Here is a 72,089-nt window from a genome sequence, read left to right as displayed (position 1 = left end):
AGAAGATTCTGGATTAAAGGATCTGATCTTCTATTAACGAAGATGTATAGATCTCATTTGTAAAATAAATAGAGATCATACATGTCTATCAAAATATAAAAAGGAAATATCCTCTATACCGTAAAAAGATCTCCTCTCACTCAGGAATCCGAGGATGGGTTGGACAAATATTATATTTATTATACTTAATTTCACTTCGCGAGGTTATTTCAATAACCAAATCCTTAATTTTTTAAAGTCACACTACAATGACTTAAATAGTGTGAGTCTACTAACTTGGTAGTAAAAGCTCACGACTATCTATAAAAAAAGATAAATTAAAAAATTATAATTAGTTAGTACGAACAAAATTTTCTTCTATTTTATCAAAATTCAAACTCTTATCTTACAGTTATCAGCTTAATCTTATCCCGAGGGTATAGTTTAACTTGAAAATGGGTTGATCAAACTTGAATTGCATCCGACCAATTGCCAAACTTCAAGTTCACTCAAATTAATTCTAACTTTTGACTTAAAAAATCTTTGCAAAGAATAATTTTGTTAAATAAAATATTAATAATTGAGGGCCAATTTTTTCCACTAATATTCCACAAGTTTTTCCACTCTTTTTCTACAAAGAATATGTACCATATTCGCACCAAACCTTTGGGGGTTGAACTAAAATGCTCGTCGCTTTCCCTGCTTTAACCACAATTTCTTCGGAATGAAAATCAAGGAAACGAACAAACTTGGAACCTTGTTGAATTCTCGGCATATATTTCACTATTTTATTTATGTTCTTTAGGAAAAGAAATTACATAGCCAACATAATTTTGAGCTAAAAAACACATTTTACATGACCTTTGAAAAGAAAAAGAAAGTCCTCGTGATGTAGCTCAGTTGGTACTCAAGGGAGGCGTTATATATCATAATAGGTCTCGGATTTGAATCGCGAGCTTTATCTCGTGCTAGGCCCTCTCGCCTAGAAAGCTGCTTGTCTAGCTAAATGACCCTATAATTTACTTTTTTGTAATGTGCTTAGGTCAGTTTTGAAAGTCCAGGAGGAGGGTTATCAACTTTTGTAAAAGAAAAGTGAATTTAGAGTTAAATTTTTATTTAAATAGCAAAAATTGAACTGGTTAAAGTTCTAGAAAATAAAATATCAATTATAAATTATTAAATTTAACATAAAATACCTATTTTAAAAATTTAAAACTATCAAATTTGTCATGTACTCTAATTCAATTATTTTTAGCTAAAAATAAAAAGAACCTTTATTATAGTTTTTGTTAAAGGATTTTTTTTTTAAAAAAAAAGTTAAAATAACATTCCAATATTTTTATTTATCTTGAAAATATTATATAGCTGCTACAATGGTTAAATTAAATTGATTTAATATTTTATTTTCAATTCAATTTGTAATTTGTAGGTAGTAATATCATAGCTGCTGTATTGTTATAATAACTATAATATAACTGCTACATAATTTTAAGGCCATTTTGATAAAATTAAAATGACTTTAATCCAATTTAAGTAATTTTGATATAATTGAATTATATATTTCTACTAATTTTGGTTAAGAAATAAAATATTTTACGGATAAACAAAGATTACATACATGATTAATTCGGGAGGTGAGTTGTTTTCCCTTATTCATCCGATAAATCTAGAAGCAATCACTATAATTCACCCTACAACTAACCTTTATAATTAAAAATTCACTATAATGCTTACCCTTACTCCAGCTGGATTTCGAACATTGATACTCTATGAATCTATCAAATGTCTTACTATTATATTGTGTCTAGGGATGACAATGAGTCAAATTTGAGTCTGATTTTATATCTTCTGTCTCATCCTTATTTATTATATTCATCCTCATTCTCATCCTTATCCTCATCTCTATCGAATTTTTAATTTTTATTAAAATTCTCATATTCATCGGGATCAGATATTCATTCTCATACTCATAAGTCATACCTATGAGAGAATAGAATATCTTATATACTAATGATTCTTTTTCATTCCATCCCACTACCATTTTTTAACAAATGTATCTTAGAATTAATATCGTATGAAAAACATAATAAAAAAAATAGATTAAAAACAAAATAGTATACCTATTTTTAATGGGTACATTAGGAGGGTCAATAAGATGCAACTATGAAAACTCTAAAGAGAAAAAACAAAATCAAAAACAACTTCCACAAAGTTGTTGACTAACTTAATGAATAAAAACTAAAATAAATAACTACATATATATAAAATAAAATTCCTAAGGACGTGAAGGTGAAGGCAAACTCAATCGTCCCTTTCCAGGAAGCTTCTCTCTCCCCCCACAAACTCACGATCCCCAAGCGAGTCTTAATTTTAATAGCTACTCTTCCGATTCACACACCATCAACGAACCTTCCTCCACCCCCCACCTCCTCCCCCTACAAATGCCTTCCACTGCTTCTCCTCTTCTCTCACCAAACCATCATCGTATTCGTCCTCGTCGTCGTCGCCGTATCATCATCGATGGAGATGCTCCACTATTTGCTAGAATTCCCCTTCGCCTTCCTCTTCCTCCGCTGGATCATCGCGGCCCTCGGCAACAACCTCTCTTCCTTCTACTCGTCCTCGCAGAAGCCCTCGGAGACTCTAAAGCGGGGCGGAGACATTGAGGGTGACCTAGATCGAATAGGGTGGGAAGAGACGGAGATCGTCATGGGGGCTATCGGATTGCACGAACGAGGATCAGGTCGGAGCGCGATGGAGTACCACTGTAGCCCCGAGCAACTCTGTGGGTTGTTCGAGGAGAAAGAGCCGAGCTTGGAGGAGGTGAAGGAAGCCTTCCTGGTGTTCGATGAGAATGGCGATGGGTTCATCGACGCCGCCGAGCTGCAGAGCGTGCTGAGGAGGCTAGGGTTTGCAGAAGGGGCGGAGTTGGAGGAGTGCAGAGAGATGATTCGAGTGTACGATGCGAACGAGGATGGGAAGATCGGGTTTTCGGAGTTTGTTAAGTTTATGGAGCTCGGTTTTTGCTGAGACTGTTCGGTTTATGTTTCCATTTTAATTTTTTTTTATTAAAGTGTAAATAGATACGAAGGAAAAAAAGAAAATCATATTTGAGAAAAACACCATTATTTATTCCTCTCTCTCACTTTTTGCTTAAAAGCTATCGGAAATCAAACTTTATTCATTTCTATAAATCTAGAAAAAAAAAACATTCTTCATTGCTTATTATCTCATTGGTTGAAATAATGAATCTAATTACACTGATTCAAAATTTCAATTTATCCAGGAGTTTTCTTTAAAAAAGTATGGATTATTTCGATTTTAAATTTTACAAATCAATTAAATCGACTAAATTAATTTTTTTATTAAAAAATATATTTTAAAAAATATATTAATTGAATTTTGAATAATTAATTTCAATCAACATTTTAATTAAATGCTCAGCTCCTCATGTGAGTTGGAGGTGTAGTTTGATACAGCAAGTCAATTTGCCTTTTGAATTCTGCACAGTGTGTCCAATGTGCTCAATGGAGTTTTCAGATCGTGAAAGCTGAGTTTTATTGAAAATTCAAAGAAATGTCTTTGTGAAGAATCAAGTCTGAGTTTATTTTCCATTTGAAAACAAATTAACTAATCGAACCGAATTATCCGAATAGATCTAATCAAACTTTTTTTACCGACTGAATTGATTAAATTTTATCATTAAAATCATTAATTCGGTAATTAATTATTTTTTATAAAAATTTAAAAATAATATTTTATTATTTATTATTTAATAAAAAATCAATTAAATTAGCCCCTTGAAGACTTTGAGCACTATGATGGTAAAGTGCGGCCACGTTGACGATAGGAGTGTAAAAATTAAATCTGGCCCATCAATCCGATCCGAATAAACATGAAAAATATTAAGTTAAGATTGAAGGTTTTATAATTCGGATCAGGTCGGGTTCACTAAAAAAATAAACCTAATTTAGTGATAGAATTTCCGACAGAATTATATTTCGTCAAGAATTTCCGACGGAAAATAATATTCGTCGGGAAGCATCGACAGAATAAATTTCATTGGAAATCACCAACGGATTAGGGTTTCTGTCGGTAAGCCAAGGCCCGCAACTCTAATTCCACAGGGTTTTCGACAGAATTACAATTTTATCGGAAACCTTTGATGAAATCCCATTACGTCGGGGAGATCAAACGGGAACCACTGACGGAAATGTAATTCCGTTGGTAAATATAGCGTGATTAGCGATGAAATTTGTGTTTCTGTTAGAATCTCTGACGGAGGAATCTCCGACAGAATACTAACGTTGGTAATTTCAAGTAAAAATCTAGGGCACGACCCTGATTTTTCTTACACACGGCTTCTCTTCTACCCCGATCTCCAACGGTTCTCCGATAAGTGCTCTCCGCCCCATTGTCTCTCCCTCTTCCTGATGCCGGCAGCGGCTAGTGGCTGTGCTGGCCGCTATCATTCGGCTCGTGGCTATGCCAACTGCCAGCAGTTGGCTCGCGGCTATGCCGCCCGCCAACACTCGGCTTGCGGCTTTGATGACTGCTAGCATGCGGCTAGCGGCTTTGTCGACCACTAGTACACCTGACGATTGTAGGTTGGGCGATCAGTAGCTGTTGATAAAGTGGTCGATCACCAGAACACTGGCGGCGCCTTGGCCGACCGTCAGCTCGCTATCGACTACTTGGCCAACCACCAGCTCGCTACCGCCTGATTGGTCGGTCACCACTTGAGCAACCGCCACCTGTTGGCCGCGGTTGGCAGCTTGGCCACGACTGACAATGTGGCCTGCCGCTAGCAAGTTGTCGGTCGCCGGCACACAGCCGACAGCTTATCCGAGCGCTAGCTTGGCTAACTGTGAGACTATGGCCGCTAACTTAGTCCTCCATGAATTTGTCCTAGCTTACTTGTATTCTCATTAGGTAACAATATATATTGATCCTGTCCGAGTGTTGAGACGATGGTCGCTGGGGACGTGGCGCTCCCTGCTGGCTTCATGTAAGCTCTGGGATGTCGCAGACTTCCATCGAGAACCTGCAAGCACAAAACCGAGCCGGGAAGGGGTTCCCGGCGACGACCCTTCGACGCTCAAGTCAGCTCCCGGTGGCGAGAAATCGGAGCAGAGTAACGAGAACTGTAACTACAGTGATGAATAATGCATACCTTCGTTGGAGTCTGAAGGCCTTTATATAGGGTTTCTCAAGGGCGCACACACGCTCACCGAGACGTGCACGACCCTCAAAACATACCTGGAATGGGCGTGTCAGAAAAGCGCGTCTGTCCCCATACCTCAACAGCACGAGCATATCTCTGACGTGACAGTGGAAGCTTCCACCGTATAATTCTCTGCTGCCAATCATGCCCCCTGTAGACGACACTAGTCCCTAGGAAGATATCGATACTTGCTCCCTTTGTCCTTACTGGGCCGAGCGGGCAGGTCGTTCGGCCAAACACCCTCCTCGGGCTGAGCGGAGGTCACCTTAGCTGGGCTGAGCCTAGCCTATCGAGCGAGCACACTTTGACTACCGAGCTGTTGTTTAGTCTACCGTCGACCAAGCGGAATGCCCGTTCGTCTGTTATCATCTCCCGTCTTGCTTTAAGAGCGTCGGAAGATCGGCGTCGAGCTGAGCTGTCGAGAAGCCGGGTCGGCTCTCCTCCAGCCGATCGGGGGGTAATTCGCCGACCGGGTGCCTGCAGGGCGTTGACCACCTTGACCTCCTGCTGGATGGGCCCTCTTCCCTTACCACCGGATCACATGTCTTCCTCTTCAAGTCTAGTCGAAGGAGGCTAAAAGTCCGACTGACTGGACCAACAGTCTGGCGCGAGGTTGGGCGGTCGGCTAATGGGCTAGCCAAATCCCGTTCGGTTAATGCCGACCGGGCTTCTCTCCCCCTAACGGACCCTTCTCCCTCGGTCGGGGCTTCGTGTCTTTGTACTCAGATAATTTTGGATACTTTTCCTCACTGTTGTCGAGCGTGTCGATCGGCTACTGCTGACGTCATCCGAATCTCCTCGGGATGCATGCAAATCGCTTCCATTAAGGCCGAGCATGCGCCCATTAAATGTTGACCCTTGGGAGGATGCCACGTGTCGCTGGCGTAGTCACCGCACGTCCGAGGTGACAATTATTGATGTGACGTTTGGCGGTTTGAATTCAACGGCCAGATGTGCACTTTGATCCCTGTGCCCTAGATCGGACGGCTCAGCTCGACCGTGCCTATCTCTATAAAGCTTTGGCGTCGCCGCTTCCTTGGCGCTCTGTTTCCGCTTCTCCCTCGTTTACTCCAGCGACTTCGCTTGCCTCAAGTGCTCCGACGACTTCGTTTGCCTCCAGTGCTCCGGCGACTTTGTTTGGCTCCAGTGCCCCAGCGCCTCTTAGCTTTCTTCTCCGGCACTTCATCTCCCTGTAAGCTCTAACTTCCGCTTCTTTTCCTTTGGCTGTCATCGCCCTTCGATATTCTATCAATTCTGTTTATCGAACTCGCTGTCGATCCTGCCTTATCCTTTCGTCGACTCCTTTAGCTAATCCCTCCGCCTATGTTTTTCGGCCATGGCCAGCTCCTCTCAGCCAGTCGACTCGGCCCCTGGTCCTTGGTATACCACCATGGTGACTAGGTTTGATGCCGATGACGCGGCACATCTTATAAACGCCTTCGACCTCCCGTCTGACCACGAGCTTGTCCTGGCCGAACCGTCCGATCGGCCACACAACTCGCCGACCGACACTGTTTGTTTCTTTCGAGACCAGTTCGTGGCCGGTCTCTGGTTCCCTATCCATCCCTTCATAATCGAAGTCTGTAATTTTTTCCGCATCCCACTCGCCCAGCTCGTCCCTAATTCTTTCCGCCTGTTGTGCGGCGTGATGGTGTTGTTCAAAGTGCACAACATCCCACTGACCCCTCAGGTCTTCCACTACTTTTACTATCCCAAACAATCCGAGCTGGCCACATACCTCTTCCAATCCCAGATCGGCTTAGTGTTTTTTGATAGGATGCCTTCCTCCAACAAGCATTGGAAGGAGCACTTTTTCTACATCAGCTTTCTCGAGTGGCCCTGTTTCCACACCCGATGGCTGACCGCTCTGCCACCTCCGCCCGAATTGAAGAGGTACAAGACCCAACCAGATTACCTCCATGCCGCTAACATGTTGGCCGGTCTGAAGTTTGATATCCACAAATTGTTTCTAGAGGGGGTAATGTACATCTTCGAGTTGAGTCCGAGCCGAGTGAAGCTCCCGAGCAGCTTAGGTAAAAAATATCTTGAACGTTCCTCCTTTGAGTCTAACTGATTCTGTTTTTCTTTTGCAGCTGACATTATGATGCGAGCCCGAGCTGTCGGTATAATAAAGGCCAAGCAAGCCGAGATCAAGGCGGCTGTCGCCAAGGAGATGGAGTGGCTCGGCTTGACCCCGGTCGGCTCGCAGGAGACTACGACTGGGGAAAATGCCACTGCAGGCGAGGGGACCACCGAATAGACGCCAAGCGTGGGCGGGACTACTGACCCAGGGGTGGCCCAAGATATGCCCCCCGTCATTCGAGCTGAGGGATCAGGGTCCTCGGGTGATGAGGTGTCGCTCACCCGCAAGAGATGCCGAGCCGAGGTGCCCTCCCGATCCGCCACGTCGGTCGTGCAAATATCCGCGGGAGGCATCCCACCTACAGCTCCTACAACAGTGGAGGCCACATCTTCCGATCGGACCCCCTCACTAGACGAGCTGCAAGAGCCACTACCCATGCAGCCACTCACCTCCCTTCCTCCGGCTGCGAGAAGGATAACTCGCTCAGCCATTCATCCCGTTCGCGTTGCTCAGTCCTCCGACCCGTCCGCCTCTGCCTAATCAGCGTCGGGCGGGAGACACTTCGTCACTGCGACCCTACATCTGTCGACCGAGGATCTTCGCTGGCCGGGCGACCAGGCTGAATCTCCCCAACATCAAGTCTATATCCGCGGTCGGCTCGGCCACGTATGGGAGGAGGCGAGGGCTCGAGCGGCCATGAAACCTCCGGGTGAGCTAGTCGACAGTGTAAAATACCGAAAATGGGCGTAACACCTTAAGGGAATTTTCCGAAATTTTTAGAAATTTTCTGAGGATTTTTCGGAGCTCGTATGGACGAGTTTACGGGGATCAATTATGGGCCCCGGGAAAGCTTGTTTAGGCTACCTCATTTTAACGAGGAAAATTTTTCTTTTCCTTTTTATTTATTTATTTATTTTTCTTTCTTTTATTTATTTTCTTTTCTCCTCCCCCGTGCGCATGGCCGATGCCGATCCCCGATGCCGATCCCTTGCCCTAACCGCCACTGCGGTTTCTTCTCCTCCTCTCCTTTTATTTCTTCTCTTTGATCGCGCCGCACCACTTCCAATCCTCTTCTCTTCCCCCTTCTTCCTTACTCCTCTGCCGTCGCCCTCGCTGTGGAGACTACCACAGCCGACACCGCCCGAAGCAGTGTCGACCCAGCGCCGCCGGACCCGTGACTCCCTCACCCTCCCGAGATATCGCCGACCCCAAGAACCCTAGCGCCGATCGTTTCCTCTGCCCTTGCGCTGACCTAGTTCCGCGGCTACCATCCGATCGTCGGCGAGGGTGGACATTTAAGGCTCCGGGGGTAAGCTAGCTTCGACTGAACCTCTTTCTCTTGATATTCTTCGAATTGGTGCCTAACCCTAGCCGCTGGTTCATTCTTTTCTCTTTGGTTGACGATGATAGTAGTAATCTTGAAGAGGGGTTGCTTGATTTCAGTGACCACAACACTGTGGGCTAGACGTTTACATCGCTAGATTCGTGATCAACACCTGTAATTGGAGGTAAGATGTGTGGTGTGGAATTAGGGTTGTGGCTTGATCTCTGTTATTGATCTCAATTCATGATTTTCTTGGACTAGTCGGTGGATTCCTGCTCAAGCAACAACCTCTGTTTCCAGCAGAGAAGTTTTCCAGCAGAATCTTGGTCCAACAACCGTAAGGTAAGGGTTTGGTGTGTGGATTGAGTTGGCACGCTCTTGATACATGGTAAATTATAGTTCATGTTTCGAACTTGATATTCGTTAGGTATGATCATTTTTGTTGTAGGTGAATTATACTTGATGGTTAGGTTGATTAGGGTTTTACCCTAATGTAGCCTTAAGGATTTTATTTAGCCATTCCTTTGAATTTTAGTTAAATAAAATGTATATATATATTGGCGACTCAGGATCTTGACATGAGACGAGCATCTCGACGTTGGGTTTGGACTGGATACGATCCTTTCGATTTGAGGTGGGTACTTTGACTTTATGCCATTTGACATGGTTAGTAATATTTTTAACAAATACCAATGATTGTGTTTTTTATTTGCTTCGGTTGATCACTACCCGATCTGTTATATGCTTGTTTGTTTATTTATTATGCACATCATGTTAGTATTCACCTGATTATACATGCTTATAGGGGTAGTGACACAACCATATTTTTATTATGTTCAGGACCTAGGTTTTATACCTTATCTGATCTGTGTACCTTTGATTTGGTTCATTGACCTATGGTACGCATTTTACATATATATGGATATTGCTATGCTGCTCAGGATTTTGCCATGCTTAGTGTCATGCATCATTCGCATGATTGAATGCTGCGCGATAGTCTGCTCCATTATTGTTGAATACATCGCCAGTTTCATCTCTGTCGGTGCTCCGCTGGTCCGCTTATGGGTAGCGTGACGCAGCGTGGTAGCACGTCAGTTTGCTCGGTGGTGCTCCGCTGGGACGCTCATGGGTAGTGTACTGCAGCGTGGAAGCACGCCGGGATCCCTCCCCGTCATTGTGTACCGGGAGATGAGAGCATTGAGCTCCCCCATTTATGATTTGGGGTAGGAGGATAGGTGTACTCCGACAGCATCCCGTCCACTCGGTCACTCATCAGGAGTAGTGATGTCAGAGTGCACGGTTGTCACAGCCCTACCAACTCAGTGTCGCCATCGTGTGTGAGATGATTGACTGGCGTTAGGGGTGACCAGGACCCATCATTGGCATCATACGCATTGATGCATTTATTGTCTGTGATTGCTGCATTTATTTGCTGCATTTGGATGGATGCATATGTTTGACATGCATACAGGATTTATGACACTCTCGGTCTGATGACCATGTTATACTAATACCCTGGTCCTGGTTAGTACAGTTTGCTTCTGCTTATTTCAGTTGCATTTATCATTCTTGTATCAGGAGACTGTACGCATGATTAGTGCTGGTTGTTATTTTCTTTATTATGCATATCAGTAGTTACCCGCTGAGGAGTTGACTCACCCCGTGGATATTTACTATTTTCAGGTTGAGGTTGTCCGGAGAGTTCCAGTCGCTAGTCCCCTGAAGATTCAGAGAGGACACATTTATTTGGTCTTTTGTTATGTTTCTTATTACACTATCTGGACTTGTATTACTTTATGGATATTGTCGATGAGTTTTATTTGAATTTATTTTACTACATGCCTGCCTAGATGGCAGAAGAGGTGAGTTGATTTTATCATCGGATTGAGCTTTATGGGTGTAGTGGAGTAGGACATCAGTTTTGTGCTTTACGGGTGTAGTTGAGTAGGGTTGTTTTTGAGTCTTCTTATCACTGTTCTAGTTTTGTTATCTATTAAACCGCGTGGATGTCTATGTGTTGTATTTTATTATTATTATTGTTCCGGCCGTGTTGGCCGATGTATATGTGGCCCTGGAGGCAATGTATAAAGTTTCAGATTGTCAGCCGTACAGGGGAGATGCTGCCGAAATTTCTTCGGACAGGGACTCCCCCGAGGCATGATAATTTATTTGGTATTAGAGCCAGGTTGGCAATACTTGTTTGTATATTGTGTTACAGATTTCGAGATTTATCTGATACCAATTTATTGGTATTGGTATCAGAGCGGGTTACGATACCTGCTTTTGGTGTTCTGGATTTTTGGGTTAACCCAAGGTTACTAGTTAACTTGGGTACTTATTTTCGGATTTAGTATGGATTTCCGTCGATTTTCTCGTTCGGAATTTTTGAGGCCAATTTAGGGACTGGACAGCGACGGAACATCTCCAGACGGCAAATAGGTATGATATGTTATCTTATAGTTGATACTTGTAGTAATATCTGTGATATAACTTAACAGATAGGAGGAGATCTACTCGCGCAGTTGCGTCGAGACGTGATGCTGGACGGCCACGTACGAGGACCTTGGGATCTCTGGACTTGCCAGAGATGCCTACTGGTGTTGAGCCTGTCAGTTAGGGATAGACTCAGGATACTGCGGGCGCATCGGGCTCTCAGGCCCCGATGACTTTTTTTTAGAGGTGTCTACCTCGGCTGCACCCGTGGTACCCACCTCTACCGGATCTACGGTGCCACCATCGGCACCACCGGCGTACCCGGCGCCACCACCACCTGGACATACCGTCTACCCGACACCAGCGACACCCGCACCACCGATAAATTTACTCTGGTTAGATCGGTCAATAGAAGACTGATTTACGCTTGGCGACTTGGGTAGTCGTAGATCAATTTACCTTAGTTGCTTGTGGAGGATTAATGTACATTTGTTAGATTTAGATAGTCGATGACCGATTCATTTTTGGGTTGGTCCGATCAGCAGAGGATTGACTTACTTTAATTACAGAGATGCTGATCTTTGGGGTTATTCGTGCTTAGTTGGATATTTTGAGCACATGTGAGTACAAGGCTTGTACCGATATGGAAAGGACTAGAATAACCGTATAGCATTGTCGGCTCGACTAGTTTTAAAGGATCTCGTGCAGTCTCTAGTTGGATAGTTAGGTGTCTTGGTCACTTATGGGATGTTTGTGGTGGAGCGTTGCTCCCACATATTTTGGATTGTTGTGGTGGAGCGTTACTCCCACATATTTTAGATTGTTTGTGGTGGAGCGTTGCTCCCACCTATTATGGATTGCTTGTAGCGGAGTATTGCCCCCATATATATATTGTAGATGCATATTACAGATTTGGTTATGGTGGAGCGTTGCTCCCACATATTGAAGATTTATTGTGGTAGAGCGTTGCTCCCACATATGTGGTATTTCCTATGATGGAGCGTGGCTCTCACACTGGAGGATCTATTCTTTGGTGATTTATATTGTTGGTGATTAGATTTCAGAGTTATTGTCAGAGATCTTATGGTTAGGAATGTCTTTAGTACGGACATTGTGAGTTCTTGATTTTACCATTAGAGCTTGCGGAGCTTTAGATGTTTTCAGGGACTCGATGATTTCTGGTATTTCTAGGATGTTTGGATTGATTTTCATTGTCTTTGTTGATGATATTGTGGTCTATTTTGGATCTGGTCTATTTCGGATCTAGGGTGAGTCACGTACACCATCTTTGCATAGTTCTAGAGATGTTTCGACGAGAACATCTATATGTGAAGATCAGTAGTGCGTATTTGGATTGTCTTATGTGAGATGTTTGGGACACACGGTCACCAGTAGGAGTAAAGTCACACATAATACTGCAAAAAGTTGTCGAGCCAAGGTTCGACCCCGGAACCCCTTAGTAAGCAAAGTCTTAAGAATGTTTAGGATGACCAGGTTCCACAAGAGATAGAGGTTGTTACCGTTGGGAGCAGCCGAAATCAGTGCAGGAGATCCGCAGTCCTTGGGGCTGGCAGGATATTACAGACCTTTCGTCGAGGGTTTCTCCCGTATAGCTATGTCACTGACACGCTTGACCAGGAAAGGCGTGAAGTTCACGTGGTCCGAGGATTGCGAGACCAGCTTTCAGGAGCTGAAGCGGAGATTAGTGTCGACTCCAGTTTTGGTTTTACCTTATGGAGAGGACGGATTCGTGCTTTATACCGACGCGTCTCTTCAGGGTTTGGGCGCTGTTCTGATGCAGCACGACAGGGTAGTCTTACGGATTTCGAGATTTATCTGATACCAATTTATTGGTATTGGTATTAGAGCGGGTTACGATACCTGCTTTTGGTGTTCTGGATTTTTGGGTTAACCCAAGATTACTAGTTAACTTGGGTACTTATTTTCGGATTTAGTATGGATTTTCGTCGATTTTTTCGTTCAGAATTTTTGAGGTCAATTTGGGGACTGGACGACGACGGAACATTTCCAGACGACAAATAGGTATGATATGTTATCTTATAGTTGATACTTGTAGTAATATCTGTGATATAACTTAACAGATAGGAGGAGATCTACTCGCGTAGCTGCGTCGAGACGTGGTGCTGGACGGCCACGTACGAGGACCTTGGGATCTTTGGACTTGTCAGAGATGCCTACTGGTGTTGAGCCTGTCAGTCAGGGATAGACTCAGGATACTGCGGGCGCATCGGGCTCTCAGACCCCGATGACTTTTTTTTAGAGGTGTCTTCTCGACTGCACCCATGGTACCCACCTCTACTAGATCTACGGTGCCACCACCGGCGTACCCGGTGCCACCGCCACCAGGACCTACCGTGTACCCGGCACCAGCGACATCCGCACCACCGATAAATTTACTCTGGTTAGATCGGTCAATAGAAGACTAATTTACGCTTGTCGACCTGGGTAGTCATAGATCGATTTACCTTAGTTGCTTGTGGAGGATTAATGTACATTTGTTAGATTTAGATAGTCGATGACCGATTCATTTTTGGGTTGGTCCGATCAGCAGAGGATTGACTTACTCTAATTATAGATATGCTGATCTTTGGAGTTATTCGTGCTAAGTTGGATATTTTGAGCACATGTGAGTACAAGGCTTGTACCGACGTGGAAAGGACTAGAATAACCATATAGCATTGTCGGCTCGACTAGTTTTAGAGGATCGATGTATCCTATTCCATGAAGACTTTGACCATGGATTGTATGTACTGGGTTGGATAACTTAGAAGGTTGCATAAGGAATGTCAGGTTGATTGGGTTAAATATGCTGATTATGTATATCTATGTGGTGTGTACATATGATTATTATGTATTGTAGGAGTTCTATGATAGACGGTCTAATTGCATGTAGTGGGTGTATACTTATCCAGTTATGATTATTGTGGGTGTCTAGTAGATTATACCCTAGTGGTTAGGCATACGTGTCTGATTGGTTTATTGGAGGTATTTTGTTGATTTAATCTATGTTGTGGAATGTGCACATATGTTTGAGTATTTATTTGGAGGTATCTTATCGATTTAATCTGAGTTGTGATATATGCAGATGTGTTCGGTGTAATATTCGAGGTATCTTGTTGATTATATTAGTTCTGTGTGTACACTCGTGTCTATTATGATTTGTTGGAAGTATTATGTTGATTATTCTCTTGGCATAGATGTATATATATGTTAGGTGAATGTTATTTGAGGTGTATTGTCGATTATACCTACGTTGATATATGCACACGGGTTCGGAATGTATTTTTGGAGAAGGTATTTTTAGAGGTATCACATTGAATTATATCTGTGTTATGAGTATGTTTGGTGTGTACTAATTGGAGGATTATGTCGATCATACCTATGTTGTGTGTGCACATGTGCCAGGTGTATTGTGGGTGGCATTATGATGATTCTAGCTATGTTGAGTGTTTATAATATGTCATTTGTAGTATTGCTCTGTCAACTAATTCTACTATTAGTGGGTGACCCACTACGACATTGATAGAGTTAACGATGGATTTGATATGCTTACTGGATTGTGATACCCTTGGCTGCCACAGTGATATGTGGTAGAGTGATCTCGTGCAGTCTCTAGTTGGATAGTTAGGTGTCTTGGTCACTTATGGGATGTTTGTGGTGGAGCGTTGCTCCCACATATTTTGGATTGTTGTGGTGGAGCGTTGCTCCCACATATTTTAGATTGTTTGTGGTGGAACGTTGCTCCCACCTATTGTGGATTGCTTGTAGCGGAGTATTGACCCCATATATATATTGTAAATGCATATTACGAATTTGGTCGTGGTGGAGCGTTGCTCCCACATATTGAAGATTTCTTGTGGTAGAGCGTTGCTCCCACATATGTGGTATTTCCTGTGATGGAGCGTTGCTCTCACACTGGAGTATCTATTCTTTGGTGATTTATATTGTTAGTGATTAGATTTCAGAGTTATTGTCAGAGATCTTATTGTTAGGAATGTCTTTAGTATGGACTATGTGAGTTCATGATTTTACCATTAGAGCTTGCGGAGCTTTAGATGTTTTCAGGGACTCGATGATTTCTGGTATTTCTAGGATGTTTGGATCGGTTTCCATTGTCTTTGTTGACGATGTTGTGGTCTATTTCGGATCTGGTCTATTTCGGATATGGGGTGAGTCACGTACACCATCTTTGCATAGTTCTAGAGATGTTTCGACGAGAACATCTATATGTGAAGATCAGTAGTGCGTATTTGGATTGTCTTATGTGAGATGTTTGGGACACACGGTCACCAGTAGGAGTAAAGTCACACATAATACTGCAAAAAGTTGTCGAGCCAAGGTTCGACCTCGGAACCCCTTAGTAAGCAAAGTCTTAAGAATGTTTAGGATGACCAGGTTCCACAAGAGATAGAGGTTGTTACCGTTGGGAGCAGCCGAAATCAGTGCAGGAGATTCACAGTCCTTGGGACTGGTAGGATATTACAGACCTTTCGTCGAGGGTTTCTCCCGCATAGCTATGTCACTGACACACCTGACCAGGAAAGGCGTGAAGTTCACGTGGTCCGAGGATTACGAGACCAGCTTTCAGGAGCTGAAGCGGAGATTAGTGTCGACTCCGGTTTTGGTTTTACCTTCTGGAGAGGACGGATTCGTGCTCTATACCGACGCGTCTCTTCAGGGTTTGGGCGTTGTTCTGATGCAGCAAGGCAGGGCAGTCTTCTTTGCTTCTCGACAGTTGAAGGAGTAAGAGAAGAACTACCCAGTTCATGATATGGAGTTAGGTACCATCATCTTTGCTTTGAAGATTTGGCGACATCATTTATACGACATTACATTTGAGATTCTCACTGATCATAAGAGTCTCAAATATATTTTCACCCAGAAGGAACTTAATCTCCGACAGAGAAGATGGATGGAGTTCCTGAAGGATTATGATTGTTCCATTAGCTATCACCCGGGGAAAGCTAATGTGGTTGCCGATGCACTCAACAGGAAGTCCAAAGGGACTTTGGCTTGCCACCGAGCTTCAGTCACAGACTTGGTTCAGGGTTTCTCTGAGTTAGGCCTTCAGGAGAAGGGACAGACAGAGCAGGATATTCTTGTTACCATGGTTGCTCAGTCGTCAATCAGGACGAGGATCTGAGAGGCCCAGGCTGGTGATCAGCATTTGCAGTTTATTGGCAGCCAAGTAGTTTCCGGGCAGCAGACCGAGTTCACACGAGACAAGGAGGGTATTATATATTTCCGAGACAGATTATGCGTACCTCAGTCTCACCCGGTCTTACAAGAGCTACTTCAGGAGGCTCATCGCTCTCAATTTGCAATCCTTCCAGGTGGGACCCGCATGTATCAAGATTTCAGGCGTTCCTATTGGTGGAACGGTATGAAGAAAGACATCGCGAAATTCGTAGCTAGATGTCTTGTCTGTCAGCAGGTGAAGGCTGAGCACCAGAGACCTGCCGGTTTACTTCAGCGGATTCCTATTCCTGAGTGGAAATGGGAACTCATTACTATGAACTTTGTGGTGGGTTTGCCGAGGACACGACGAGGGCATGACGCGATTTGGGTAATCGTTGATCGGTTAACCAAATCCGCGCATTTCTTAGCGATCCAGAGGACAGATTCCCTGAATCGATTGGCATATATGTATTGCCGGGAGATTATCAGATTGCATGGTGTCCCTTTGAGTATTGTTTCGGACAGAGACCCCCGGTTCACATCTCGTTTCTGGCAGAGTATGCGGCAGGCCTTGGGCACTCAGTTCCGTTTCAGTACAGCTTTCCATTCGCAGACAGATGGACAGTCAGAGCGGACTATTCTAACTCTAGAGGACTTGCTGAGATCTTGTGTACTGGATTTTGGAGGCAGTTGGGAGGACCATTTGCCATTGGTAGAGTTTGCCTACAACAACAACTTTCATTCGGCTATCTAGATGGCACCGTTTGAAGCGTTGTATGGTAGGCCTTATCGGACACTCACTCTCTGGGATGAGGTTGGGGAGGCCTAGCTGTTGGGACCTCATAGAGCTCTGTAGGAGGCAGAGTTGGTCCGTACTATCAGACGGAGGATGTCGGAGGCGCAGGACCGCCAGAAGAGTTATGCAAATCGGAGACACAGACCCCTGGAGTTCTCTACAGGCGACCATGTATTTCTGCGAGTTTCACCCACGAAAGGGGTGAAGAGATTTGGCCTCAGAGGTAAGCTAGCTCCACGATACATTAGCCCTTTTCAAATCCTGGAGAGGATTGGAGCAGTAACTAATCGGCTGGCACTACCACCGTCCCTAGCAGGCGTGCACGATGTATTCCACGTATCTATGTTGAGGAGATACATACCCAACCCGACACATGTGCTGACAGATATCTCAGTTCCCGCTCAGCCAAACGTCACTTATGAGGAGATTCCGGTACGGATTCTAAACCGGAAAGAGCGTCAGTTGCGGAACAAGACTATCCGGCTAGTTAAAGTCGGATGGCAGCATCATTCGGACGAGAATGCTACGTGGGAGCTCGAGAATACTATCCGAGCTCTATACCCCCATCTTTTCACTTGAGGTATGTGCTTTAATTTACCGTTCAACATTTATACTTTTTACGTGTTGTTAATATTTGCTGATGGTAGATAACAAAATTTAGGGACCAAATTTTTATTAGTGGGGGAGAATGTAAAATACCGAAAATGGGCGTAACACCTTAAGGGAATTTTTTGAAATTTTTAGAAATTTTTTGAGGATTTTTCGGAGCTCGTATAGACGAGTTTACGGGGATCAATTATGGGTCTCGGGAAAGCCTGTTTAGGCTACCCCATTTTAACGAGGAAAAGTTTTATTTTTATTTTTATTTATTTATTTATTTATTTTTCTTTATTTTCTATTCTCCTCCCCCATGCGCGTGGCCAACGCCGATCCCTTGCCCTAACCGCCGCTGCGGTTTCTTCTCCTCCTCTCCTTTTATTTCTTCTCTTTGATCACACCGCACCAATTCCAATCCTCTTCTCTCCCCCTTCTTCCTTACTCCTCTGCCGTCACCCTCGCTGTGGAGACTACCACAGCCGACACCGCCCGAAGCAGTGTCGATCCAGCGCCGCCGGACCCGTGACTCCCTCACCCTCCCGAGATATCGCCGACCCCAAGAACCCTAGCGCCGATCGTTTCCTCTGCCCTTGCGCTGACCTAGTTCCGCGGCTACCATCCGATCGTCGGCGAGGGTGGACATTTAAGGCTCCGGGGGTAAGCTAGCTTCGACTGAACCTCTTTCTCTTGATATTCTTCGAATTGGTGCCTAACCCTAGCCGCTGGTTCATTCTTTTCTCTTTGGTTGACGATGATAGTAGTAATCTTGAAGAGGGGTTGCTTGATTTCAGTGACCACAACACTGTGGGCTAGACGTTTACATCGCTAGATTCGTGATCAACACCTGTAATTGGAGGTAAGATGTGTGGTGTGGAATTAGGGTTGTGGCTTGATCTCTGTTATTGATCTCAATTCATGATTTTCTTGGACTAGTCGGTGGATTCCTGCTCAAGCAACAACCTCTGTTTCCAGCAGAGAAGTTTTCCAGCAGAATCTTAGTCCAACAACCGTAAGGTAAGGGTTTGGTGTGTGGATTGAGTTGGCACGCTCTTGATACATGGTAAATTATAGTTCATGTTTCGAACTTGATATTCGTTAGGTATGATCATTTTTGTTGTAGGTGAATTATACTTGATGGTTAGGTTGATTAGGGTTTTACCCTAATGTAGCCTTAAGGATTTTATTTAGCCATTCCTTTGAATTTTAGTTAAATAAAATGTATATATATATTGGCGACTCAGGATCTTGACGTGAGACGAGCATCTCGACGTTGGGTTTGGACCGGATACGATCCTTTCGATTTGAGGCGGGTACTTTGACTTTATGTCATTTGATATGGTTAGTAATATTTTTAACAAATACCAATGATTGTGTTTTTTATTTGCTTCGGTTGATCACTACCCGATCTGTTACATGCTTGTTTGTTTATTTATTATGCACATCATGTTAGTATTCACCTGATTATACATGCTTATAGGGGTAGTGACACAACCATGTTTTTATTATGTTCAGGACCTAGGTTTTATACCTTATCTGATCTGTGTACCTTTGATTTGGTTCATTGACCTATTTACATATATATGGATATTTCTATGCTGCTCAGGATTTTGCCATGCTTAGTGGCATGCACCATTCGCATGATTGCATGCTGCGCGATAGTCTGCTCCATTATTGTTGAGCACATCGCTAGTTTCATCTCTGTCGGTGCTTCGCTGGTCCGCTCATGGGTAGCGTAACGCAGCGTGGTAACACGTCAGTTTGCTCGATGGTGCTCCGTTGGGACGCTCATGGGTAGTGTACTGCAGCATGGTAGCACGCCGGGATCCCTCCCCGTCATTGTGTACCGGGAGATGAGAGCATTGAGCTCCCCCATTTATGATTTGGGGTAGGAGGATAGGTGTACTCCGACAGCATCCCGTCCACTCTGTCACTCATCAGGAGTAGTGATGTCAGTGTGCACGGTTGTCACAGCCCTACCAACTCGGTCTCACCATCGTGTGTGAGATGACTGACTGGCGTCAGGGGTGACCAGGACCCATCATTGGCATCATACGCATTGATGCATTTATTGTCTGTGATTGCTGCATTTATTTGCTGCATTTGGATGGATGCATATGTTTGATATGTATACAGGATTTATGACACTCTCGGTCTGATGACCATGTTATACTGATACCCTGGTCTTGGTTAGTACAGTTTTCTTCTGCTTATTTCAGTTGCATTTATCATTCTTGTATCAGGAGACTGTACGCATGATTAGTGCTGATTGTTATTTTCTTTATTATGCATATCAGTAGTTACCCGTTGAGGAGTTGACTCACCCCGTGGATATTTACTATTTTCAGGTTGAGGCTGTCCAGAGAGTTCGAGTCGCTAGTCCCCTGAAGATCCAGAGAGGATACATTTATTTGGTCTTTTGTTATGTTTCTTATTACACTATCTGGACTTGTATTACTTTATGGATATTGTCGATGAGTTTTATTTGAATTTATTTTACTACATGTCTGCCTAGACGGCAGAAGAGGTGAGTTGATTTTATCGTCAGATTAAGCTTTATGGGTGTAGTGGAGTAGGACATCAGTTTTGTGATTTATGGTTGTAGTTGAGTAGGGTTGTTTTTGAGTCTTCTTATCACTGTTCTAGTTTTGTTATCTATTAAACCACGTGGATGTCTTTGTGTTGTATTTTATTATTATTATTATTCTAGCCGTGTTGGCCGATGTATATGTGGCCCTGGAGGTAATGTATAAAGTTTCAGATTGTCAGCCGTATAAGGGAGATGCTGTCGAAATTTCTTCGGACAGAGACTCCCCCGGGGCGTGACAATTTGGCTACCAGGATTCATAAACTCTAGTATTTAACCAGGAGATCTAGAGTTCGAATCCTGGGGAAGGTAAAAATCCACTCGCCAGGGGTGGGAAGTCCTTGTGAGTAACGGCACGACCGAAGGGTCGTCAGTTGACGACATAAGGGGTCGTCAGTTGGGCTACCATTGTGGTCGCCCAAGGTACCAAGGTTGGGCCGTCGGTTGGGTTGCTAGTGTGGCCGCCTGAGGGGCCGAGTCATTACAGACAGTCATCTAAAGATGTCCACCGGGGTTAGTATTTTTGGTCATCACCTCATCAGTTATCTCCGATTGGCACTAATATTTGCTTTGCATTACTGGGTGGAAAGTATCACCATGTGCCAGCGACTGGCACAGGTGGAGGATGAGCTGAAGAAGCTCAAACTTTCTGGGGAAGGTTCTTCCTCCCAGGGGTCATCACCTGCTCGGTTGAAGGCGGAACTGGAGGAGGCCCAACAACTTCTAACGGAGGAACAGCAGAAGTCATCCGAACAGGCCAGTAGGCTGAGCCAGATCGAGGCTCAACTGAAGACCTATGATAGGAAGCTGGAGCGCTAGAGCCAATCATTTGATGATTGTATTATGGACTTGTTGTATCATGTTCTATATAAATAAAGACATTTGGTTTTTGGTTATTATACTTACTTGTATTGGTGCCAAATAAACTAAGTATAATAACGTCCTTGAGTAGAAGGTTCTTACCTATATCAATCGGTTAGCTGAATCGATAGTGAGATGATATAGGGAACACTACTCTTAATCATTCCTAGTCGAGTATTAACATTCAGGGACAATGTTAATACAATAAGACTAGCATGTAGGTCAACTCGATGACTTGATCTCACAAGTCATGAATATAGAGATATTAAGTTGACACATGGGTATGCATTGGAGAATGTATACTCAATGACCCGCCATGAGAAAGTATCATGGATCGTTATATGAGTGTCATATACTTTCTCATGTGGCTATTAGTATGACTATTAGTCCTTAGACCTGAAGTCACCATGGTTCCCTACATAAGGAGTTATATACTTTGGTTTCGTCAAACGTCACCCGTAACTGGGTGGACTATAAAGGCGATTACTGGGTATGTAACAAATTATACAGAGGGATGTGAGTGATGTAGATGGGATCTATCCCTCCTATATGACGGGAGAGACATCGATATTCTTGATAGAGTGGGACCACGAAGTGCATGGCCATGCCCAAATGAGTCAATATGAGATATTGAGCTCATTTGATTGAGTGAGTCTACCTGAAGTTCAAGATTTAGATTGATTAGAGGATGACACGGTCTATGCCTCACATTGATCAATCTAGATGTCTAGGATAGAAGGACACTTGTCATATATTGTGAGGAGTCACAATTAGTAGTCATAAGGTGATGTTGGATCTCAACATTCTTGTAACTTGGGTAGTAATGATGTATTGCTAGATACCGCTCATTACTTATGCTTCTAAATGAGTTTAGGGGCATTGCCAACGTTACAAGAACCTATTGGGTCACACACAAAGAACAAGTGGATGGAGATTATGTTCATATGATGAACCAAGCGGATTAGATTCATTTGATGAATCAAATTGGATTAAGAGTAATCCTAATTGGGCTAATTGAGTTGGACTCAAGTTGATTCATGTGTTCAATGAGTCTAATTTAGATTATGACTCATTGAATCAATTTAATTAAATGAATTAGATTCATTATATTAAATTGGCTTGAATTAAATGGTTGAATTAGATCAACCATGAGAGAGATTAAGTCAAGTTTGACTTGACTTGAGAGGAAGAGGAAGAGTCAAGTTTGACTTGACTTTATGCCACAACATATGTGTGACTTGGCATTAAGTGGCCAATGATGATGTGCCACATCATCATAGTTAATACATGATTGTGCCACCTAATGGAAGTTACATCTTCTCCTTTGCTTTAATGTGGCCGGCCACATTAATGAGAGGAGTTACTATTGATGTGATCGGCCACTCAAAATGAATGGGATTCATTATTTTTTATTCAAGGCTAATTGCATCTTCTTCTTCCTCAAGCTTTCCTCAAGCTCTCCCTCTCCTCTTCTCTTGGCCGAAAGTTTTCAAGCAAGAAAGAAGGTGAATGAGTTTGAGTTTCATGAAGAAAAAGGTAGAGTGATTGTCACATAGAAGAAGAAGAAGAGTGTTCATAAGATCCATTCTATTTCTCTTCTCTATCCTTTTTTCTTTTCATTCCCATCCGAGAGCCCTAGAAAGTGCTAGCACACTTGTGGTGCTCTTTTCTCCATCCTTGTGTGTTAGAGAACACATCTTGTTCGTGTGGATACTTCTAGAGGATTGTCTACGTTGACAATCTTGAGATCCGACGTACCTTGGACTTGCGGGATTGCGAAGGACTTCGTTTCAAAGGTATAACCTTTTTCCCTTGTAGATCTAAGTGTAGATCTAGGTAAACTCGTACTCGTAGTTTTTTGAAAAAAAAAATTTTCTTTGCACGGATCCGTTGGCTAGGGAGTTTCGGGGTTTCCGCGACGCGAAAAAGCGGTTTTCACGGCCCAAAAAACCCAACACTTCTAACAGAGGAACAATAGAAGTCATCCGAACAGGCCAGTAGGCTGAGCCAGATCGAGGCTCAACTGAAGACCTATGATAGGAAGCTGGAGTTGGCCTCCACGGCGAAGCAACAAGCCGTCGCCGACCTAGAGGAGAAGAACCAACAAGCTAGACAACTGGCCGAGAAGCTGAAGGAGGAGGAGGTTTTCCTAGTCGCCGAGCGGAAGAGTCGCTCAGCCAAAGAGACTGAGCTACAGGGCCATGTGCAGCACCTTGAAGACGAGCTGATGGCGTCGCGCGCTGCTTTGAAGACCTATCAGGAAGCCGAGCCGACCCGCTTTGACGCCCTGAAGCATCTATACCTTCGCTCGGAGCCCTTTCTGGAGAAGGCAACGGACCGTATTATCCGTTCGTTCGATCTGGCCATTACTTCCACGCTTGCCCAACTACAAGCGAACGACCACCTCCCTGAAGGTTTTTCCGATCGGGATGTTAACCGGGTCTAGCTCCTGGAGGGTATCCTAATGAGGCGTTTGAATATATCGAGTAAGTGAGCGGTCAGCAGAGTTTTTTGTTTGAGTCTTAGCGTAATCCTGCTACTCGGCAGCGCCTATTAATGAAATCATTTTGCGTCCTTCAAGTGTTGCTTGCTTTACCAGGTATTCGGATGCATAGTTCTGTTCGGCTGCGGAATCCATGCCTTCATTGAAGTATTCGCATAGGATCATAACCTCCGCGGTTTAGGGTAGCCGCTCGACTTCCATTAGCATATGCGTTGGATTATTTCCCAAGGTCAGGCTTTAACGTCGCCTCTCAATAGTCTTCAGACCGGGTATCTATAGTCGTCGGTTCGGCTCTACCGTTTAACGTCGCCGCTCGATGGTCTTCAGGTCGAGTATTTATAGCCGCCGGTTCGACTCTGGCGTTTAACGTCGCCGCTCAACGGTCTTCAGACCGGGTATTTATAGCCGCCGGTTCGGCTCTAGAATTAAACGTCGCTACTCGACGGTCTTCAGGCCGGGTATTTATAGCAGCCGGTTCGGCTCTGGCGTTTAACGTCGCCGCTAGACGGTCTTCAGACCGGGTATTTATAGCCGCCGGTTCGGATCTGGCATTTAATGTCACCGCTCGACGATCTTCAGGTCGGGTATTTATAGCCGCCGGTTCGGCTCTGGCGTTTAACGTCGCCGCTCGACGATCTTCAGGCCAGGTATTTATAGCCGCCGGTTCGGCTCTAGCGTTTAACATCGCCGCTCGACGGTCTTCAGGCCGGGTATTTATAGCCGTCGGTTCAGCTCTGGCGTTTAACGTCTTCCTAGTTGCCGAGTCGTTCAACAATGATTTTGCAAACCTTTTCTTTTCGATTTTAACCCTGCAGCCAAAAGACGTAGGGCAAAGAAGGGATACAGTGTACTAAATACATCGGCATACCTTTCACCTAGCTCGGTACGGCTTGAGATGGTTCGCACTCTATGGATGTTCCAATCGTCATCCGTCTTCCTCCTCTAAATAGTAAGCTCCCGAGTTGAGCTTCTCCACGATCCTGAATGGTCCAGCCCACAGAGCCTCTAGCTTGCCGTCGTCGCCGGTTGGCTTCACCTTCTTCCATACTAGGTCGCCGACCTGAAAGGATCGGGGAATCACGTGCTGGTTGTAGCTTTGCCTCATTCTTTGCTGATAGGCCGTCACCTGAGTGGCCTCCTTGGCGCGCGTCTCATCCACCAAGTCAAGCTCCAGTTGTCTCCGCTTGACGTTGTCCACGTCGTACTGCTGCACCCGGTCAGATTCTATTCCGACTTCGACGGGAACGACTGTCTCACCTCCATATACCAAGTAGAAAGGCGTGACACCCGTCCCCTCCTTTGGCGTCGTTCGGATTGCCCACAATACGCCTGGAAGCGTGTCCACCCAGCTGCCCTCGACGTGGTCGAGTCGAACTCGGAGAATCCGCAGGATCTCTCGATTGGCTACTTCGACCTGCCCATTGCTTTGGGGGTAAGCCACTGAAGTGAAGGCTTGCTGGATGTCGTATCCTTCGCACCACTCTCTGAGTTGCTGACCGACAGACTGTCTTTCGTTGTTTGAGATGAGCCGGCGCGGGATGCTGAACCGACAAATAAGGTGTTGTCAGATGAACTTCTTGACCATCTGTTCGGTGATCCTGGCCAGCGGGTCGGCCTCTACCCACTTGGAGAAGTAATCAACGGCTACGAGTAAAAACTTCCGTTGACCGGTTGCCATGGGGAAGGGTCCCACTATATCCATGCCCCATTGGTCGAACGGGCAGGATACCACGGACGTCTTCATTTCCGCCGTTGGGCGGTGTGAGAGATTGTGGTAGTGATCCGGTGGTAAGGGAAGGGGGCCCATCCAGCAGGAGGTCAAGGTGGTCAACGCCCTGCAGACGCTCGGTCGGCGAATTACCCCCCGATCGGCTGGAGGAGAGCCGACCCAACTTCTCGACAGCTCGGCTCGACGCTGAGCTTCTGACACTCTTAAAGCAAGACGGGAGAGGATAACGGACGAACAGGCATTCCGCTCGACCGACGGTAGACTAAACAACAGCTCGGTAGTCAAAGTGCGCTCGCCCGATAGGCTAGGCTCAACCCAGCTAAGGTGACCTCTGCTCAACCCGAGGAGAGTGTTTTGCCGAACGGCCTATCCGCTCGGCCCAGTAAAGGACAAAGGGAGCAAGTATCGATATCTTCCTAGGGACTAGTGTCGTCTGCAGGGGCATGGTTGGCAGTAGAGAATCGTACGGTGGAAGCTTTCACTGTCACGTCAGAGATATACTCGTGCTGTTGAGGTATGGGGACAGGCGCGCTTTTCTGACACGCCCATTCCAGGTATGTTTTGAGGGTCGTGCATGTCTCAGTGAGCGTGTGCGCGCCCCTGAGAAGCCCTATATAAAGGCCTTCAGACTCCAACGGAGGTATGCATTATTCACCACTGTAGCTACAGTTCTCGTTACTCTGCTCCGATTTCTCGCCACCGGGAGATGACTTGAGCGTCGGAGGGTCGTCGCCGGGAACCCCTTCCCGGCTCGGTTTTGTGCTTGCACGTTCTCAACGGAACTCTACGCCATCCCGGAGCTTACGTAAAGCCAGCAGGGAGCGCCACGTCCCCAGCGACCATCGTCTCAGCACTCGGACAGGATCAAATTGGCACTGTCTATGGAAACACACCTGAATCCGAGCAGAGATTATGGAGGAAGCTGGACGTTCACACACCGTGACACTCTCTCCAGAAGAACTCGACGCGCTCATCCAGGCACGAGTGGCAAAAATAGTGGAGTAGCAGCAGAAGGCGCAAGCCGAGCGACTTGCGCAACATGCCACCTCGGCATCCGGTGGCCGAACGGCGTTGGAAGATCAACCGGAGCAGTTTCCTACCTTGGCGCAGAATAAGGGGCAGATCGGCATGCTAGGAGACGTGCCGCCCGCCCCGATTCCATTCCATCGGGCTCTGTTCCAGACTCCCTCCGAACTCGCCCAGGCCAACCAAGGATCATCCGATGAACCTCCCGCTCGGGATGTCAAGAAAGGCAAGGCACTTCGGACTGATTCTTCTCCCGAACGGATCAATCGCCAGTTCTTAGAAGCGATTCTGCAAGACCCACTCCCAAAGCACTATGCCCCCTAGCATTTGGGGAATACAGTGGTGCAACTGACCCGGACGACCATCTCCGTAAGTTCGATAACGCCGCTACTCTCCATCAATACATCGACGGAGTTAAGTGCCGAGTCTTCCTCACCACCTTGTCTGGCTCGGCGCAACGATGGTTCCGGAGGTTGCCGGATGGATCAATTCGGAGTTTTAAAGACTTCCGAACGACATCCCTCCACCACTTCGCAAGTAGCAAGCACTATCAGAAGACGAGTGTCAGCCTATTCTCCATGAAGCAGGGGCCCAGGGAGACTCTCCGAGCCTACATCCAACGATTCAACCAGGCGGCCATGGATATCACGACAGTTTCATCCGAGACCATGATGCACACCTTTACCCAAGGACTAACTGAGGGGGATTTCTTCCGTTCGCTCATCCGGAAGCCGCCTCGCGATTATGATCATATGCTAAAAAAGGCAAGCGAGTACATCAACGTGGAGGAGGCTCAGGCGGCCAGAAGGAAAGAGATACCTACTGACCCACCAACGCCAATCGAGCGGAGGCAGCCAGTTAGTCAACCACCGAGAGGGCCTCGAACCGAGGGGATGAGACCATATCAAGAAGCTAGATCACACGCCATTCAGCATGTGACATCCGAACGGCCAAAGGCAAGGGGAAAGGTATAGACTCCCATGTTTTGTTCCCTACACCAGTTGGCTAGTCACAACACCCGCGATTGTCGAGGGTTCGCCTCAGTTGTCTCGTCGACGCCAAGAAACTATCGTCGTCGATCGCCCTCACCCAACCAGCGTCATCGGCACCAGGGTGCCGGGCGACGAGAAGTTAGGCGATCACCCGAGCGGCCACATCATGGTGATCAGCCCCGGACCTCTCACGAGCGAGCTAGACCATCTGCACGGGAGGAAGAAAATAGAAGCAATGTCGCTCAGGGGGAGATCAACATCATAGCAGGAGGGCCCACCGGCGGGGATTCTAACCAGGCCCGAAAGTCGCATGCTCGATAGCTAAGGATCCACGCTGTGGGCTGCAACGAAGAGAAGGCGAACGGGCCCGAGATTAACTTTGGCCCAAGGGACCTCGAGGGAGTCGAAGTGTCGCACGACGACGCTCTCATCATTAAAGCAGTAATAGTCAATTATACTATTCACCGTATATTTATTGACACAGGCAGCTCGGTCAACATCATCTTCAAGAAGACATTACACCAACTCCAGATTGACAGAGCCGAGCTGTTGCCCATGACAACCCCACTGTACGGGTTCACAGGAAATGAGATTTTGCCGGTCGGACAGACCCGACTAGCTATATCACTGGGAGAGGAGTCGCTCCGGAGGACGCGGTCCACTAACTTTATCGTGGTAGACGCCCCCTCCGCCTACAACGTGATTCTGGGGTGCCCCACCCTCAACGAGTTTCGGGCTGCCGTCTCTACTTTTTGTCAGAAAATAAAATTTCCTGTCGAGGACCAAGTAGGAGAGGTCCAAGGAGACCAACTAGCAGCTCGGCGCTGCTACGTGGAAATGGTCCGCTCTGAGGTCAAATCCGCACGGAAGACACCCCGGATCATATATAAACAAAGTTTGAATGTATAATCAATTAGAAAATAGATTTATTAGAGATTATTTCATTGCTGAAATTGAACAGTTTGTGAACTTTGCTAAAAGTCATTCAGAAATCAGAATGTATGAATTGTGTCGAGTTACAATGTTTGTATAATCATTCCAGATGTAAAAATAGAGTCTTCCATAATGAGGATATTATGAAAGTACATATATATAGAAAAGATTTTGTACAAAATTACTACAACTGGTGTTGTCATAGGGAGCCTTATTTGTATAAATCAGTTGGGTCTTCTGGTGATTCATCATCTCGCATAACTGTTATTGGGGAATCATTAACTGATGATATTGCAATGCAATCAATGGTTCACTATGCGATAAATGGAGTTGATTATTCCAATATAGATGAAATATCAACATCTGAATATCAACAACTATATAAAATGTTAAAGGATAGTGAAAAAGAAATGTGAGAAGATATTCTTTCTGGTCATTCATAACTATTAGCTACTATAAGGTTATTGAATATAAAAGTATAACATTATTTTTTAGAAAGATGTTACGATGACATATGTTAATTATTGTCAGAGTTGTTTCCTGCTGATAATATAATAACTGATAGCTTCTACAGTATAAAGAAATTGATTAAAGATTTATGTTTGCCCGTAGAGAAGATTGATTATTGTATAAATAGCTACATGATATTTTAGAATAAAGATAACGAACTAATTGAATGCAAAATATCTACTCGCCCTCATTATAAACATCATACTCGCATAATAGGGAAAAAGAAGAAAAATATTGCTTGGAAAGTGATGTATTACTTTCCTAACTACTAGACTTCAATGCTTGTATGTATCTGTCACTACAACTTGCCACATAATGTGGCATCATTAGCATGAGCACGAAGGAGGTATAATGTATCATCTTTATGATTCCCCTGTATGGAAACATCTTAATACTGTATTTTCCTTCTTCGCAATAGAACCACATAATGCGAGATTGAAACTTTTTACTGATATATTCCAGCCATTTGGTCACTCAAGATAATAATATTCATCTTGGATGGTTATATTAACACCATACAATTTACCTCCATGGATGTGAATGAAAGATGAATTTATAATCCTTATTGTACTTATTCCTGGTCCAACCAATCTCAAAGACAAAATAGATATTTTCTTGCAACTTCTGATTGCCGAGTTAAATGAATTATGGAATATAAGGTCGGTGACTTATGATATTGCAAGTAAAATTATTTCTTTATAGTATTACCTTTTTTAAAAGTTATGATTTTTTATCAGCTTGGTTTTAAAATTCTAAGAAAAATTACTTTATTCAAAATTCCTAATTTTAACTAGTATTTTCAAAAAGATTGGACTTAGCCTAGGTATTAATCCCCTAGAAAGTATGTATCCATAGGTTTCAGCCAGAGCATCTCATAAGTACACTAGAAATACCTTGCTTATGTATGAAAAAATACTTAAAATGGAATGAGATGCATAGGGTACTGCTTGGACTTCAGAATGCTTATGTATGTGCATCGATATAAGTCTGCACAATAAATATCAAGTTAAATTGATCAAGTTAAGTTATCCACTTTAGTCAATCTAACAGGAATACTTGCTTAACTTGACTAACCAAATGAAAGATCTACCTCATGATGAACAACTAGTAGCTAAAGGTTAAACACTTATTTAAGGAAAGTAAATATCTGTTTTGAAGACTTTTTTTTACTTTGAACTCTCATGCTTGGATATTAGGACCCTAAAAATTAAAGCATTTAATTGGGCATTATTCAAGGGGGAGTGAAAGGACTTAAGTTCAGTTAAATATGTTACTATTTTTTTAAATATCAAAATTAAATATCTCTTTAAGTTAAAGCATTTTTTTTAAAGTTAAGTTTTTAAAAAAAAAATAGAGTATTTTTTTTTTTAAAAAAAAGGTTCAGATTTTCTTGTTTAACTATTTTTTTTAAAAAAAAAGTCTAACTATTTTTGAAAAACAACTTTAAACATTTTATTTAAAAAAGGAAATTCAAATATTTCTATCTAGCAAAATAAGTTTTTGAAAAAGTACTTTTAACTAAGTTTTTATATACTTAACTAAGTTTTTTTATAATTTTTTTTCAAAAGATAAGTACTTAACTAAGGTTTGATAAAGTATTTTTAAGTATTTAAAATCATTTTCTTAGCTAAGTATTTTTATAAGAAATTTTTTAAAGCTAAGATTTATCCAAGTTTTTTGAAAAAATTAAGTATTTAACTAAATTTTTTTAAGAAGAAAATCTTTCTAAAGTTAAATATTTTGTTAATTTTTTAAGAAAATCTTTTCTAAACCTAAGCAATTAGTTAAACTTTTTAATCTTTCAAAAGCTATGTATTTTAAATCCCTTTTAAGCTTGTTTAAAGTGATAAATTTAAAGGGAGCTTCACATTAAAATTTTGAAAGAAATTAAGAAATAGTATTTTTTTTTTCTATCTTACTTTTCTCTCTAACTTAGTATCTTTTTGATTATATTAAAGGGGGAGAGAAAATGTTAAAAAGATAAAGTTAAGTTAAACCTATATAACTTTTGATTAAGGGAAAGCATAAGGGAGATTTTTTTTTCAAATTATTTCACTAGTTATGCATAAGTTCTTTTAATTGTTTCACTTATGCTCATGCTTAAGGTCTATACTTTGTTATTATGTTTTACTTAACTTTGAACCAGGTTGTCATAATAAAAAAGGGGGAGATTGTTGGTGCAGGGAGCATCAGATGATCGCACCTAAGTTTTGATTATGAAAAAGGGTCTAAAGTTAAGATTACTTGTCGTCTAACAAGTTTGAATGAGCTTGCAGGAAAGTCCTAAGTGTTTTTAAGCAAAAGTCCAAGTGGATTCTAAGCAGGTGGAAAACCCTAGGGGGAGGTAACCCTATGTCCTAGGGGATGATAACCCTATGATATGGAGAGTCCTAACTGCGGTTAGGTAAGGTGAAGTCTTGGCAGGTCGAACACTTTGGGCGAAATCCCAGAGTCGGGACTCTAAGTAAAAATCCTGGTAGTCGCAGATCAGGTGGAAGTCTAGATGGATTGTGGAGCGAACGTTCAGCATGAAGACCTGAAATCTCGAACGGTGAGCAAAAGTCTAGACAGTCATGGAAGACCGATCTAGGAAAATGTAAACTCTCCTGAGAGGAGTAGGTGAGAACACGTTCCCCCGAAGAGGGAACAGTAAGCATCGATTCGACCTAGAGTCAGAACCGGACGGTTAAAGGCTGTCAAATTCATATTATATATATATTGTTTATTGCCTGAACTAACTTTATTTTGTAGAAAATTAAGTTGCTGAAAAAGTTGGTCCAGGCACCCGGTTAGCCTCCCCTAGGGGGGTCTGGGGTGCCTTGGCGATCCGAGCGCTTGAAGTCAGTCCAGGCGCCCGGACCAGAAAAAATATCCACAAGTTGATGTAGAGAGCGTTGATTGGCCGGGACATGTGGTCCAAGCACCCGGAGGGTTTCTAGGCTCTTAGAACAACTTATATAAGCAACATTTAACCAGGGGCTAAAGAACAACATTCAGAATGATTTCTGCTCTTGCACGTTGCTTAGAAAACACTTCCTCGACGCTCAGACGTTGCTCCGATGACTGAAGGCTTAATTTTTTAGATATGTAGTTGTCAGTATTCTTTATTTTATAAGTTGTTTTAATATTGTAATTCCATACTTGTATTTATTCGGAATTGATAGTGGATTACCCATCAAAAGCACTCTCATGTGCGGGCCTTGGAGTAGGAGTTGCCACAGACTTCCAACGAAGTAACTCTTGGTGTTCACGATTGCTATCTTTTTATCTTTTCTTTCTTATTCCACTGTGTTTTACTCGAACATTTCTAAATGAACGTGAAAGCCACGAGCGCTATTCACCCCCACCCTCTCTAGCACAACAATCCTACACTGGGCTATAGAAAGGTGGCAGGCAAATGTTGAAAAGGCTCGAGCAAACAGAAATACAAAGTCAGATGACCTGAGTACCAGAATCGCTCGACATACATGAGGATCCAGATCTATTATTGAGCATGTCATAGATATGGTGAGTTTAGTTTAAAGTTATACTTTGCAACAAATTTTGTATTTATTACCAAACTTATATAATTTTTCTCCAAATTATATGTGTATGCATGACGTGATCTAGCCTGACAATCCACATGTATAGAGGTCTTTCTCAAGACCCATAAGAAGAAGGATGAGACATTTATCGATTCTCGATCCCAGGACATACATGTAAGATTATTAACTTTATTATATTTAATCGTTTCTATCTTGATTAACTTTAGTAATTGTGATCAAATTGAATATTAATCGTATTATATTTTTCACACATGAGTAAATGACAAATAGAGAGGCTCAGGCATCTCAGCCACCAGGGGATTCACAACCTCTATTCACTGATACGCTAAAGGAGATTTATTATGATGTTGTCGGTGGATGGATAAAAAATTTCACACTCTACAGCCTTGTCTCATATGCCAAAGTTGCATTTGATCAGTTGAGGACTCCTAGGGGGCATGCTAGTTCTTCTTTTTCTTCTGAGGTGTAGTCTTTAATATATGAAAATCAATAACTATGCACTCAACTGGTCTCAATGGATCAAAGGATGGCCAATATATATCAGTGGAGGGCTACTGAGGAGCAGAAGAGGGTCATTGATAACTAGAGGAGAGCCGCTGAGGATCAGAGGAGAACTGAGGAGGATCAGAGGAGAGCCGAATGCGGCGCGAATAATGAAACTCTCTAGTCCCATATGCAAGCGCTCGTGACTAATTTCACTTAGATCTAAACACCACATGATTTTGAGTCACAGGAGACTCAAGACCTATCATACCATATTGATTAGCTTTTTCTAAGGTTTATTCAACTACAACTTAATTTTTTATTTATCATACATAAACCATGCAAAATATATTCATTCTATTTTGATATTCTAATATTTGCATTTCTAAATATTATATTATTATATCAGCATCATATGTTATTTCTATGCATGTATCTTTTTATTACATGTAAAAATTTTAATTATACATCAATTTGATAATAATATATCGTATTTGACTTTCTGGATTTTCTATTACTACCTTGTGTTTCTTGTTTTATTTAGAATATTTTCTATCATGATATATAATTAGATATTTGATTCTATAAATTTAGATTTAGATATGAATATTTATATAATTTAGTTTGTTTCTATTATTGTGTTTGTAATTTGCTTAGATTATATTTGTTTAAAAATGGATGATTGTGCTTGTTTCTATTATGGATATTTATGATATTGTGGATGTTTGTATGGATTATGAAATGTGATGTTTGGATTGTGTATGTATGAATTGTGAATGTATAGCTATTATGTATGTTTATTTGTATGGATTATAAAATATTATCGTCTGTGATGATTTATATAGATATAGAAATTATAGACAAGATAGATCCTAAATATAAATTGGCCTTTGTGATTTTTTTTGTATTACTGACAGAATACCGACGAAATCGATATTCCGTTGGTATATATCAACATAGTTTATGACAGAAATTGTAGATATCGGCATTAACTATTGATAGAAATAGTATTTTTGTCCGGAAAAATTACTACAAAAATTAAATTTTTGTTGGAAAATGTTACAACGGAATTTAAATTCTATCGATAAAATTGTTTCCGATGAATAATTATCTAACAAATAATTTTTCATCTTAATTTTATCACTAAATGAATACATAGACAAAATTGTGACGAAATTTTTAGTGGTAATCCTTATCTTTTTTGTAATGGTTGGATCTGAAATCTGACTTAGAATTTTTTTTTTAAAAAAAATAAGTTGGATTCGGATTGGATTCGAATTAACTAAATTTAAGATGGAAAAATGGAGTTTAAAATTTAAAAATTTATTTTGTGATGCTTGACTGGAAGACTTTTTAATTTTATATTGATCATGTAATATTTATTTTATGGAAGATTTATTTTTTAAATATTTTTTTGAATAATTAATAGTTTAGATAATTAAACTCTTAAATTTAAATATTTAAACTCATGAAATATAATTACGACCAGATGAAATTGGTTATTATGTGTTTAAATTAAAATATTATTATTATTATATGTTTTAAATTTTTATTTAATTATTTTGTTAAAGAATACAAGACTAATATTGTATAGTAAAAAATTAGATCTAGTTGGTCTGGGTTTGGGTTGATCTAGATTTGGGTTCGAGTTTAGAGTTTTTAGATTGGTTGAGATATGGATTGTGAATTCTTTTGTAATTCCCCTTCTTTAACCTGATTCGAACCCATCCACTTGACTCATCCAAATTGACACTCCATAATTGATGGTGACCTACATCAAACAGGGAGACAAGAGATGGAGATCGTCACGGGAGTTATTGGAACGAGTTTAGAGCAGGGTCGGATTTACACTTGGATCTCGGGGAGGGGGGCTATAGGGAGCGAGTACATCCCTCCGAGCGACCTCATGTCACAATTGTTGCAAGGGATCTAGCAAGCGTCGAACTACGGTGGCATCATCGTATGGAGTAGGTGTTAGTGTGTGCACTTATATGCCAAGATACTCCTTATGTATTTTATGGATAATTATTTCATAAAGATAAGTATTTATCGTTAAATATTTATTTTTCTGCAAGTATATGATTAATGATAAAGCTTCACGGATTAATGAGTATATTAATCTGAAATAGATATCTGAAGAGGATACATATATCTAGATCAACGCTGAGTATGACTAAATCGAGATAGACCGAGAGATGGATATCCAAGTTGTACTTAAAGATGCCTTGAATTTAGAGGTATACTAGACACAACTCGCTTAAGAGGAGACCACATATTAAGCATCATTATCATTCCTCTTATGAACAAGTGTAAATAATCTTTTGACTTGAGACTTTCATTTATTGTATGCGTGGAGCTATATACTTTAATGTCGTTAAAAGTAGTCTTTAATCGGATTATGATTAATACAGTTGTTGGGTGTATAACAAAGCGTAGAGAGAATAATATTGAGTCAATAGAGGATTCATCGTTCTCTTTGATTAGAAGTTAATATCCTGGTCGCTTGTTAGAAATATTAATGACTCGAAATCTATGGTCATGAAAAAAAATGATTTATCATTCAAGAGTCTATTATATCTTGAAAATCAAATAAAATAATTAATTTGGTAATTATGCATAATGTACTAAATTAATTGGGATGTAGGCTTAGATGAAGAGATTGAATTACACAGTAATTGGTTCATAGTGATTTATAGTTTATGACTAATATTAATTTGATTACGTTGAGTAACTAAAAATTGTTGCTAGATGGTTATTGTAATCTGTGTATGGATTTACACTACCTTCTGTACAAAACCTAGAGGGTTGCGCACATATATAGTATGTAGACATGAATATTATCTATAATTGATTATTTTAGTTTATACTAAAATTAGTCAATTTTACTATTTATGAATTAGAATTAATTAGATTATTAATTAATTCTAAAATATCATAAACTAAAACTGATCAAGATCAAATATGAATTTATTTGATCTAAAAAATAGAGAATTAAAATAGCCATAATCATGATGATTAATGGAGAATTCGAATAGTCATAATTATGATAATTAATGGAGAATTAGAATAGTCACAATCATAATAATTAATGAAAAATTCAAACCATCACCGTAATAATTAATGGAGAGTTTGAAGGGTTATGCCTCTTCATATTCCTTAAATGTTATAAGTAGTCATTTTTTGAAAGATTATTAAATAAACTCTCTCTCTACTTTTCCCTTGAAAACTTTTTCTTCGTTTTCTTCTGTCGAAAGTGATCGATGGTGCTTCCGAAAGATTTTGTCGATCTAAAAGACTAGTAGCTAATAGATCATATCAAATTTATGATCTAAATATAGAGTTATACATGAGTCTCTTATTTATTTATTTATGATATAACACTTTATAAAAAAAATTGATAACCCAATAACTATGAGATATATTTTACGTGATATAAAAAAAATGCTAATCCAACAACTATGAGATATATTTTATTTTATATTATATTATTAAAATTATATGTATCACGATCAAAGACACATGCTACAATAGGACGTTGACAGTAAATCTAATTTTAATATAGGTATTTCTCCTAACAATAAATTCGATGACGTTGAAAGTGGATACACTGCTCTCGTACAAAACTTACTCAGGGAAGAATTTTAATTTTAAGGCACTGAACAACTGTAATTCAATTAAAAATTATTCAATCCGGTTCAAATTGTTAATTTTCGGAATTTATTTTAATTTTAAAAATATTTATTTTTTATATTTTAAAAATAAGTGAAGACGTTTTTTTTAAAAAAAAATAGATTATTTATTTCTTAAAAAATATTATAATTTTTATTAAGATAACCAGAGGTTTTATTAAAAAATAATTATTATTATTTTTAAATCTAGGTATCTAAGTTTGGGTCGAATTAATCCGGAAGATAGATATTTAAAAAATAATAATTAATTGAATTTTGAATAATTAATTTCAATCAGTTTTAATTGAATGCTCATGTGATTTGGAGGTGGTTGACTTGCCTTTTGAATTCTGCACAATGTGTTAAATGTGCTTAATGGAGTTTTAATTTCAGCTTGTCAAAGTTGAGTTTTATTAAAAATTCAAAGAAATGTCTGTGCGAAGAATAAGTCTGAGTTTATTTTCCATTTCAAAAACACGTGACTAATGGAACCGAATTATCCAAATCGAACTAATCAAACTTTTTTTTTTAGATAAAATTTTCTATTAAAATCAATTAATTGGGTAATAAATATTTTTTATAAAAATTAATATTTTTTTTTTATTATTTAATAAAAAATCAATTTAATTAATCCTTCTGAGACTTTGAGTTTGAGCGCTCCGACCGTAAAATGTGAGGACATTGACGGCAAAAGTGTAAAAATTGAATCTGACCCACCAATCGGATCCAATTCAATATAAAAAATATCAAATTAGGACCGGAGATTTTAGGATTTGAATAAGGTCAGAAAATTTTTTAGAATTGCATTGGAATTGATGATAGAAAAATGAAGTTTGAAACAAAATTATTTTGTGATGTTGGACGGAGAGACTTTTTAAAATTTATAATTGATGGTGTAATTTTTTATTTTTTTTTTGAAAGATTTAATATTCTAAATAATTTTTTTAGTAATTAATAGTTTACATAATTAAACTCTTAAATTTAGATATTTAAATCCATCAAATATAATTACAACGAGACGAGATTTATTATTATGTGTTTACATAATAATAATAATAATAATAATAATAATAATAATAATATTATTATTATTATTATTATTATTATTATTATTATTATTATTATGTGCTTTGATTTTTTATTTAATTATTTTGTTAAAGAATAATATTGTATAGTAAAAAATAAGATCGAGTTGGAGTGGGGACCAGGGGCGTAGTTAGTGTGGGGCGGGAGGGGGCGATCGCACCCCCTCAGATTTAGAGTAAAAAAAAAATAATATGATTAAAAATAAAATAAAAAACATTTATTTATAAATCTAAAAGTATGTGGGCTTTTATGTAAAACTCCAATCAAAAGTCAAAACTTGCGGCGTGTTTTAATTGCTCTCTCTTGTCCAAAAAAAGTTATCTCTCTTCTCTTGATTTTTCTCTCCGTCGCCGAAGCTTTTATTTTTCCCTTTTCACTATTTTTTTCCCTATCGGTGAAGCTTCTTCCCACACAACATTATTTTTTTTCCTCTTCCATTTTCTTCTTCCTCCACCATTACTCTTTCCTTTTTCCTTTATCCCATGTTCTTCTTCCTCCCCTAATTCTCATCTTATTTTTTCCTAATCTTAATTTTGCCCTCAAAATCCTTCGTCGCACATTGCCGTTGTCATCCACGTCATTGTCGGCCTATCATCGCACGCCGCTGCCAACGCCGTTATCGTTTGCTGCCAACGCTGCCATCATTACTTCGCTACTATCGCTACTATCGTTTGCTGACAACGCTATCGACGCTCCACAATAAATTTCTTTTGATTGAGGTAAAATTTTCTTACTTGATTTCTTTCGATTACGAATTTAAGTATTAAAAAAAAATATGTAGTGTTAATTTTGTATATATTCATATTTTTGTTTGTTATTCAAGTGTGTTAAATGTTTACACATATTGAGGTGATAAGTATAAATAATATGCATATAAAATAAAATTAGATAAGAATTAATGATAAGAAATTAGATAAATAATATGCATATAAAACAATATTTTATAATAATAATATGTATATAAAATGAATCATCTTTATGATAAGAATTAAAATTAGATAGTCATATAATTAGAAAAATATGTTTTTATAATGTAAACATTTGACTTTATATCTCTACCAAGGGATCATTAACTCTCTATCAATTTAGTTTATTATTTGTTTTTGAATATAAATTGTTGAAAACAAATAGTCATTAATTAGATGATTATATTTCTGAAATATTATGTTGATGATAAATTAGGTGAAATAATAATGTTGAGGTATTTTAAGAAAATACGAGATGAACCTACTTCAAACAAGTTATCTCCCCCTCCACCACCTCCTCCTCCTCCGCCTCCTCTACCAGCTCCTCTTGATGCTGACTCAAATGAGTATCCTAGTGATCCTGGGCTAAGAAAGCACATTCTTGAGTATAATGTTAATGAAAGGGAGATTATTCGACGTTACTATTTGCAAAAAGGTCCTTTTCAACCTAAAAATCATGAATTTCCTTGGCGTTCTTGTCCCAAAGAGAAACGAAGATTTCGAGCTATATGGTTTAGTCTTCATCCTAATTGGCTAGAATACAGCATTGCAAAAGATGCGGCTTTTTGTCTTTATTGCTATTTATTCAAAGCGGATCATGGTGGTCAAAGTGGTGGTGATTCTTTTGTTACTGAGGGATTTAAAAATTGGAGAAAGAAAGAAAAATTTAATGAACATGTTGGAAATCAGAGCAGCATTCACAACAGGTGCATGATGGCGGCTTATGATTTAATGAATCAAAAACAACATATTGAAACTTGTTTGGTCAATCAGTCTAGTCAAGTAGCTATCGATTATCGTGTTCGTTTGACAGCATCAATTGATTGCATAAGATTTCTTGTGCGTCAAGGATTAGCATTTCGTGGTCATGATGAATCAACAAACTCACTCAATCATGGTAATTTTCTTGAATTGTTAAGATTTCTTGCTGACCATAATGAGGATATCAATAGAGTTGCACTAGACAATGCTCCCTCAAATCTCAAATTGACATCGCCTGATATTCAGAAAGATATTATCAGATCCATTGCTTATTTAACCACTAATTCTATTCTTGGAGATCTCGGTGATGAATTATTTACTATATTGGTTGATGAGGCTCGTGATATATCTGTTAAAGAACAAATGGCAGTTGCTTTACGGTTTGTAGATGAAAGGGGAAATATTGTTGAGCGCTTTCTAGGCCTTGTACATGTAAGCGACACTACTGCCTTATCACTTAAAACTGCTATTGATTCTTTGTTGTGCCAACATGGATTATCTATATCTAATTTGCGGGGGCAAGGATACGATGGAGCTAGCAATATGAGAGGAGAATTCAATGGCTTAAAAAGCTTAATTATGATGGAGAACCCTTCTGCTTATTATGTTCATTGTTTTGCTCATCAACTGCAGCTTACACTTGTAGCTGTTGCTGAAAATCATATAAGAATTTCTACTTTTTTTGATGTGGTTGCACAATTGAACAATATTGTTGGAACGTCATGCAAGCGAAGAGATATACTTCGTGAGAAACAATTTGAAAAAGTTATTAAAGGAATTTGCAATGGTGATATCTTCACTGGACAAGGTATGAATCAAGAAATGACATTAAAAAGAGCTGGGAGCACACGTTGGGGTTCACATTATAATGCATTGTTAAGTTTGATACATTTGTATCCTTCAATTATTGATGTTCTTTTATTTGTTGAAGAGGAGGGAAAAGATCACAAGCAAAGAGCACAAGCAAATAATCTGTTAGAATTGATTGGAAAATATGAATTTATATTTCAGATGCACTTAATGAAGAATATCTTGGGAGTCACGAATGATTTGTCGCAAGCTTTACAAAGAAAAGATCAAGACATTGTAAATGCCATGATTCTTGTAAGATCAAGCAAACATCAACTGCAAACTATGAGAGATGATGGTTGGGATTTGTTACTGAATGAAGTTTCTTTATTTTGTGTTAAGTATGAGGTAGTCACCCCGCACATGGAAGACTTGTTCGTCTTTCATGGGAGATCACGACGAAATATTGAAGGAAGGACAAATCTTCACTATTATCGTGTTGAAACATTTTATGAAGTGATAGATTTGCAACTTCAGGAGTTGAACAGTCGCTTTAACGAGGTGAACACGGAGTTGTTGTTGTGTATGAGTTGTCTTGATCCATCAAATTCATTCTCTGCTTATGATAAGAGAAAATTACTTCAGTTTGCTCAGTTTTATCCATCCGATTTTTCCCCAATGGAGTTAATGCATCTTGAGCCCCAACTTGATAACTTTATTTTTGATATGCGGAGTAGCAATCAATTCTCTGAGGTTGTGGGGATTAGCCAGCTTGCTAAAAGGATGGTTCAATTGAAAAAACATCGTCTGTATCCTTTGGTGTATTTACTTTTGAAGTTAGCATTGCTATTACCTGTTGCAACTGCAACTGTAGAGAGAGTGTTTTCAGCAATGAAAATAATCAAAACCTCACTTCGAAATCGGTTGGGAGATGATATGGTAAATGATTGTTTGATACCATATATTGAGCGAGATGTGTTTGATACCATTGATAATGAAGCTATTATTCAGCATTTTCAAAATATGAAATCTCGAAGAGTGATATTGTAAAAAACATATGAAATTTATATATAACTTTTTTTATACATTTTCTGTGTTGTATTATTTTTTTTAATTTGTTGAATTCGCCCCCCCTAATTAAAAATCCTAACTACGCCACTGCCACAGTGGGGTTGTAGATAAATCAAACATTAGTGAACAAGTTTGATATTCGATTTGATAAAAGTTTATTTATGTTTGTTCAAAACACTCAAGATCAATTAAATGAATAATTTTGAATAACTCGTTAAACTAAATAAACAAGTTTGAACACATATATTCAGCTCGTTAATGTTCGTGAATAACATTTGTTAAATGTTTGTGAACAACATTTATTAACATGTTCGTAAATAATATTTATCAATAAAACTCTTATCATACTAAATAAATGAAAACAAAGTTTCAAAATAAATAAACAAGTTTATATTATCAAGCTCAATAATAAATTAAACAAGCTTAAAATGTAAAATTTTTAAATAATCAAACAAACTTGAATTGAAAGCTTGATAACATTTACATGAATCAAACTTAAGCCAAGACAAGCTTAAACTAAGCTCAAACTCATAAACAATAAACCAAGTTAAACTTGATTATTTGAATAATTATTTCAACTGTTTGGTTCATTTTGGGCATACCTCGGCATGGTTCGATTATTTTATCAAACAAAATTGAATACCATAAAGTCTTACTCAGCTTGGCTTATTTACAACCTTATGGGTTGGTTCGGATTTGGGTTGGTTCAGATTTAGTTTGATCTGAATTCAAATTTAAGTTTATAGTTTTTAGGTTAGTTCGGATTTGCATTGGGAATTCTTTTATATATCTCTTGCTTCAACTGGATCTGAACCCATCCACTTGATCAATCGAAATTGACACTCCTAATTGACGATGAGCTACATCAAATAGGGAGGGAAGAGATGGAGATCGTCACGGGAGTTATTGGAACAAGTTCAGAGCACGATGAAGTGTAGTCCCATCCGACTTTGTGGCTTGTTCAAGGAGAAAGAATCGAGTTTGGAGAAGGTGAAGGAAGCCTTCCTCATGTTCAATGAGAATGGAGATGGGTTCATCGATGCGGCTGAGTTGGAGGAGTCCGGAAACACGATTCAAGTCTACGACAAGAACGAAGATGGGAAGATTGATTTTTCGAAGTTTGTTGAGTTCATGTAGCTCAGTTTTTGTCGACAATATCTTTTTTTCCTCTCCTTGTTCAATTCAAGGATACAAAAGTCTAAAAACAGTATGAAAGAAAAAGAAAAATCATATTTGAGAAAAACACCATTCATTTCCTCACCAAAAGTCAAACATTAAATTTTGGTCAAAATATGGACTTGCCTTTCCATATTTTGACCAAAGTTTAAAGTTTGACATTTGAATTCGCACAAGAATGTGTTCGACGTGCTCGATGGATTTTTTTTTTACGGTTTTATGATAAATAAGAATTTTTTCTTTAAATAGAAGGTATAATTAAGAGGATGTTGGATTTTTGAATTGATCATCGCGTGTGCTTTCCGATTTAATCTGATGGCCGGTGGAAAATTTTCGTGGGACCGGACTGGTACTCCAGGGATTATCAATGAAACTAACTGGGATTATCATTTTTTTAGTCCCCGAGGCTATGGTATCACGATAGGATATTTAGATCATCATCCATATATCTATGGTTCAATCCCTAATTATGATGCATTTATAAGATTTTTTTTTTCAAATGAGACGAGTAATCAAAGGATGTTAGCTCTTGAGTTATTCGTCACGCGTACTTTTTTATTTATCCTGATGTTAATAAAAAATTCTATGAATATGGACTCATCATTTTATGACTAGTCAATAAAATTAACTGAATTTATGATTATTTTTAGATTGAGTTTTCAGCTGGTCAGAGCTGAGTTTTATTGAAAACTTATTCAAAGAACATGTCTTTGTGAAGAATCAGGTCAGAGTTTATTTTTCATTTGAAAACACAGAAATTATTAGTTGGCAAAATTTTTGCTATAGATGTAAGCACAACTTTTTTGTAGTGTGTCGTCCATACACAAAACACTAGATAGCTGATAATTGAAGTCAACCAACAACTCAGAATTTTCATGGAAAGTAAATAAATTTTTTTAGTGTTGTTCTTAATGTTTTTTTTACATAGAAAAATTAAGATTAAATATTCAGTTAAAATCAAACCCATCCCATTCAACCCAACCAAATCACTCAAAATCAATATACTAATTATTTTTTTTACCAGCTATTATTAAAATCGAACAAATCAAACTAATACAAAATCGATTAATTTGATCGGTGTGAGCACATGTGCCTCACAACAACACTATGAGGGATTTAAACAAGGCCATAAGAGATTCAGGTGACTAAAAAATACCAAAAAAAAAATAACTACCTATAAATTTTTTAATCTATCCATCGTTTATCCTACTAATGAATAAACAAAGAAAGTTCATCCTTCTCATCCACACCTCCAAGTAAATTAGATAATAACAACTAAATCTTATCCCTCTTTTATATTATCATCTATATTTAAATAAATTTTACTTAGATCCCATATTTTCATTTAAAAAATAATATATATCTAGATTTTTTTTAACTGAATAAATCGTCTAAGAATATATTCATAGCACCTTAAATGTATCTCTCAAAATTTTCCCTTAATAAATACAACTTCAAATTTCTATTTAATGTTTTCATTTATTAACTTGTTCATTCTCATATATTCATAATTTTAACCTACTCATTTTTATAACTCTCATTTTCAACGCAAGTTATTGTCGAACATTAACTCTAAATAACATGACAAATCTAAAAAAAATTGACCTACTACTTATGAAAAATATTTGAAACTCTCCATAATTTAGATATGCAGCTTCAATGAAGTAAACACACTATTATGTAAAAACAATCAAGAACACCAAAAATTTCATTAACTTCCAACGAAAATGTGAGCTGTTGATTCACTTCAATTAAGAACTACCTAGTGCTTAATTAGTGTATAGAAACACTAAAAAAGTTGTGTTTTATAGCGCACTCGAAAAACTGAAAACGCTGAAGTCGCTTGCATCGGTACAAAGCAAGTAAAAGACAAGTCGCAGGAGCTCTTCTACAACATGGGCATACGCTAATTCATGATCGATCATTTAACTGGTGCAGGTCGGCGACGAAAGAGCATCAGATAACGAATGAATGACTAGAAATATCTAGGCGGCTGTCCGACGTTTGGTGCAGCGCCAGCAGGACTTGGGTGCATTCCATATTGAGCCACCTGCTGTGAAGCCTGAAGATAACTAACTGAAGCTGCCGGTCGAGCAGATGAGGTCAGATATGGGGCACCAGGAGGAACAAAAGGCTGGCTCACTGGAACTGATGCTTGCATGCCGGCACTGCTAACAAAGGTCCCTGCTACTTGAGGGTTCGTTTGCCAACTACTGGGCGCAGCCGGTACAGAGGAAGCTTGAGTCGTAAGGATTCCGGTGTCGGTGATTGTGTAATCTCTGCTCTTGTCACTGTAGGCCTGGGGACACTAATACAGTTAATGCAGGACGCTAAGAATTCAAAACCAGTTACCGAAACATGGAAATAATTGCGTCAATTCGTTCAATATGTTTGCTATCGTTCTCAATTCCCGGCATATTATTTATGATTTTATCTCTAAAACAGAAGAGAAGACCAAATAAGGGATAAGAGAATTTATCCAAGAAATTCCGCATTTATACCTTTACATTGAGGTCGGTGTGACGAGAGTATGACAGATGAAGCTTACAATAGCCGCCATCATAAATGCAATGCCCCTCGAGAGCCTCTTTGGCAACTGCTGCAGTCGTCATGTCTACCAACGGAAGAAAAGCAAAAAAGAAATCAAATCTTTTAGCAGCCATAAACAAAAGATTGTAGAAACTGCTAGAACAATAGCTAACCGAAAAGATAATCTCCACCAATATCCATAAGCTGAGACAGTTATTGGTCAATGACCAAGTGAATTTATTGTTTTTTCTTTGGGTGAAAGATCAAGTGAATTTATTTGCCATAACTATTGGTTAAACTGTGATAGGAGATTAAGTAACCAATAGTGCAAAGAAAATAGGTAGATAAACATTTAAAATCTATCCATCCTTTGGTGGTGTATTCCAGAAATGAAGCATCATGAAACCCTTGAAGTGGGAAAATAATGTTGTAAGAGTTATTAATATCAACAGCCACCTAATAGGACTCGACATGAAATCTTAAACCTAGAAACATCCAAAGTGGTGACCTAATAACTCCAGCACCCATTCCTCGAGCTAAACCATAAATATTATTTATGTCCAGCTTATTACAAAAACTAGAAAAAGTGTCCATAAAAAAAGATATAATAAGTTAACTAGGAAAGTTTTTGATTGGGTGATTATATGGTTAGAGAATAAGGGATTTATTCAATGTTTGATTGAGTCATTTTAGGCATAAGATTATTTTTTCTACAATATTTAATTTAATTTCAATTAGTTTGAGTTGAAATCTTTCAAAGGAAATACAATCCCTCATGTTAATCTTCTTCAGTTTAGCAACATGCTCTTCATGAGTTTTATTCTCTATGATTCCTGTTCCTTGTGCTGTATCGGAAGGGAAACAAGAAAATCTGGTGATACAAATGGGTAGTGAGAACAGGTGCAGCAAAAGGAAGATTGATGATCTCCCATTGTTTGCTCACATGCACGAGGAACCCAGATTGCTTTGCTTTGCATGGAGGAACAATTTGTGCACAGAGGAAAGAGAGGAAGGGGCAGTGGAGACCATACCGAGTAGGAGTCGATGCTGGTTGATGATGCTATTAATGACTTTGACATTGATTCATGGAGCCTTCTCCCACAGCAAGCAGGAATCAAGGACGAAGATCACTGAGAGAGGGTGAGGATGTGCAAAACTTAGGGAAGAAATATGGCGGGTTCACTATCACAATGTAATCAGCAATCTGAAAACCTAATCTTGAGAGAGTTCTAGCTCTAATAAATGATCTATTACATGGTATGCAGAAATCTAACATAATGGAACGATAAAATTTGGACAGCTGACCTCAAATAGTTAGGGCAAACACAGTTCAGTGATAATGATAATAGAGTCAACATAAAACTCTAAACTTGAACATCCAATGCAATCCATTATACATATCTGTTCCAAAATTCCCAACATCTGATTCTATAAGAAAATAGAGGTTGGATTTTTGTTTCAACTTCTATATGATGGGGAGTCGAGTTAAATGAACAGGGGAAAGAGGGTGAAGGAATGGAGAGCTAAGTGGACATTAAGAACTTTATCACTCAACTAGGCACATCATAAGATACACATCCTCAATCAATTAGTGGAAATGAATAGAAAAATGATGTTGATACAAAAGGAAATAATAGAAATGCACAAAAAATATCATAAGCAAAAAGAGCTGACCTGGGTACTGGATTAAAGCCTGAGTTCCACCATTCTTCTCAAATATTGCAATTTTATGTACAGTTCCAAATGCTGAGAACACCTAAATGAATAAAAGTTTTGCTAAGAACAACAATTTAAGTTATTGTATAACTCATGAGCATAGAAGAAATATCTCACTGTGTGAAGAACATCAACTGTGACAGCATATTGCATATTCTCTATGGACGCAAGTAGCACATTGCTCTCATGTTCCTTTATTTTTCCATCAGGACCAATTGTAGGCTGAAGATAGATCCTTGCTGTCAATAAAATTAACTAGAACAATAAAACAAAGATTTTGCAATGAGAAAACAAACCTGTAAAGTACCATCGATCGCCGAAGGATTGACAGGAAGGTAAGGATTAGTGTAATCTCTGCATCACATCAGACATCAATTACCATAGTAAATACTCAATTCAGCAAGTAAAAAAAATAATTACAACAAATAATATTAAGATACCCTTCTGAAAATTAGTCATCGAGATTTTAAGAATTCATTTTGTAATTCTAATGTTGCACAAAGAGTATGATTGTGATAAATCTTACTATTTTATTAAGAATCTGGCCCTTTAATAACTAATTTTGGTGAAATACAAAATTAAATTACATTAATATCTTTTTTTACACTGAAAATAATTTTAAGGCTTATTAGTAATTTTCTATTGTTTTATATAAAAGCATATGCACTGTCATGGTTCTCTTTAGTCTTGTTAGAATAAGTATAGGGGTAGTTTGGTCTTTTGATTTATTTCTTCTTTTCTATATAAAGGCTTAACTCGTGGTTCCTAAAAGACACACGGGATTTTAGGTTTTACTTTGTACATGGTATCAGAGCGAGGTTCAAAAAAAAAAAACCTAAACCTAATTTCCTTATCTCTCGCCGCGCCTCTCCCTCGTCAGCACCGCGCATCCGCCTTCTGTTCGTCAGCGCCGCCCGATCTTCCTCGCCGCGAGCAACACCTTGCGCCGCCGCCGCCTTCCCTCGCCGCCCGCCGCCTTCTGTTCTCGCGAGCAGCACCTTGCGCCGCCGCCGCCGCCTTCTGCCTCTGTTCGCACATTTCTTCTCACGCGAAGCTAGGGCCTGCGAGCTTTCCCTGCGCCACCTCCTCTTTCTTTCTTCTCTCCTGCCGGAGGCTTCTTCTGCTCTCTCGCGAGTTGCGCTGCGCAGGGGGAAAAAAACGCGATCTTTGGCGATCCGCTGCTGGTACGCCTCCAACCAGATCCTTCCCGACGGCCGAGTCAGCATCATCGGAGGCCGCCGCCAGTTCTCCGGCGAGTTCTTCCCCCGAGACCAGAAGATCCGTCTGGTTCACAGCTCTGCCTCCTCTGTTTTCCAGCCCTCCTACCTGGCCGTCTGCCGCTGTTGGTTCTCCTGGCAAAAGCCTTTCCAAAACAGATCCGTCTGGTTCACAGCTCTATTCATGGCTGCATCTGGCGCCCCAAAGCCAGATATCTCAATCTTTACCAACCATATAACTGCACCTCTTTCTTCCGAGCAGTTGGATGGTAAAAATTATATCTCTTGGGCATCTCACATTGAGCTTTGGCTTGTTGGACAAGGTTATGAGACACATCTCCCTCAAACTGAAGAAGATGTTCAAGTCGCCGATCGTCCTCTATGGAAGAAGGTTGACGCTCAGTTATGTTGTATTATTCGAGCCACCATCCATCCATCTCTTAGGAATGTCTTCCGTACTTACAAAACCTGCAAAACTGTCTGGACACAAGCTCAACAACTCTTTACAAACACCTCTCGGCGACTCTATCAAGTTTGTGAAGATCTTATGACCATCCTCAGCGCTCATCAGATTAAGGATTCAATGTCAACTTATCTGGTTCAGTCTCTAGCCTTCTTTGTGACTTTAATGAACTGCTCCCACCTGCGGCCGATCCTGTTGAAGAGTTTGAAAATCGGAAGAAATTTTTTATGTCTTTGGCTTTATATGGTCTGCCCACAGATTATTCTCATGTCCGTGACCAGATCCTGGGCAGCCCCACAGAAGCTACCATGGAAAATACCTGGGCGACTCTTCTCCGTGTCCCGGCCAAAGTCTTGACGATGCCTTCTTCTGTTCCTGTCGACTCGTCAGCTTTGGTCTCTCGACACAAAGGACCTCCACCTCGCAAGGGTGGCAAAGGACGCCCTTGGTGTGATCATTGCCACCGACCGGGACACACGATTGATAAATGCTGGAGTCTACATGGTCGTCCTCCTCGTGCTGCTCAGATTGTTCAGAGTTCTGCTCCCTTCCACTTCACAGTTAACACCTGATTCGACTTCAACACCTTCTTATACTGACTTTCTGAAATGGTTTGAGGATCGACAGGCTTCGGGTTCCACTGCTACCATTGCAAACGCTGGTACTTCCTTTGCTGGCATATCTCATTCTTCGGGTCCTTGGGTTCTTGATTCTAGGGCCACCAATCATATCACTGGTAATAAATCCCTTTTTTCCTCTCTCACTACTTCTGGTAATTTACCAATGGTCACCATGGCCAATGGTTCCCAAACTCAATCTCAGGGTATTGGTATTGTTCATCCTTCTTCATCTCTTTCAATTCATAATGTTCTTTATATTCCCGGCGCTCCTTTTAATCTATTGTCGATAAGTCAACTTACTCGATCTCTTGATTGTGTCATTTCTTTTAATAACACGTCTGTTTTCTTACAGGACCGGAGTACGGGGAGGATGATTGGCTTCGGATGTGAATCTCATGGCCTATATCGGCTTCAACAACCCTCTTTTGTTGGTTCGACGACTTATTCATGCTCAGTTGGGACATCCAGGTCTTAATAAGTTGAAACAGTTACATCCTAGTCTTTCTCACTTAGAGTCTTTATCTTATGCGTCGTGTCAGTTAGGCAAGCATGTTCGTAGTTCTTTTTCTCCTCGTATTGAAAGTCGGGCTATGTCTCCTTTTGCTTTGGTTCATTCTGATGTTTGGGGTCCGAGTCGTGTTTCTTCTACAATGGGGTCAAGGTATTTTGTTACTTTTATAGACGATTTTTCCCGTTGTACATGGTTATATCTAATGAAGGATCGTTCAGAATTGTTTTCTATTTTTGAATCCTTTTTCCTTGAAATAAAAACTCAATTTGGTACTTCCCTTCGAACTTTACAAAGTGATAATGCACGCGAGTATTTGTCTACTCAGTTTCGTACCTTCTTGACATCTCATGGTGTGCTGCATCGCACGTCTTGCCCTCATACCCCTCAACAGAATGGGGTTGCAGAACGCAAGAATCGTCATCTCCTTGAAACCACTCGGACTCTTCTTCTCCATTCTCATGTCCCTCATCAGTTTTGGGGTGATGCGGTACTTACTGCGTGTTATCTCATCAATCGCATGCCTTCTTCCACTCTCCAGGGTAAAATACCTCATCAGGTACTTTATCCACATCAGTCCCTTCATCCTCTACCACCTCGGGTCTTTGGTTCTATTTGTTTTGCTCATGCTCTTGATCCCGACATTGACAAACTCTCTCCTCGGTCTCATAAGTGTGTCTTCCTTGGGTACCCACGGTCTCAGAAAGGGTACAAGTGTTATTCCCCTATTCTTCGTCGGTACTTCATCTCACGTTACATTCTTTGAGTCGGTTTCTTTTTTTGGTCCTTCCGCTTCACAGGTTTCTCCCTCTCCACCTGCACCAGTGACTATCTTTTACCCTCCGGAGGCGCCTCTATCACCTCCAGCCTCGTCTCCTCCTTTGCAGGTTTATCAGCGTCGTCCTCATTCTGCTTTGCCGCCGACCGACACTGACACTGCTGTGGGCACATCTTTGGAGCCAAGTCCTTCGTCGTTTCCTCCGGTCCCATCTCCTGACTCTGATGTTCCTATTGCACTTCGAAAGGGTATGCGTTCCACTCGTAATCCTTCTCCTCACTATGTCTCTTTAAGCTATCATCGTCTTTCCCCTTCCTATTATTATTGTCTGTCTTCCCTGTCGTTTGTTTCTCTTCCAAAGACTACAGGTGATGTCTTTGCTCATCCAGGATGGAAACAGGCTATGCTTGATGAAATGAGTGCCTTACAGAGCAGTGGGACTTGGGATCTCGTTCCTCTACCTCCTGGGAAGTCAGTGGTTGGTTGTCGATGGATGTTTACGGTAAAAATTGGTGTGGACGGCACGGTTGATCGGCTTAAGGCTCGTCTTGTCGCTAAAGGCTATACTCAGATATTTGGATTGGATTATGGAGACACCTTTTCTCCTGTTGCCAAGATGTCTTCTGTGCGTCTTTTTCTGTCTATTGCTGCAATTTGCCATTGGCCTCTTCATCAATTGGACATCAAGAATGCATTCTTACATGGTGACCTGCTCGAGGAAGTCTACATGGAGCAACCTCCGTGTTTTGTTGCTCAGGGGGAGTCTTCTGGTCTTGTATGTCGCTTACGAAAATCTTTATATGGTCTCAAGCAGTCACCCAGAGCATGGTTCAGTAGATTTAGTACCGTAATTCAGCAGTTTGGCATGACTCGAAGCGAGGCTGATCATTCTATTTTTTATCGCCACTCGTCTACTGGTTGCATCTATGTAGTGGTTTATGTTGATGATATTGTCATCACAGGTAATGATCATCTTGGGATTTCACAAGTAAAACAACATCTCTTCAAACATTTCCAGACAAAGGATCTTGGCAAACTCAAATATTTTCTAGGGATAGAAGTGGCACAGTCTAAAGATGGGATCATTATATCCCAAAAGAAGTATGCAATGGATATTTTGGAAGAAACAGGAATGTTAAACTCAAAGATAGTCGACAATCCCATAGATCCTAATGTCAAGCTCCTACCAAATCAGGGGGAGCCTTTTTCAGATCCTGAACGGTATAGGCGATTGGTAGGGAAACTAAGCTACCTTACTGTCACTCGTCCGGATATCTCATTTGCAGTGAGTGTAGTAAGTCAGTTTCTTAGCTCTCCATGCAAAGAACATTGGGATGCAGTGACTCGCATTGTTCGATATATCAGGGGTGCACCAGGAAAAGGTCTTCTATATGAAGACAAAGGACATACTCAAGTCGTGGGATATTCTGATGCAGATTGGGCAGGATCTCCCTCGGATAGAAGATCCACTTCTGGATTTTGTATATTTGTCGGAGGTAACCTTGTTTCTTGGAAAAGCAAAAAACAGAATGTTGTGGCAAGATCCAGTGCAGAGGCAGAATATCGAGCTATGGCTATTGCTAGTCAAGAACTTATATGGTTAAAACAGTTACTTCAGGAACTCAGGTTTGGAGAGGTTACACAAATGTCACTCATATGTGACAACCAGGCTGCTATGCATATTGTCTCAAATCCAGTCTTCCATGAGAGAACAAAGCATATTGAAGTTGACTGTCACTTTGTCAGAGAGAGAGTCATATCTGGAGAAATATCTACTAGTTTTGTCAATTCAAATGATCAGCTAGCAGATATATTCACTAAATCACTTAGAGGTCCTCGGATTGACTACATATGTAACAAGCTTGGTGTATATAATCTATATTCTCAAGCTTGAGGGGGAGTGTTAGAATAAGTATAGGGGTAGTTTGGTCTTTTGATTTATTTCTTCTTTTCTATATAAAGGCCTAACTCGTGGTTCCTAAAAGACACACGAGATTTTAGGTTTTACTTTGTACAAGTCTCATATCTTAGGATTGGCAACACCGCAAGCGAGAAAGCTTCTATAAATACCTTGGGTCGGCGAAGTTAGAAAGCATACCCTTCTCGGCCTTTTGGTTAAAATAAAGTGTAGTATCTGTTCTTATCAGTTTAATATCTGATATAAAAAATTAAATTAATTTTTTTTACGAGGGAGAGTCCGTTTCTTGCTGTTATGGTTCTCGAGCGTCGCTCTTGTATTGCACTACTGCATGGGCCTAGCGGACCATTACCAAGTCCAATTTACGTGTTTAGGTACTAATTTACGTGTATTCATGTATTATATTACACATGCAACGTGTGCGCGCAACGACTAGTTGTGATAAGGCAACAACTAGAAAAGCGATGACTAGTTGTGATAAGGCAACAACTAGAAATTGCAGATTAATTACCAAGCATTACAAAGGTAAAAGATTATACACACCCATTCTACCCCTATTTTTGTCATTATTTAATATCAAATATAAATTTGCCTTACAGATAGCCTAATACTAGTGTAGCATTACCAATTATATTAGTGTAACAATATACTATTAATTTTTAGTATAATGATAATTAAATTATTGTATGTCTTATTTAATTATTAGCAATTATTACTGGAATAATTAATATTAACTATTAATAAAACATATCAATATAAAGGAATTAATGGATTAGGTGGATTCGAGCCAAAAATTTCCAGTAAATGTTTGATTTTGTAAATACCAACCTGTTTATTAATTATTTTTTTCGTTCAATAATTACCTTTATTTATACATCCTCGCTCACTAATTATATTGTGTAATATATTATTGTTTATTAAAATTAATGATGAAAAGGATGTTGACTACTGAGAATGGGAGTTGCTCCATAGATTAGAGTTGCTTTTGAGGGGGTGCAAGGTTCCGGGTGGTGCAAGGATTGAGTCTATATTTTATCAGTACCATTAATATTCTATTAACTATTAATTTGATAATGAATTCTATTGGCTCAAGATTGAAGAAGCTTCCTCCTCACAAGCAAAGCATTCGTCTTCTCTCAATTGAAGCCAAGGCATCTTCCAATTCTTCCAATTCATCGCTCCTCTTATGAGTGAAATCAGAGTGTCTTCCTCCTCAATATTCTCTTCCAACACTTTCTCTTGAGTTAGTGACCGTGAGGCTCTAGCACAGGGTTGGTGACCTATTTGCTAAAACTATGAGAGCAAGAAACTTATTAATTCAATGGAGGGAAAAATTATTAGATTAATAGACTGAAATTAGTTGAAGATATCAAGGTTGGTGACTTATTCGCTAAATAGATACAACTGAAAAATATTTGAGAGCAAGAAACTTGCATTCAGAAAAGTCAAGGCTAAAATAGAATTTTAAACCAACAACCAAGAAGTGTGAATTGCATGTAAAGACCTGCTGCGGTGAGACTGAAACTTGATATTCAAATCTGTATGAGCTGAAAAAGTAATTCGAAGGTGGCAAGATGTAATATGCTCTGGAAGCAGGTACCTGAAAATCATACATACAATCAGTGAGAGGATAAAACATTGATTATTCCCAACGAAAACTGAGATAAAGTCAACTTTGGGATGCTTCTTCCATCCAATGAATTTCTAGCTTCTGAAGCAGTTGCTGCATCAGTGTACTGGATCAAAGCCTAGAAAAGATATGCAGGCAACTAAATTGAGTTCCATTCCTAAACTGATAATTCAAAAAAGTTGGCATATAAGAAACCTGAAAACCAGCTGCCTTCTCAAACGTGGCAATTTTGTGGACAAAACCAAAAGCAGAAAAGACCTAAAAAACAGGGAGAAGGGTTAGTACTGTTAGTAGTAAAAAGTAATCAATCTCTAACAACAAATAACTTAAGACCATAAAAAGAACAATAATGTGATTGCATTGATGTGCAGAATTACACCTGTAAGACTATGTAAATAATGTAAGCAAACTTTTCCTTAATAATATGTACATGATGGATAGGTAACAACTCACAGAATTATCCTCCTTTAGCAAAAAAACTAAACAGATACATTGCTAGAAAAATAATTAGGATATCCAACTATCAATTAGAGGATTCATAGAAAAAGTTGTGAATAGGAAATTAAGATCCTAGAGATATAACCTCCAAAAATGGCTTCATATAAGTTGAGTATAACCTACAACTTAAGGATGGTGAAAAAAAATAGTTAGCAATGACATTCATTCAACAGTAAGATTCAGAATCTCACAACAGAATAGGCAAAAGGTGAGAGAGCAAAACAAACATGGTATGTCTCCGAAAGCAGATGCTGATAACGAGATATACTCCGTGTTAACATGGACCTGATAACCCATTCAGAGTATGTTACTAAAAGTCAAAGAATTTAAACAAGACTAATTTGATATACAGGTATTACATCAGAATTCCGTTGCAACCTCTCAAGTTTAGGACAATTTGCATTGTCACAAATACTTAAAGCAAGAATGGCTCATGTTAATGTAATAAAAAATTGTATAAATGAGTGGTTTTGTTAAACAACTCACCAAATGAATAACGTCTATACTGACATCACCAGCTTCCACTCCCTCTATGGTTACAAGCAAAACATTTCCAGCAACCTCTCCAGTGGACTTATTGTTCACAATTTCTTGCCTGTTCGAATATTGGAGGTAAACTGTTTTGCCACGAACTTGTGCAGGTTCAGATGAAGAGGCATAATATGAAATCATAGAGATAGCCTGATTAAGGTCCACCTGTAGGTATCAAAACTGAGTTTGGATTATTCTGTTTCAAAGATTTAGAAAATCAACAAAGAATGTTATCCAACATTGGCAAACAAGTTCTCAGAGACAACAAACAAAAATGAACTATTTAAAGCTTCCTACAAAATAGCTGGAAAGAACAAGAGATTTAGATCCCAATTTCCAGACACACATCTATGGACAGCACAATCCCTCCATAGCATTCTCAAATGGCAATCAAGGAAGAATACTTCCAGCTAGAGCTGACCAAAGAGTGGCCCAGCCTGACCTGGGCCATTTTCAGCTCGATGGGCTATCAGACCTATATTAGGCTGTGCTTGGCTAGCCCAGGCCTAACCAACACTTTTTTCCCAATGGTACCCTTATCTTCTATTTAAAATTAAATAATACAAGCATTTTGGTCATTTTATTATTAAAATAAGCAAATAATCCAAAAAACTCAAAAACAAATATTAAAAATTTCTTAAACCCCTCTTTAAATACCTCCACTCCACCCCTCATCCATCAAATCTTCATGACTTCTCTTATTCTCTCATTCTCCAATATCCCCCACCTTAAATCTCATTTTCATTTTTCATCATTCATTCTCATCTCACTCTCACTCTCACTCTCACTCTCAGCTCTCAATTCTCAAATTACTAATCTGCTAATTAGTTGGTGCCAAGTTGACATCGTCAACAAGGACATAGAAATATCACCTAAAATATGATGGTGAAGCACAATAAAAAATTACAAATTTTAATAAACTTCTCTTCCCTAGCCCAAGCACAATGCATTCCGGCTTCCATAAACTTTCACTCAATTACAAATTTTAAGAAACTATGCCTTAAAAACAATAAAAATGCAATGTAGAGCCTGGGAGATACTACGATAAGACTGCACAATCAAAAATGAAAAAGTCTAAGAAAGGCAAATCATAATCTTCATAGATAGAATGCAAAAGAATAAGATGGTCAGAAGGTGAAGAATCATGAGGTGCACTGTTATCAGTAATCATGGTTCAGATAAAAACATAATACCTACAGGAGCAAGTGCATAACAACAACTCATCTACCGTGCTAATAGAAACTCAGTCGTCTCAGGCTATTTGATTTAATTTGATTCAATTCACACAGATGGTAGATAAAAATTGAATCCACCAAAATGCCTAATTAAAACAAGAGAATCTAAAGACAGGTAGCAAAGAGAATCCAAAGACAAGTGGATTGAAGTGCCCAGCAAAAGTCATTTTGAAAGCAGTTACTGGGTCTCAAGAGTTGCAATTTAATCCAATATTTGTTAAATCTTATACAAGAGGCTGAAACGGCAGACAAAAAGAATTTTGCTAAGACATAGAAGTCTCCGGCAGTATTTCACAGGCATAGAACTGAATCCATATTGTAAGAGACTCCGCAAACAGCTGAACAATCTTTCCATTGCAGTACCTTGACTTTTGGAAGTATAAGAATGTGTTAATGCTATAAGTTTTACATGGATAAATAGCATAAATTATTTGAGGTACTTCTTGAGCAGACCCCATAATGCCAGAATTCTCTAACCAAGAAAAAATACATAGAATTGCAAAATGCAGGGAATTCATGAAAACAAAAGATGCAACGATCTCAAACTGGTAGATCACCACAATCAGCAGTGTACCACCAAGCTCTAGTGCGGAAAATTATAATAATTTTCCTACAATCCTCTGACAGGTTGTTGGAAACAGTGATTCTCCGATGGAACTCGACGAATTCAGGCATCAAAAACAGATTTTTCATCTTCCTGACAGATCTAAAGTGCGTTCTTCAAAATGGAAAATCCAAACGGATAAATCGCACAACCATCTTAGAAGAAAGATGCACGGGAGTATAATATATCAGGAAAAAAAAACTTACAAATTCGACAAAAGACTGGTTGCGGTTGGCCCCCACGTTACATTTTGTGTTGACGATTTTTCCGAACGGCTTGCAGAGTTCGATCAGCTCCTCCTCCGTGCATTCCCATGGTAGGTTTCTGATGTGAAGCACCTTCGACGGCGTCTGCGTGTACCGGAACTGCTGCTGCCCCGACGAAGAAGACATCTACGGGTCCCGATCCCAATCTACGACGATCAACTTAACGAGCTGAGACGATAAAGATATAATCTGGAAAAGTGGTTTGATGAGATCAAATCCAGTAATTTGGGGGAAAGAAGGATCGAAGGGCTCTGGATTCGACTCGGAGATAGATAGGGATTTATATATATATATATATATATATATATATATACGGTTTTGATATCCTGCGCGCCGCACAGTGCGCGACTGTGCGCGCGCGCAGGATATCAGTGATTTTAATTTGTTTTTTATTTTTTTTTTTAATTTTTGAATTAAAAAAAATAATTAAAAAATTTTTTAAAAATTTTATTTTTAGGGTTCAGGCTTTGGGTATAGTGTTAAAGTTATTTTTTTTTTTAGATTTTACCTTTGGGGTTTAGGCTTTTCAATTAGGTTATAGTGTTTGGTTTTAAAAAAAAATTAAAATAGCTTTTATTTAAGCTTTTATTGAGTATTGTAATATGTTAAGGGGATATATTAAGGTATTAAAAATTTATATAAGGAAATGTTAAATTTTTTAATTAATTTTTTAAATTTAAAATATTAAAAAAATTAAAAAAATAAAAAAAAATTGACCGATCTCCTGCGCGCGCGCACAGTCGCGCACTGTGCGAGCGCGCAGGAGATCAAAACTCTATATATATATATATATATATATATATATAGATAGAGGTTATACGGCCCCTAATGTCAGCTTGCTTTAGGTATTTGAAGAAAGGTATATGTAAATATATAGGCGTCAGACGTATGATGAAATTATTATGTCAAAAATATCATACGTCTATCTTTTGTGCTATGCCTTGGGGGTGATATATATGGATTTAAAACTTAAATACAAATGTGCCTAAATTCCATTTCTCCCAAATTTACTCAATTAAGCACCTAAAGTTTTTCAAATACCTAAAGCATACACCCTACTTTTTAAAATAATAAATCTTACTATCTTAGTGTCATAGTTCTTTTTAGTCCCATATTTTAAAATTAGTAACAATGTGAATGAAGAACCTTCTATAAATACCATATGTCGACAGTTAGAAAGTATATCTTTCTCGACTTTTTAGCTAAGATAAAGTATAATATTAAATTAATTTTTTATGAGGGAGAGTTTATTACAGTAATTTATTGCTAGGCTATAGGGATGTAAATGAGTCGAACCGAAATGAACAGTATTAGGCTCGAGCTCGGCTCGAGCTCGAATTGAGCTTTTATCACAAAGCTCAAGCTCGGCTCGTTTTAGAATTATCAAACTCGCAAACAGTTCGAGCTCGGCTCGTTATTAGCTCGATTATCAAAGTTAACGAGTCTAACTCGTTAAGCAAGTTTGAGCTCGTTTAGAGCTCGTTTTTTTGGCTCATTTTAAAGCTCGTTTTAGAGTTTTTTTTTTTTTGCTCGTTTTAGAGCTCGATTTTTGGCTCGGTTTAAGGCTCGTTTAAAGGCTCATTTTTTTTGCTCACGAGCCTATAAACGAACATGTTCGCAAGCTCACGAGCCGAATATTCTTAAGCTCGAGCACGACTTGATAAAACTGTCAAGCTCGAAATCAAGCTCGAGCTCGGCTCGATAAAATAAACGAACGAACTTTTTACCGAATCGAGCTCTGAATAGTTCGCGAACCGTTTGATTCATTTACATCCCTACTAGGCTAGTTACTCCTTCCTCCTTACTCTACCTCTACCAATTGTAGCATCCCTAAATCTACGTTTGAATAATTAATGTCATTTTTTTTTCAAATTTATAAATAATTAATCTTCTAGTAGAAACAACTGAATAAATTTATAAATAATTAATCTTCTAGTAGAAACAACTAAATAAATGCGGAAACATAAACTGGAAAGCCTTTGGATCGTATTGCTAGCATTTCGAGCTTTCTCAATTATCAAGGTCTCCAATATCAACTACCTCACCTTCTGCACCAATTAGATCTAATGAGTCCAAAGACTCAACATGTTCGAACTACACTTGCATGACATAAAATATAAAGTAGATCGTATGACTAACGAGTTTAATATAAATGTTGCATGACATAAATATAAAGTAAATCATATTACTAACGGGTTTAATATAAATATGTTATGACATAAACATAAAATAAATTGTATTACTAACAAGTTTAACATAAATATAGCATGTCATAAAAATAAAATAAATCATATTACTATCAGATTTAACATAAATGCGACATGACATAAACATAAAACAAATCATATTACTTACGAGTTTAACATAAATATTGTATGACATAAACATAAAATAAATCATATTATTAATGAGTTTAACATAAATGCAACATGACATAAAAATAAAATAAATCATATTACTAACAGATTTAATAAAAATGTGGCATGACATAAAGAAAATAATATTACTAACGGGTTTAACATAAATGTTTTATGACATAAACATAAAGTAAATCATATTACTAACATGTTTTACATAAATACGACATAACATAAACATAAAACAACTTGTATTACTAACGGGTTTAACATAAATGCGTCATGTCATAAATATAAAATAAATCATATTACTATCGAGTTTTGTTGGGACCGAAATGTAGCTAGAGGGGGGAGGGGGGGTGAATAGCTCATCGCGCGCTTCGTGTTCTTCGTTGCTTGTTTCTTTGATGGTGTGCAGCGGAAATATAAGAAACAAAAACATACAACGCTAACACTTAAGGATTTACTTGGTATCCACCTCACAAGAGATGACTAGTCCAAGGATCCACACACACACGCACCCTCCACTAATAAAACACTCCTTTACGGTAACTACAGAAGACGGAGAAGCCCTACAAGACTCTCAATAAAAAAAGAAAGAAAAGGGTAGTAGAGAACAAGCAAAAGCTTACAAGAAGTGCAATAAAAGTCCTAACCCTAACTTCTCTTCTTCGCCTCTTGACTTGGACAAAACTTCCAAGAATCTTCAAGATCTGGCGTGGAGAGCTCTATGAAGAAGCTGTGGAAGCCCTGTGAAGATCTGAGATGAATGCCGTGAATTCTACCGAAGGAATCGAACGCCTGCAGCTAAATACGACGCCAACGGTCGGATCCCGATCGATTGGATTGCTCCCAATCGATCGGGGAGGCTTTGGATCGATCGACTGATCAATCCAGGGCTTATCGCGCACAAACAGCAGCTCCCAATCGATCCACTGATCGATTAGGACCTCTGGATCGATCGCCCGATCGATCCAGAGAGGTTCTGTTCGCGCAACACTTCTCCCCAATCGATCCACTAATCGATTGGGAGGATGCTTGTCGTGGGGACTCGCCCGATCGATCGACCGATCGATTGGGCATGATCCAATCGATCGGCTAATCGATCCAGATCTTGGTTTTTGCCCAAAACTAAGTCCAAAGCCCCCTGAACCAATATCCAGTCAACCATGACTTGTTGGTACATAAAACCTAGCATCTGGTCACCCTTGACCAGCTATGACTCTCTCACCAAGTGTCTGGTCAATCCCTTTGACCCACTTGTACTTTTCTCCTCTTGCCAAGTATCTGGTCAATCCCTTTGACCTACTTGGACTTTCACCAGATGTCTGGTCAACCTTGACCCATCTGGATTTCCCCGTGCTTGGCTTCACTCACCAGGATTTCCCTTCTACCTAGCTTCACTCACTAGGACTTCTCTTCTGCCTGACTTCACTCACCAGGACTTTCACCTAGCTTCACTTACTAGGATTTTCCTTCTGCCTAGCTTCACTCACTAGGACTTCTCTTCTGCCTGGCTTCACTCACCAGGACTTTCCTTCTGTCTGGCTTCACTCACCAGGACTTTCACCTAGCTTCACTCACTAGGATTTTCACCTGGCTTCACTCACCAGGATTTTCTAGTCAAGTATCCGGTCAACCTTGACCTACTTGACTCTCCTTCACAATCTCCACACATGAACAATTGCACCTGTAATCTCCATGTATTGTCAAACATGTATTGTCAGCATGTATTGTCAAACCATCAAAACATAAACATTAAGACTCGAGCTTGACCCAATTCAAGCTCAGTCAAACTAGGTCAACCTTGACCTGGGGAATATTGCACCAACAATCTCCCAACAAGTTTAACATAAATGCGGCATAACATAAACATAAACATCCTTAATAGAGTTCAGCTCAATGAAAGTGACCTTGTAACATAACCATTTGATTAAACATTTACTCTAACGCTAGATTGGCAGGGATCCAAACCTTGGAACGAAATCACTACCCATACATAGTTTGGCAAGCTCCTCGATTCATAACTCAACTCATACATAATTTGATCAGCTCTCCAGGTTTAGGTCCCCGATTCATAACAATTCATCCATAATTTGGTAAGCTCCTTGGGCTTAGGTCCCTGATTCATGCCTTACCTATACGTAAGCATAGTTTGGCCATACTAAATCGCATTCCTCAGGAACATTTCTTAGCCTTATACATATGCGCATATAACTTTTTCATAAATCCATAGCATACATAATCATTAAAATATGGTCGAGATCCAAAATGTCGGCCGCGACTGCCAAGTACTGAAACAACATAAAAAGTTTAATGTATAAATGCTCTTTAACACATGGTATTTATATACTATATGGCCTAGATAATGCATCAAGAAAAGTACTTAAACAACATAAAAAAAGATTAAGTGTTTTTTAAGCATGGTATTTACACCCTAAATGTTCTAGATAACGCATCAAGAAACATGTACATAAACAATATAAAAAGATCAATGCATAAGTATTCTTTAAGCATGATATTTACACCCTATATATTCTGGATAATGCATTAAGCAAATAAATAAAGAGGTATTGAATGTACCTTTTGTGTCTAAACACCCGTAGAATCCACTTGGGGTGCGAGAGAATTAGGGGTATGATCAGGACATAACTTTTCCTTCAATTTTTCACTTAAAAAACCCATGGCTTCTTTGTCCTCTAGGGTAGGGGAAGGCAGTTTCTCTCTCCTATAGGGTAAGGATGACAACTCTCTTTTCCCCTATGTCTTATTTATTGGTTTCTTAAAAACTAGGTCGAATATTTAAATGATTTATTACCAAATTTATTTATTTATTTATGTCTGATTTAATATCAAATATATTAAATCCTAGGTGCAATTAATAAAGACTTATCAAACACTTATTTATTAATAAAGACTAGATCCAATAATTAAATAATTTATTACCAAATTTATTTATTTATGGCTCAAAGATTAGGTCTAATGATTTAATACCAAATATATTAAATCCTATAAGATATCGTAAATCTTATACGTGCAATTAATAAAGATTTATCAAACACCTATTAATAAAGATTAGGTCTAATAATTAAATGATTTATTACCAAGTTTATTTATTTATAGCTCGGAGACTAGTCCAATGTTAGGTCCAATAATTAAATGATTTAATACCTATGCATTAATTCATATACGTGCAACCCAAATAAAATTTCATCATCGAAATTAAAACTTACCAAACAAGTCTAGGAAGTGACTTTTCATGTCCTCCTCTATCTCCCAAGTAGCTTCCTTCTCAAAGTGATTGAGCCACTTGACCTTGACTATTTTTATCACCCTTTTCCACAGTTTCCTTTCTTATTTGTCTAAAAATTGTGTAAACTTTCTAAGGTTAAATTAAGTATGTAATTTCATTTTTTTCATGATTCATTTTTCTAGCCCCTTAATCTATTTAGTCCTTATTTATCTCTTTTATCGGCTCAAATAAATAAATATATATATATATATTCATTAGAGATGTATTTTTGCTTTCCATATTTGCTTTGCAGTCATTATCATTATCTATTTGAGGTTTGTGAAAGTTTGCTAAAAGTTAAATTTTATCTTGTCTATATGGTGAATGTTATTGTTTGTTGCTAATGGACATTTGATTTGAAATTTTAATTATCTATTGTGAAGACTCTATACCTGATTTATCTTGCCTTATATTTGATACAAAACTAAAGTTGTACAGTGCTGCTTTTCAACAAAAGCATACACGGTTATCTTCATTTATCTAATTTTTCTTGCTATTTATGATTGTAGATAGATATGCCCCAGAAGAACTACTCACTTGGCCAAATAATTTAGTATTACATAAAATAGATTCTTGCCCTTTTCCTTATGGAAGCAATGACACATCATCTTTACTACAATGCTTCTGCAGATAGGCTAGTAAATTGTTAAATCCAAACAAGATTTTTTATTTGCATTTCTCTTTAAGCTATGTATTTTCTCATTCATTTTTTTTAATTATTCCTGTTGGAGATTATATAGGTAATAGGGTAGGATATCTTGGTTGATTATTCTAAATGCATGGATATGAATTAATAAGATAAAGAAAAAATGTTTACATTGATCTCCGGCATACCTGTAATTGGCGTCAACAAGACTCACTGTCGGAAGAGCGATCACAGGATCGGAAAGCCTTCCGTAATTCCACGAACCAAATCTCACCGCCTCAGATATTCTCCTTCTTCTCTCTACGTTGCACACTCTGATGATCCTCGGACGTACTATTTTATAAATAGAAATGATCTAGGAGTATGATGGTCTTTTCCATCAAGAGTAGTGGGGAATGTGGGCATGTTCCTACGTCCCCACTGTTAGGATCGATGATCGCGGCTAGAGAGGGGGGGGTATGAATAGCCGCCCCAAATTCGCGTTTCTTTCTACAAATCAAGTTAGCGCAGCGGAAATAAAACGAATAAAAACGAAAGCGAAGAATAGCAAACCTCAAACTCGTCGATGTAACGAGGTTCGGAGATGAAACTCCTATTCCTCGGCGTGTCCGTAAGGTGGACGAATCCGATCAATCCGTCGGTAGATGAGTCCCCGGAGAACCGGCTAATAAATACTCCTTGTGGGTGGAGAAACCTCGCCACAATAGCTTGCAACAGCAATATGGAAATACAAAGAAGAGCAAGAACAAAATACACAATGAATGTACAAATACTCGTTTGCCTTCTCGTCGACTGAAGTCCCGGATGAAGCACCAACTTCACGGACGAATGCCAACAAGCAACTCAGTCAAAGAAGCTCACCCGAAGCTTCGGAGCTCAGCAAAGCTCGATCACAGTCAGGAGTAGGAAGAAGAAGAGAAGCAGAGTGTTTTCACTATAGAAGCCCTCAGCCCTTTTATACCTGCATCCACCTGCGAAGAAGAAGCCAGAAGACAGCAGAAGACAGAAGACCGTTGTGAGCCAACGGATAGTTCTGGATCGATCAGGCTGAAGCCTGATCGGTCCAGGGCACCTCTGATCGGTCCAGGGACCGATCAGCATGCATGTCCCTTCCTTTTCTCCCGAACTTCTTGCCTTCTGATCGTTGTTTCCTGATCGGTCTGCAGACCGATCAGATAATACTCAGTAGGCTACTGTTTGGTTACTGATCGGTCACCAGACCGATCCAGATACCCAGTGTATCACTGGATCGATCCACTGATCTATCCAGAGCTTGGTTTTTTTGCCCAAACCAAGTCCCAAACCTTCCAAACCAACATCCGGTCAACCTTGACCTGTTGGTACATCATGCTTAGCATCCGGTCACTCCCTTGACCTGCTAAGACTCCCCACCAAGTGTCCGGTCAATCCCTTTGACCCACTTGGACTTTTCTCTTCGTGTCAAGTATCCGGTCACTCCCTTGACCTACTTGACATTCTCAACACCAGATGTCCGATCACCCTTGATCCATCTGGATTTTCCCTTGCCCGGCTTCACTCACCAGGACTTTCACCTAGCTTCACTCACTAGGGTTTTCACCTGGCTTCACTCACCAGGATTTCCAATCTGCCCGGCTTCACTCACCAGGACTTTCCAACTGCCTGGCTTCACTCACCAGGACTTTCACCTAGCTTCACTCACTAGGGTTTTCACAACTGCCTGGCTTCACTCACCAGGACTTTCCCACTGCCTGGCTTCACTCACCAGGATTTATCCGTCTGCCTGACTTCACTCACCAGGACTTTCCACATCCGGTCCAGAGAACGAGCTACCAAGCCCTCTTTGACCACAGTTCGGAGAACGAGCTACCGAGCCCTCTCCTACTTCCATCCGGTCCAGAGAACGAGCTACCGAGCCCTCTCTGACCACAGTTCAGAGAACAAGCTACCGAGCCCTCTCCGACTTCCATTCGGTCCAGAGAACGAGCTCCCGAGCCCTCTCTGACCACTGTCCGGAGAACGAGCTACCGAGCCCTCTCCGACTTCCCATGTGCCAAACTTCCATACTTGGACTTCTCCGTGCCAAGTCTCCATACTTGGACTTTTCCAGTGCCAAGCTCCCTGCTTGGACTTTTCACCATGCCAAACTCCCTGCTTAGACTTTTCCCATGCCAAGCTCCCTGCTTGGACTTTTCCCAGTCAGGTCAACTCACCTCGGGTCAACCAGGTCAACCTTGACCACGGGTTGCACCCACAATCTCCCAAGCTTGTATCCTTGTAAAACATCAAGATATAACTTTTCTGTTCACGTCAAACACTGTCAAACATAACTCGTCAAACATCAAAACACAACTCGAGTCAAGTCAACTCGAGTCTGGTCAACCAGGTCAACCTTGACCTAAGGTTGCACCAACAATCTCCCCCTTTTTGATGTTTGACAAAACCCATAATCAAACCCATAATCAAGTTAGGTTAACCCGATAACCTAATTTAGGTTTTCCAATGTTCTTCCCTGAACATTCTCTAGACATTCTCCATTCTCCTTTCTACTCTCCCCCTTTTTGACACACATCAAAAAGAGTGAATCAAGGTCAAGAGTTTCTTCCTAATGAAAGTCTCATACCTTTCATTGAAACTCTTAATTTCCCCCTTAATACTAAGGTCCAACAATTAACTTAGTGATAATCCCATATCACTCAAGTCTTTAGGAGTAAAAACTCCCCCTAAAAGTCAACTTCCCTTGACTAATAGGTAAAATTCCCCATAAAGGTCAATTCCCCCTTGACCATTGCACCAACAATGTCTTAGAGAGTTTCAAACCTTTAGAACTCTAAAACACCACTTCCATAGCTGCAATTTCAGACAAACAGTCGAAATTCAGCAGGTTGGCACGCCCTGATCGGTCACCAGACCGATCAGGCTCCCTCTGGATCGGTCCCCTGGACCGATCAGAAACCCTTCTGATCGGTCCACAAACCTGATAAAGGTCTGATAAGTTCTGATTTCTCTCCACGAAATTCAGAAACCTCTAGAAAATTACAGAAAATTTCAAAAATTGTGAAATTTTGAGGATACATTCCTCATAACATATACTATCAAGGAAAAATAGTTTTCTATGAAAATAACTTCCATTTTTCAATCTTGATACAAAGTTCAAGAGTCTTTGAAATAGCTCAAAGTTAACTCATCTTTGTATCACTTTGCTCAATGATGAGAGCTATCACTAGAAAAGCTTCATCAAGGTTTTTCAAATCAATTTTGAAATGATTTTAAACCATTTAATTTAGGACTACAATCTTTGGGCTAAATGTACATGACTTGTACACAAGCTTTCCCTATGATCCCCAATTAGAATTAGGCTCATCTAGGTACAAGAACTATGCACCTTGATCCTAACTCACAATCCTAATATCTCACACACATCTAAGGTGTATCAAACACATCCAAGTCAATTTTGATGTGAGATATGGGTTTAGGTTATCTTAGGCTAAGGTCTCATGCATTTTCTAAACATCAATTTGATCTCCATATCAAATTATGTTTTTAACCTTAAATCAATTTCATTGATTATTAATGCACAAGATGATGACATGACATAAAATGATATCATACATAATAACATGTGCCAATGTCATGATGTCATGGCATAAAGTATGAAACTTAAATAAAGCATGACATATAAATAACCTAAGCATTATCATGACATTTCAAATGATCATAGATTAAATATGATGTCATGACATGGCATATGGCAAACAATATATAGCAAATAACATGTCAAGGTATAGAAAATACCTAATTCTAGCCTTAGTTGCCATTTTTGATAATTTTGATCATTTTGCCATAAATTCTATATTCCTAAGTGTAATAGACCTAAAATCATATCCTCAAGACTTTTTAGATCACTATGTGCCAACTAGATTGACTCTAGAAAATTCCTCAAATGTGGTTGGCACATCCTAATTATCTTAGGAATAATTTTCACTTTCATTTTCAAGGCTTGATTAGACCTTGAAAATTCCTAAAGTGCCACCTTTTGCCATGATTAGGTTAACTACCTATTCAAGTAAGGTTGGCACACCCTAACTAATCTAGCGTGATGGAATCACGCTCCTAGGAACCCAATACCTATTGAAGCTCATTGGGTTCACTAAATATTCACTAGGGATGACTTCCCTAGCAACCCTTCTAATGACCCTTCTAGGCTTTGAAGCCTTGGTCATTTGGGACTCATCAAGATCAACTCTAGGGGTGACTCCCCTTGTGACCTTGGTGATGGTCTTCCTTACCCTAGATTTTGTTCCATAATCTAATGGAACATTGTGATAAGTGGGCTTGACCACTTGAGACTTAGGTTTGTGACCCAAACCTTTCTTGTCCTTGGACTTGGGTTTTTGACCCCTAGACCCTAGAGTCAAGTCCTCAAGAGCCTTTTCTAGAGAGTCAAGTCTTGACCTCAAGACTTGATTTTCTTTCTCTAATACCTCAAGCTTTAATTTATCATTTTTCTTTGAGGTATTCCTAGACATGTGTCTAGTTGATTTGGGATTTCTACCTAGGTTCTCCCTAACCTTAGATGAGTTAATCCTAGGATTGACATTTCTAGTGTTGTCCTTACCTAGGCTAACATGTTTAGCACCTAAGCACATATATTGGTTCCTAAAGTTAACATGCTTATCATTATTAACAATTGCAACAAAACTACTAGCATGTGTCTTATTGCAAGAGTGAGACTTAAATGTTACCTTAGGGTTTGCCTTCGCTCCCCCTATTGACGTGCTCGGTCTCTTGTCCTTGTGAGGTTGCCTCCCCCTCGGACATTGACTCCTATAGTGTCCCCTTTGATTGCATTGAAAGCACACCACGTGCTCTTTGCCTTTGCGTATCGGGACTCCGGCTTTCTTGACCTTTGGCGCCGGTGGAGACTTTCTAATCCTCTTTGGACACTTACTCTTGTAATGTCCATACTCCCTACACTCAAAGCACATTATGTGTAATTTATTTGAAATTGAAATGCTTGAGTTACCTAGGGTTGAGGATGGACGAAGACTTTCTTCTTCATCCTTTCCGGAGGTAGAAGCTTCTTCCTCTTGCTCCATTCTTGAAGAAGAACTCTCCTCCTCTTCTTCCTTAGATGTTGAGTAGCCCTCAACTTCTAATTCCTCTCCTCCATGATGTGAGCTACTTGGCTCACTTGACTCCTCTTCATGACTTGAAATGGAGCTTTCCTCATGGAGCTTGGCCAAGTTGTTCCACAACTCCTTGGCATTGTTATATCCACCTACCTTACACAAAATGTCATTAGGTAATGAAAATTCAAGAATTTTCGTTACCTCATCGTTGATTGTGGATTGGTGGATTTGCTCCTTCGTCCACTTTTTCTTCTCTAGGGTTTTTCCATCTTTATCCACCGGATGGGTAAACCCTACTTGCATACAACTCCAATGAACTAGGTTAGTCATAAGAAAATACCTCATTCTTACCTTCCAATACGCGAAGTCGTCGCGGTCATAGAAAGGTGGGATGGTGATGTCTTCTCCGAGTTGATCCATCTCTAGCTTGTGCTCCCTCGGGTGTTAATCCGGCGAAGAGCGACCTCGCTCTGATACCACTTGTTAGGATCGATGATCGCGGCTAGAGAGGGGGGGTATGAATAGCCGCCCCAAATTCGCGTTTCTTTCTACAAATCAAGTTAGCGCAGCGGAAATAAAACGAATAGAAATGAAAGCGAAGAATAATAAACCTCAAACTCGTCGATGTAACGAGGTTCGGAGATGAAACTCCTACTCCTCGGCGTGTCCGTAAGGTGGACGAATCCGATCAATCCGTCGGTGGATGAGTCCCCGGAGAACCGGCTAATAAATACTCCTTGTGGGTAGAGAAACCTCGCCACAATAGCTTGCAACAGCAATATGGAAATACAAAGAAGAGCAAGAACAAAATACACAATGAATGTACAAATACTCGTTTGCCTTCTCGTCGACTGAAGTCCCGGATGAAGCACCAACTTCACGGACGAATGCCAACAAGCAACTCAGTCAAAGAAGCTCACCCGAAGCTTCGGAGCTCAGCAAAGCTCGATCACAGTCAGGAGTAGGAAGAAGAAGAGAAGCAGAGTGTTTTCACTGTAGAAGCCATCAGCCCTTTTATACCTGCATCCACCTGCGAAGAAGAAGCCAGAAGACAGCAGAAGACAGAAGACCGTTGTGAGCCAACGGATAGTTCTGGACTGATCAGGCTGAAGCCTGATCGGTCCAGGGCACCTCTGATCGGTCCTGGGGACCGATCAGAGCTTCCTCTAATCGGTCCAGGGACCGATCAGCATGCATGTCCCTTCCTTTTCTCCCGAACTTCTTGCCTTCTGATCGTTGTTTCCTGATCGGTCTGCAGACCGATCAGATAACACTCAGTAGGCTACTGTTTGGTTACTGATTGGTCACCAGACCGATCCAGATACCCAGTGTATCACTGGATCGATCCACTGATCGATCCAGAGCTTGGTTTTTGCCCAAACGAAGTCCCAAACCTTCCAAACCAACATCCGGTCAACCTTGACCTGTTGGTACATCATGCTTAGCATCCGGTCACTCCCTTGACCTGCTAAGACTCCCCACCAAGTGTCCGGTCAATCCCTTTGACCCACTTGGACTTTTCTCTTCGTGTCAAGTATCCGGTCACTCCCTTGACCTACTTGACATTCTCAACACCAGATGTCCGATCACCCTTGATCCATTTGGATTTTCCCTTGCCCGGCTTCACTCACCAGGACTTTCTAACTGCCTGGCTTCACTCACCAGGACTTTCCCACTGCCTGGCTTCACTCACCAGGACTTTCACCTATCTTCACTCACTAGGGTTTTCACAACTGCCTGGCTTCACTCACCAGGACTTTCCCACTGCCTGGCTTCACTCACCAGGATTTTCCCACTGCCTGGCTTCACTCACCAGGATTTATCCGTCTGTCTGGCTTCACTCACCAGGACTTTCCACATCCGGTCCAGAGAACGAGCTACCGAGCCCTCTCTGACCACAGTTCGGAGAACGAGCTACCGAGCTCTCTCCGACTTCCATCCGGTCCAGAGAACGAGCTACCGAGCCCTCTCTGACCACAGTTCGGAGAACGAGCTACCGAGCCCTCTCCGACTTCCATCCGGTCCAGAGAACGAGCTCCCGAGCCCTTTCTGACCACAGTCCGTAGAACGAGCTACCGAGCCCTCTCCGACTTCCCATGTGCCAAGCTTCCATACTTGGATTTCTCCGTGCCAAGTCTCCATACTTGGACTTTTCCCGTGCCAAGCTCCCTGCTTGGACTTTTCACCATGCCAAACTCCCTGCTTGGACTTTTCCCATGCCAAGCTCCCTGCTTGGACTTTTCCCAGTCAGGTCAACTCACCTCGGGTCAACCAGGTCAACCTTGACCACGGGTTGCACCCACAATCTCCCAAGCTTGTATCCTTGTAAAACATCAAGATACAACTTTTCTGTTCACGTCAAACATTGTCAAACATAACTCGTCAAACATCAAAACACAACTCGAGTCAAGTCAACTCGAGTCTGGTCAACCAGGTCAACCTTGACCTAAGGTTGCACCAACACCCACTTTCTCCATTTTCTACATCTCCCACTTGTCCAAGGTAAGTCACTAAGACTAGTTTATTCAGGTAAGTCACAAAGACTTAATAAGTCATATAGACTATTTGAGAGTTTGGTCACATAGACCATATTAGAACATCCAATCCATACTTAGAGAAAATAGTTCGTGCGACAGCAAGCACACTGAGTGATAGTTGCTAAGAAGATTGTTACACCTTTACTTAACCGCTCTTTGAGCAATCAATGCTAATAAAATTGTTACACTTTACTTAGCTGTTCAAATAAATTAGAGGCATACTTTTTATGGCACATAGCCTTTTTCCTAGTGGCACATAGTTTTTATCCAGGATTCATCCAATTTTCAAGTGTCACACAACCATTATTTTGGAAATATTCATGTTTTGCTATTTACCTAAATTAAATAATTTTCATTTACATCAATATGAACATCTCTAATCCCTTATAATTATTATTATGTCAAGAGCATGTTCCATATCCAATATTCACATTCATTTCTATACATAGTAGAAATGGGTCGACCAGTGAATAATATCAAAAGATGTAAATATATTTAATATTCCTTTTTAGCTAGAATCTATTCATTTTAATCAGTCGTTTTCCTAGTTATGCTCCATAGACCGAATCATCCATAGCCATAGGATACACGCTAAAGTAGCAGGCACTAATTAAAACTTCAAGTAAACAGCTAAATAGTCACTAAGGTAAAAACTGAGATTAACTTATAATCTCAAAAAGTCTCACATAGTAGAGAAATAAGGATCCATTCTCCTACTACCTTTATTGTCGCAATAGTACATGTGGTATGAATCACATGTTACGATGTTATTCTCTTTACTAAAAAGAGTGCATGTTGTCTTCAAATTTAACATCGTACAGATTTTGATCTAGACATACCTAATGTTTAATCCTAAATTCAACAAATGAATTCTAATCTGGCCTTTAACACGGAAAAAAGTACATATGTATAAAAGTTGATTTGAGAGGGAAAAGCTCTCAAACCGCATAACAAATCATACAACCATCACGAGTTTGATCCTCAAAAGTAGAGGCAAACTCACCAACCAGCCCACTCTCATGCCTCATGATCAGCACCCAATGAGCACATGTCACTCAATATGGTGCATTCACACTTACGTGTACTCAAACACAACCACACTTCCACATGAGCACGTAACACTCAATATGGTGCATTCACACTTGCATGAAATTACACACCATCCACATCACACATCACACATCACACATCACATTCACCCTTGCATGCATACAAAAACACAATCAGACATGTCATCAAGATAGCTAATCAACCAAAACACATCAAGTCTCCAAGGCTTCCACGGGTGTGAACCAAGTTCCATGCAATCACGGAC

The 72,089-nt window shown here is 39.9% G+C and overlaps 3 protein-coding genes and 1 pseudogene across 5 annotated transcripts; 3 read left to right on the top strand and 1 right to left on the bottom strand.

Moving 5' to 3' along the window:
• Window positions 1-2,409: 2,409 nt before the first annotated feature.
• On the top strand, window positions 2,410-3,099 carry LOC122049162 (probable calcium-binding protein CML45). Its single transcript, XM_042610594.1, has one exon. The coding sequence runs from the start codon at window positions 2,500-2,502 to the stop codon at window positions 3,007-3,009; it is 510 nt and encodes a 169-aa protein (XP_042466528.1). The 5' UTR covers window positions 2,410-2,499; the 3' UTR covers window positions 3,010-3,099.
• Window positions 3,100-27,885: 24,786 nt separating this feature from the next.
• On the top strand, window positions 27,886-42,279 carry LOC122048321 (zinc finger MYM-type protein 1-like). Its single transcript, XM_042609907.1, has 5 exons — window positions 27,886-28,182; window positions 28,292-28,353; window positions 28,469-28,571; window positions 38,698-41,010; window positions 42,016-42,279. Exons 1-5 carry the CDS (start codon window positions 27,886-27,888, stop codon window positions 42,277-42,279), a joined length of 3,039 nt encoding a protein of 1,012 aa, XP_042465841.1.
• Window positions 42,280-43,999: 1,720 nt separating this feature from the next.
• Window positions 44,000-57,084, bottom strand: LOC122045768 (polypyrimidine tract-binding protein homolog 1-like). 3 transcript variants are annotated; one of them, XM_042606136.1, is made up of 10 exons: window positions 56,772-57,084; window positions 54,682-54,891; window positions 53,893-53,955; window positions 53,742-53,815; window positions 53,572-53,667; window positions 46,860-46,917; window positions 46,681-46,785; window positions 46,522-46,603; window positions 44,820-44,932; window positions 44,000-44,617 (listed from the first exon to the last, which is right to left on the bottom strand). In XM_042606136.1, exons 1-10 carry the CDS (start codon window positions 56,955-56,957, stop codon window positions 44,294-44,296), a joined length of 1,311 nt encoding a protein of 436 aa, XP_042462070.1. In that variant the 5' UTR covers window positions 56,958-57,084; the 3' UTR covers window positions 44,000-44,293. The 3 variants fall into 3 exon arrangements, with proteins under 3 accessions (XP_042462070.1, XP_042462071.1, XP_042462072.1); XM_042606137.1 differs by lacking the exon at window positions 56,772-57,084 and adding an exon at window positions 54,387-54,480 and having other exon boundaries at window positions 54,682-54,814; XM_042606138.1 differs by lacking the exon at window positions 56,772-57,084 and adding an exon at window positions 54,423-54,480 and having other exon boundaries at window positions 54,682-54,814.
• LOC122049726 lies at window positions 52,244-52,418 on the top strand (annotated as a pseudogene).
• Window positions 57,085-72,089: the final 15,005 nt, after the last annotated feature.

This window comes from Zingiber officinale, chromosome 2B (genome assembly GCF_018446385.1).
Source record: "Zingiber officinale cultivar Zhangliang chromosome 2B, Zo_v1.1, whole genome shotgun sequence".
Taxonomy (NCBI): domain Eukaryota; kingdom Viridiplantae; phylum Streptophyta; class Magnoliopsida; order Zingiberales; family Zingiberaceae; genus Zingiber; species Zingiber officinale.
The sequence above is the reverse complement of the archived record's forward strand: the minus strand, read 5'-3'. Positions and strand labels throughout refer to the sequence as shown.

Excerpts from the sequence above, each read along its gene's own strand:
- LOC122049162 (XM_042610594.1), top strand. The coding sequence starts at position 2,500 with ATGGAGATGCTCCACTATTTGCTAGAATTCCCCTTCGCCTTCCTCTTC.
- LOC122048321 (XM_042609907.1), top strand. The coding sequence starts at position 27,886 with ATGACAACCCCACTGTACGGGTTCACAGGAAATGAGATTTTGCCGGTC. Across the intron at positions 28,354-28,468 it reads GAATTGTGTCGAGTTACAAT|GGAGCCTTATTTGTATAAAT; the intron begins GTTTGTATAATC and ends GTGTTGTCATAG. Across the intron at positions 41,011-42,015 it reads ATCGGTTGGGAGATGATATG|GGAGGGAAGAGATGGAGATC; the intron begins GTAAATGATTGT and ends TACATCAAATAG.
- LOC122045768 (XM_042606136.1), bottom strand. The coding sequence starts at position 56,957 with ATGTCTTCTTCGTCGGGGCAGCAGCAGTTCCGGTACACGCAGACGCCG. Across the intron at positions 53,668-53,741 it reads GATGGAAGAAGCATCCCAAA|GTACCTGCTTCCAGAGCATA; the intron begins GTTGACTTTATC and ends TATGATTTTCAG. Across the intron at positions 46,604-46,680 it reads CAGTTGATGTTCTTCACACA|GTGTTCTCAGCATTTGGAAC; the intron begins GTGAGATATTTC and ends TTATTCATTTAG.